Genomic DNA, 51464 nt, shown 5'->3' with positions numbered 1-51464 from the left:
GCAGGAAAAACTTTGGGGACCCCTAGTTAAGACATTTATTGCTTGACTTTGGGTAAGTGGTAGATCCGTGGTTAAGGTTCTGGGTTGCTAATCAGAAGGTCAGGGATTCAAGCCCCAGTATTTCCAGGTATCCGCTCTTGGGCCCTTTAGCAAGGCTCTTAATCCTCTTTGCTCCAGGGGTGCTGTATCATGGCTGACTCTGCACTCTAACTTCAGCTTCCTAACATCACTGGTATGTGAAGGAAGAATTTCACTGTGTGCTGTAATGTACACGTGACAAACAATTTCGGATAGTTGTGTTCTGGAAGCTGGGAGTTTGTCAGACCAAACTGGATTTTTTCAGCAAGGGATTGCTGATTTGAGACGCACCCGGTTGCATGCTGGGAAAGTGACGGCTATTTTATTTACTAGCTCGCTGTAAATTATTTTATGGCAGCCATAAAGTGGCGTTTAAAACAGTTATCGCTTTTTTAAATAATGGTTTCGCTACACAGACAGATATAAGTGACCTGATATATTCGGTTATTTCATAATAAAGAATGGCGGAGGCAGAAGGTAAGAAGGGCGCCAGTGTGCATGCATGAAGTGACACATTTTCGCTTATGGGAAATTACAATGCACCTGTTTCACGTCTCATATTTACAATAATACAAATTACAATTATGCATTTATTCACGTTGTGACTCTGTTTTTTATTTATTTATTTATTTTTGTTTCCAAATTCAGTCTAGCATGCCCTCGGTTCGTGGTTTTGTGTTAATGTTATGTTGCAGTCGTTTGATTTCCGCCCTAATAAAATCCTCATCAACTATTTTTATATAAACATAATAATTCATTTATATCTTTATAAGAGATATGCATTATCAAGATATCACTCAATATTCATTAATATATATATATTTTGAGATTATTTAGTATATTATCTCTTCAGACATATACTAAAATTGTTCATTGTTATTGTTTATAATGTATTTATAACAGCTGGTTTATTTACTGATTTTTTTTTATCAATTTTTCTCTACCTGAGCTGTATGCATATATATATATATATATATATATATATATATATATATATATATATATATATATATATAATATAATATAATATAATATAATATATATACATAATGTGGTGCATTCATGTTTATGGAATGATCTTAAAATAATAAGCAGGGACATAAAAATAAACACAGTGAAACACAAATAATAATAAAAATAATAATAAAGCAGATATTTATTATTATTATTATTATTATTATTATTATTATTATTATTATTATTATTATTATTATCTATAATTTTTTTTATTACCCGCTGTATTTTAAGTACTGTCCTAATATATAATTAATATTTTTTCTATTATTTCATATTTTACATTTGCACAATAATAATAACAGTAATACTACCACTACTACTACTACTAATAATAATAACAATTTTGTAAAATTTTAATACCTTGTAAACAGCAATTGAGCAATTCTTTTTAAATTATTTATATAATCTATTTATTATTTAAGACAGTTTGTCTGTATAAATCAGTACATATTAAATATATTTATTCGTATATGTCATATTTATTAATACTATGATATGTACTAGTTTGTAATGGTTTGCCTTAGTGTCACATGACCTGCACTTATAGACAATTATAGACATGTGAGCAAAAACTCAAAGTACCGTATTTTTCGGACTATAAGCTGCTACTTTTTTCCTACGTTTTGAACTTAAACAAAGAGCGGCTTTAAGCGGCTTATTTATTAATTTTTCCTGGGTTTTTCCCGGTTTCACAAACTTCAAGCCCAAAAACTGAGCGACATAACATAAGACCAATTAAATTTCTGAGAACGCATTCTGAGCTGCACGGCATCGGGAGAAAAAACTTTTTTTTTAAACACACGACGATGCCAAAAGAAAATCTCTTAAGAGAAATAGTTGTAAAAGGAAGGAGGAAGACAGTGAATAATGACTTTCTTGGTAGGCTACTGTTTAGATACAAGCCGTTGTAACACGTTGAGTCTGGGTCATGGGAGAGCTCGCTAACTCCAGTTGCAACAGAAATCATATAAGCACAGACAGGTTTCCAAAACTCGTGCTTTTTTATTTTTCTTGACAACAGCGTTACAGGTTAAAAAATAATAAGGACATATTCCTCGGTCTTGCACACATGCAGTAATACCGGAAAAAATGCGGCGGCACACTATTCCCAAAATGCCGCTCTGCTCTTAAAGGAGCCACAACATATTTCACCCGTTACGCCGTGTAACAGGCACTGTCTTTTGTTAAAGCCTGTGTAAAGTTCATTAGTTTCAGTGTAGACACCTGCTTAAAGACAGGTGTGGCTTATTTATGTTCAAAATAAAAATCTTTGTCAAATTCAGTGGTTGCGGCTTATATATGGGTGCGCTTTATAGTCCGGAAACTACGGTAAGTTGCTAGTGTAAGTCCTTTGTGGGACTATTGATGTCAGTTATAGCTTAAAGACATCTCTGGTAACAAATAATTACCTTTCTGCTGCATTGTGGTTACATTTTACCCATTCTTCATAGATTCAGTTCTTTTTCTGATTGATTCAAGCGTTTGTAGTTTTTAGACTTGTGTTATTCATACATCAATGTGCTTTTTTGGTAGAGGAGCTTTATGGAGGTGTAGAATTAAAGATGATTATTAATTGTCATTGTAACAGTAACTGTTTCTACCTGCAAAATATTGAACCAATCTACTGGCAGGGGTGTTAATAATTATGTTTTTTGATAATGCTGTTTAATAATGTCTCTAAGAACTTTAGGAAGCTCCTTGCATGAAAACATTTTTTGCTTAATTAATCACTTTGGTGTAGGGTGGGACAGATTATGAAGATTGTGGCAAAACTCCCACTTTTTTCACCCAAGTCTTTAAGAAGTTTGAACTTTTTAAAAAGTATATTTTTGACCTGTAGACAATGTTGTGAGGTTTGTTTGTGGCTGACAGTGCAATCTTTTTCTTAAGTGATCAGCAATGCCACCCCTTCAGAGGAAATGAATGGGGCTGGGAACCTGATGGACTTCCTGGATGAGCCCATTCCAGATGTTGGCACATATGAGGATTTCCACACTATTGACTGGCTCAGGGAGAAATCCAGAGACACTGACCGCCACAGGAAGGTATAAGAGCCACATGAGTTTAACAAGATTCATAAGCTGTTAATCATGAATGTTTTAATGTCAAGGAGGTCTGGTGACAGTTCATCCCAAAGCTGTTCAGTGGGCTTGATGTCAGAGATCTTCTACTCTAAGCTATGTCTTCACAGATTTTTCTACAAAAGGGCAGTGCCCTGCTGAAGGTTCAAATCCCTTACAAGTTTGGGTTCCTTACAGGTTTGGGTCCCTTAGTTCTACTGAGAGGAAATCTTAATGCCACATCATACAAAGATATTCTACATAATTGTGTGCTTCCAGCTTTGTAGAAACAGTTTATAAAATGTGCACATATGGGTGTGATGGTCAGGCGTACACAAATTTTGGGCCATATTGCATAACACCTACTGATTGGTAATATTGTGCTTAGATCCGCAACAGGAGGAAGGAGTCGATCTGGGAATTTGTAAAGAGCCTACTTGATGCTTGGTCAGGATGGGTGGTCATGTTGCTTATTGGACTGCTATCAGGTACACAACTCAGTGTGTTGATGTGGGGTTGATCAGCACTGATTGGTTGATGGTCAGTGTGATGATTCTTTTCCTCTGCCCCAGGCACTTTGGCAGGAGTGATAGACCTGGCTGTGGACTGGATGACGGACCTAAAGGAGGGGGTTTGTCTGTCTGCATTCTGGTACAGCCATGAGCAGTGCTGCTGGACGTCAAATGAGACTACATTTGCAGACAGGGACAAATGTCCTCAGTGGCAGAAATGGGCAGAACTGATGACAGGACACTCTGAGGTAGGGGTGGACCCATGCTGATCATTGCAAACATTCTGATAACATCACCCTTTATAATTGTATAGAGTTGAGACAGTATAGAAAAACAGACAGTATATGAAAATTGTGAGTTAGCCTTATAGTCTTTATTATTAAACATTTTTAAGAGACGTCTCTGAAATGATAGAATCTTAATATATGATTTTATATTGGTTAGGCTGTTTTGTGTATTTAGTGCCAACTACAGTAAATGACAGGAAAAAATTTGAATGGGTAGCTAAATTGTATTCTCTTTTGTGTATTGTGCTTAGGGTGCTGGTGCCTACGTGTTAAATTACTTCTTGTACGTGCTGTGGGCGCTGTTCTTCTCCTTTCTGGCTGTTTCTCTGGTACGAGTGTTTGCTCCGTATGCCTGTGGATCAGGAATACCAGAGGTAAGTTGTTTCGATACAAGAACCATAACAGGGATTTGAACATCTCAGAATTATTATCTCTCCAGAAACAGTAACAATTATTACAAATTTAAACACTACAATTAAGAATATTATTTGGTTTTCAATAAAATTAGACTACAGACTATGACAACTGTATTTTATTCCAATTATATTTATTAATTACCGTATTTTTCTGACTATAAGCTGCTACTTTTTTCCCACGTTTTGAACCCCTCGGCTTAAACAATGAAGTGGCTAGTTTATGGATTTTTCCTGGGTTTTTCCCGGTTTCACAAACTTCAAGCCAAAAAACTGAGCCCCATAACATTAGACCAATGAAATTTCCGAACGGAAACAAAAAAACGCACCTCACCTGTGTTCTGAGCTGCACGGCATCGGGAGAAAAAACTTCCATCGGTATTGATTTTTAAACGCCTCACGATGCCAAAAGAAAAACTCCCGAGAGAAATAGTTGTGAATGGAAGGAGGAAGACAGTGAACAATGACTTTCTTGGTAGGCTACTGTTTAGATACAAGCCGTTGTAACGCGTTGAGTCTGGGTGAAGGGAGAGCTCGCTAACTCCAGTTGCAACAAAAATCATATAAGCACAGACAGGTTTCCAAAACTCGTGCTTTTTTATTTTTCTTGGCAACAGTGTTACGGGTTAGTCAAAGAAACTTAGAAGAAATGAGCATCAGAAAATAATAAGGACATATTCCTCGGTCTTGCACACATGCAGTAATAGTGGAAAAATGCAGCGGCAGCCTATTCCCAAAATGTCGCTCTGCTCTTAAAGGAGCCACAACATATTTCACCCGTGTAACAGACACTGTCTTTGTTTCAATTCATTAGTAGACAATGTAGACGGCTTATAGACAGGTGCGGCTTATTTATGTTTAAAATAAAAATCTTTGTCAAATTCAGTGTGTGCGGCTTATATATGGGTGCGCTTTATAGTCCGGAAATTACGGTATACACCAATTATCCTAAATTGGATTTGTGTCTTGTTTGCCAGATAAAGACAATCTTGAGTGGGTTTATAATTCGAGGTTACCTTGGGAAGTGGACCCTGCTGATTAAGACGGTTACACTGGTGCTGGCCGTGTCGTCTGGCCTAAGCCTGGGAAAGGAAGGACCACTGGTGCATGTAGCCTGCTGCTGTGGAAACCTCTTTTGCAGCCTTTTCTCTAAATACAGCAAGAATGAAGGCAAACGTAGAGAGGTGAGAAGCACTGCTGGCAACGCGATACACCTATATTGAATTTTTATTTCGATCTTTTTTCATTTATTCATGTTGATGTATGACATGTCTAGGAGTAACACTATCGCTGCATTTTGTGTTTGATTTTTAGGTTTTATCAGCTGCTGCAGCTGCTGGAGTGTCTGTGGCATTTGGTGCTCCAATAGGTGGAGTGCTTTTCAGCTTAGAGGAGGTACTCAAATCACAGGAATCAGTATCTTATTAAACCACAACCATGTGATATTAAATTAAAAGGAATCATTTTAGAACTGTGCTAATACCAATATATTTTTGTCTACATATCGAAAGTATTGAATACAGCTTTCTGTTATGAACCCTTTCCTATTAAAGCATCTTTTGGTTCTTTCAGGTGAGCTATTACTTTCCCCTTAAGACTCTGTGGCGCTCATTTTTCGCTGCGCTGGTTGCTGCCTTCACTCTGCGCTCTATCAACCCATTTGGCAACAACCGCCTGGTGCTATTCTATGTGGAATATCACACACCATGGTACATGGCTGAGCTAGTTCCCTTCATTCTGCTTGGGGTATTTGGAGGCCTCTGGGGCACCCTGTTTATCCGAGGCAACATTGCCTGGTGCCGTCGCAGGAAGACCACTCGCCTCGGCAAGTACCCTGTCCTGGAGGTAATCGTGGTGACAGGCATTACAGCCATCTTGGCTTTCCCCAACCCATACACACGCCGCAGCACAAGCGAGCTCATCTCTGAGTTATTTAATGACTGTGGTGCTTTTGAGTCCTCCCAACTCTGCGATTACATCAATAACCCTAACATGAGCCGTCCAGAGGATGATATACCAGACAGACCAGCTGGACCAGGGGTCTACAATGCACTCTGGCAATTAGCACTTGCACTGATCTTTAAAATAGTCATCACTATCTTTACATTTGGCATGAAGGTAGGTCACTGCTTTTTTACGTGTGTCTGTGTGTGTGTGTGTGTGTGTGTGTGTGTGTGTGTGTGTATATATACAGTGGAAACTTGATACTCGTGACCTTGACACTCATGACCTCGATAGTTTGCGACTTTTCATTTGGATCTAAGAGTAACTCACGAAAAATATGATAGTTCGCGAGAAGCCGTGATTGGTTTATTATTAAATTATTCATTAAAAGTAGTAAGTAAAACATTTATGACAAGTAATTCATAATTTTTACAGTACAGTACATGTACAATTTTCCTTGAAAAATAAACCATCAAAAGGAGAGAGCCAAAACCTTGAGGTTTTTGTTAACGCGATGGGTCATAGAAGGTAACTGCCGCGAGTATCGAGGTTGAACAGTATATACAGTATATATTTATATACTGTAATTTCCAGACTATTAAGCATACTCAAATATAAGCCGCACCCACTGAATTTTACAAAGATTTTTATTTTGAACATATAATGTTATGGGGCTCAGTTTTTTGGCATGACCGGAAAAAACCCAGGAAAAATCCATAAATTAGCCGCTTCATTGTTTAAGCCACGGGGTTCAAAGAGTGGGAAAAAAGTAGCGGTTTATAGTTTGGAAAATACGGTATTTATATTTTCCATTTATAAAAACTATCTATCTTACTATCTATATCTATCTAACTTCTGTTGTTCTCTGTCCTGCTGCTGCTTTGCCCAGATCCCATCAGGTTTGTTCATACCCAGTATGGCAGTTGGAGCTATTGCAGGACGGATAGTGGGCATTGCTGTGGAGCAGATGGCCTACCACCACCATGAATGGATCATCTTCAAGAACTGGTGTCGTCCGGGTGCAGACTGTGTCACTCCTGGCCTCTACGCCATGGTGGGGGCTGCAGCATGTCTCGGTAAAACAGTGTAGCAAAGTAGAGGCTCCACTCTGCTGATTACCTTATGGGTTTAAGCTGCATACAACACCATAAATGTGATTGTAGAATTTATCTTTTATAGTCAGAGTCTCTTTGCACCAATAGTTTATTTGAAGCTCTAAAGCTATATATTATAACTAGGGCTACAACTAAAAATTATTTTGATAATCGATTATTTTGATTCTTTTCTTTTCTTCGATTAATCAGATAATAATTTTTATAATTATTATTTTGTTGTTTATTTTTTTTCTTATTATAACTATATAAAACCCTAATTCAGGTTATCTATGTATAAAAGTGTATTTTAAAAATGCAAAATCCACATATTGAGATCCTTATATTAACATTTTAAAGTTCATTGTGGCTGCTTGTTGACTAGTGCATGGGGGATTTCTCCTTTGAACAAATTCACTCATGCATATTTGTTTCTTTCTATAAAAAAGAAACAGCATTTGAGTATGAAAGGTGAAGCAATTTGTGTAAATCAACATTTATATTGTATTTTGCAGATGGCATGTTTATAACCATGCTTAAAAAATCTATATATAATATGACAACATTGTTATAACTATAGATAATATAGATATTTTGTTTATTTGTAAAGATATAATTAATATATAATTAATTTAATTTTGTAGAATTAAAAGATATATGCATAAAATCAATATACAAACATTAAAAACCATTTGAACGTAGTAAAGCTATATTAACTCACATTTGAAAAAAGATAAGATACTGTTGTAGTAGGCAAATGCTATTAAAGGGAATGGAACTGAGAAAAAAGAAAAAAGTAATATATATTGGTGTAGACATGCATAATTATTCGCTATAAACCAGAATACTTCGTTACTGTACTTAAGTAGATTTATTTGGTATCAGTACTTTACTTCAGTAACTTTTTACTTTTACTCATTACATTTTGACACAAATATCTGTACTTTCTACTTATTACATTTTAAAAATTTTCAAAAAATTACTTGAGTTTTAATCCACTGATTTGGTAAAATGTCAATATTTTTATATACGGATATATTTATATAATACGGATTACCTGTCAGTCCGCGTCTTTTTCAATCCACTGGTGTATCATGTCCTGGCTCTCACTCACCACAGATGTAGACTAGTTTACAAAGCTAAGAATCAGCAGGGCAGAAAGCAACAAAAAGTAAAGTTAATGTGGATGAGACAGAGAGAGTCAGTGATGTAAACATGACTGAGAACAGAGACATTCCTGATCACCTGATCATCATCATCATCTTTTCTCTGCTTGTGTTCTATATCTAGATGTTCAGCCTGGACACATTCATTAGGTAACAACATTTTACTTACGTTGTCCTTTCTTTATGCAGATATAAAAAAAAATAATAAACTCCACCGAAAAACACTTTTAATCAGTAAACATTTGTTTTATTTATGCGCCTCAAATCCAACGCCAAATCCGCCATGATTCAAACAATTAATCCTCTGGGTGGCGTTTTGTGTTTTTTTTTCCCTCATAATGGCGAAATGAACTTAAATTACTGTCATTTTTGATCGTACAGAGAAGAACAATACATCATTCGAATCTGTAAAATGTCTAATTTTATTTGTATACACTTATAATAACAACAAAACGCTGTGTTTTTGTAAAATAAAATAAACAACTCTTTGCCATGTCATCTCGCTTCACAAACACATAAATAAAACAACCTGAATCTCAGTGAATATTTGCCTCCCAGATATATATATATTTATAGAAAGCTCGAAATTTTCGTTTACATAAACCACATTCAAATCGAATAAAAATTTGATCTGATTGTGTAATTAATAATCGATGACATAATCAGATCAAATTTTTATAAAATGTAATCGTTTACTGCTGCTGTTAATTACTGCTTTAAAAAGATCCAGTGCGACTGTCCCGAAGTTATTAAACTAACAGTTTACATAGTTTCACTGCATTAAACTATACTATTTTCACATTATGAGGTTTACACAGTTTCTGCTTACCGTGCTGATGTTTCACCTTCATTCATTTCACGTGCTTGTGCATCACTGTGGTACTTCCATACCACACATGCTCAGCTTTGCATAACTTTCAGGTACAGTTTTCTTTGTTGCATTTAATATAAAATGTTCTCATGCCTTGCGTTTAATATTAAACTCTCCCATGCCTTGGATGACTTGGGACGCACATTTATTCCCGCTGCCGGTTGACCCTGCACTGTCTGCCATTTTCGCAAGTGGCTGTGTTATCTTGCCGTCATGCTAACCCGTAACTTGAGCAGCCCAACTAATCAATAACGGCATTCGTTCACAACGAATTTCATTATCGATTTTTTTAATTAGTTGTTGCAGCTCTAATTTTGACCAAGTTAGAGTTTAAAACTAGGGTGTGTTATAGGAGCAATAACAAAGCAGACTTGACAAAAAGACTTTATGACTTTGTATAAACTATTAATTAGTGTTTAAAAGGAATCAACTTTAATGAAACAAATTATAGATAAATGACGTATAGAGTATGATTCACCTATTGCCTGGGAATTCATCTTTGGGAATTCATCATGTTGGAATTCTTTTTCTTGCATCACATTTCTTCTTTACTTTCTTTTTTCCTCCTCTCAGGTGGAGTCACTCGGATGACTGTGTCCCTGGTTGTCATTATGTTTGAGCTGACTGGTGGGTTAGAGTACATTGTGCCGCTAATGGCCGCCGCTGTTACAAGTAAGTGGGTGGCGGATGCGTTTGGTAAAGAGGGAATTTATGAGGCACACATCCGTCTGAACGGCTACCCATACCTGGATCAGGATGAGTTCACCCACCGCACGCTGGCCACTGATGTGATGCGACCACGCAGGAACGAGCCACAGCTTTCAGTTCTCACGCAGGACTCCACCACAGTGGAGGATGTAGAGATGCTCATCAAAGAGACGGACTACAACGGCTTCCCTGTGGTTGTCTCGCGAGAGTCTGAGAGACTCATCGGTTTTGTGCAGCGCAGGGATCTGACCCTGGCTATAAGTAAGGCCACTTTTTAGTCACGCTTGCAAACTTTGTGAATTAGGATTTAAATAACACAATTCATGTTTAACAAATAATTTTGTACTTTTCTTTAGTATTTCTTATGCATCATTATTTAACCCATGCCATCTCCTCTGTCAATGTAAATGTAGAGACTGCACGTCAGAAGCAGGATGGAGTGGTAAGTAACTCAGTGGTATACTTCACCGAGGATGCACCCCAGCTGCCAGCCTCAAACCCTCAGCCCCTGAAGCTAAGGCGCATCCTCAATCTTAGCCCCTTTACGGTCACTGACCACACACCTATGGAGACCGTGGTGGACATCTTTCGTAAACTTGGCCTTCGCCAGTGCCTTGTCACTCGCAGTGGGTAAGAGCATATAAAAAAGGAAACTACACCCCACTAGAACATTAATAATTATTATTTCCTGATGCTGTTTGTTAGTATTAACAGTACTGTTGTATACATACTGTATCCTAATACAGTAATCACCCTATTTACCGCGGTCTGAAACTCGTGCCACCGGTTTATTGCCGACTTGCATTTGCCATATAACTCATTTGTTTAGCTGATTTTCCCGGTCTCTCGCAGATAGCACGATAGACAAAAAACCTATAGGGAATTGTTTTTAGGGAGTTTTGTTTACATTTATTGATAAAAATATCATTTTTATTATAAAATGAAGTAAAATGTTAAAACAGTAAAGTACTATATACGTAAAATATCATTTTTGGGTTTGTGTCCATGTAAACGGGGGATTACTATAATTTAGTTTGCAGCAGGTGGGTTCCCTGGTGGTCTAGTGCTTAGGATTCGGCGCTCGCAACGCCACGGCCCAGGTTCAATTCCCGGTCAGGGAACCAACCCAGCCAGTGCACTCTTAGTGCCGGTCCCAAGCCTGGATAAATGGGGAGGGTTGCGTTAGAATGGGCATCCAGCAAAAAACCGGGCCAAATCGAACATGAGGATCACGAATACGGATGATATGCTGTGGCGACCCCTAATGGGAGAAGCCAAAGAAAGTAGTTTGCAGCAATTCTCACATCAACATTTGTGTATTTCTTCTTCTTCTTTCGGCTTCTCCCATTAGGGGTCGCCACAGCGGATCATCTGTCTCCATACCCCCCTGTCTTCTACATTTGCCTCTTTCAACCCAACTACCTGCATGTCTTCCCTCACTACATCCATAAACCGCCTCCCTGGCCTTCCTCTTTTATTTCTTTCTGGTGGCTCCATCCTCAGCATTCTCCTAGCAATATACCCCATGCACATGTCCAAACCATCTCAATCTGGCCTCCCTCACCTTGTCTCCAAAACGTCCTACATGCACGGTCCCTCTTATAAACTCGTTTCTAATCCTGTCCATCGTCGTCACTCCCAACTAAAACCTCAACATCTTCAGCTCTGCTACCTCCAGTTTATCTCCTTTCTTTCACTCAATTGCTCACAGATGGTCACCTCTTCTCTCAGCCTGGCTTCTACTACTCTTTTCCATAACTTCATTTTGTGACTGACCAACTTAATTCCCCTGTGGTTACTGCAGGTCTGCACATCTCCCTTGTCCTTAAAGATCGGTACCAGCACACCTCTTCTCCATTCCCTTCACCTTCCAAAATCCTGTTAAACAATCTTGTTAAAAACTTCACTGCCATCTCACCTAAACATCTCCATGCTTCTACCGGTATGTCATTTGGTCCATCCGACTTTCCACACTTCATCCTCTTAATCGCTGCTCTCATGTCCTCCTTACTAATCCTATCCACTTCCTGCTTCACCATCCCCACACCATCCACCCATCTCTCTTATTTTCCAGTTCATCAGCTGCTCAAAATACTCCCTCCATCTTCTCAACACACTCTCCCCACTAGTCAGTCCACATTTGTGTATTTAAGAGGTTGAAATCTACTGTCCACTAGAGGGCACATCAGAGCTAAAATGTATCTGCATGGCTTGATTGGTTTATGTTGATTTGTAAAATAGCAAATGGCAAATAATCTGCCAAGTACACTTATGTTTATAGAGGTTGTCATAAAACAAATGCATTTATAGCATTAAGCAGACTTTATTATCAGAGATATTATTGTAGTTTTTGTAAAAAAAACACTCATGCAAGTTAATTAGGCTAACACTGTTGGTATGGTTTGTACAATATGGAAAAAACAAAGGATCTTTTCAAATCAATTACAAATATAGTAAGCTACTGTATACACACTCTGTTGGTTTTTATTCTAAAACCTTCTCCATTGTCATTGGCACCCAAAATTTGGTACCAAAATACATGCCACTCTCAATGTAACCAAATTTGCACTTTATGATGATGTAAACATTAACTGTCACTCTTAACCTATACCTGTATTTGTTATCTTTTGCATTGTGCTGCTGCCACATGAGAGGCTGATTAAATAACTTAAAGAAAGAAGTGGTGTTCTTAGTGAAGTGGGTGGTAAATGTATAATCCATGTGGTAATTCAGGTTTTCTGACTCCATATTATGATATTATATTTCTCTGCTCCTCAGACGATTACTCGGGATCATCACCAAGAAAGACGTGCTACGACACATGGCCCAAATGATGAACCAGGACCCTGGATCGATCATGTTCAACTAGACTACTCCATCTCTGACCTTTCACATTGTCAGGCCAGTGACCTCATAAACCATTCAGACTGTAAATAATGCAACACTATTATAACTTTAAATATTTAAACGTGTAGAAGTGTAATACCAAACCCTTATGTGTTTTGGGCCAAAAAAGATCATAATCTTAAATGAAATCTTGGAATGCGATGCATGGCAACATTTAGAGGCAATCGGGTAACAGGAGATATAGTCACTTGTGTTCTTTACTAAATGCATTCTATATTAGTACCTTGGTAACCAGTGGATCTTCTTTAAAATACTCAAAAATAATATAAAGTGATATCAGGAGACTGTAAACTTTGGTTAGGATTCTGGAACTTTACATTGCCTAATTGCCTCAAGTTGCTGTGCATCAGGTGCAAAAAGATCAAGTGTTTTAAGCCACTGTAACTTGTGTTTATCCAACTGCTGCTGCCATACAACAATTTATTTTAATTCATTTAAACCATTAGTCTTTGCTAGTGTAATTTATAAAATATTCTCTATTATAAGGGATATAACTAAACTGGGACAGATCGATGCAATTGACATTTATGTAGTTTTGTTTTTTTTCCACTCAGAACAAATCAAATACAATGAAGGTACTTTTATCACACGCTTTAATTACAGAATTACATTTGATTTATTTGGGTGGTATTTGAGGTTTTGTGTCTGCATTTTTGCACCACAGAACACAGTAGCTTGTCAGGATATGGCAGATTTGCCTTACCACATTTTGCTCATATTTATTATTTACATGTAAATATTTATTTAGGAACAAAATGATTAGATGATAATATGTTGTGTTACATTCTTTTTTTGTGATCGTGGCAAGTTGGTATTTTTTTATGTGCACTTTAAGCATTTGCTCAGTACTAAATTACCAAATGGCAGAGTTGTCTTAAGTGATGCAACCCTAATAAAACCTCTAATGAAATAATAATTTAAAAAAGAAAACAGCAATCTGCTCAATTTCAGTTTATGGTTATTAAATCATTTAATGTGCGTGTGGACATTTTTCTTGAAGACCTTTTCGCCAACTTGTTTGTTACAATGCGCATTTGTTATATGTACATACATATTATATGCAAATTTAACCTGCGTAATAATCTCATATTTTTATTTCTTCTACATGATGCCAAACATAACATTTTACACCAGTATCTATACTGATGTCCCATCATACAATTGTCCAAGTCTGCTGTACTGTGATTGTCTCAAATGAATCTTGGTTAAATAGGCATGGAGAAGATGGTGGGTAGCGGGCCAATAGGTGGCGGGTTGTACTTCTCCACTCGCATGAGTCGGCGCAGAATATCATCCCAGTCCCTTGGCCAGCTGTACAAATGTGTGTTCTGCAGCCAACAGGGAACATAGCTCTGAGGAGTGTAGCATAATCAAAGTAAGAGATAGAATAGATTAAATTAAAGTTAGATAGATAGATAGATAGATAGATAGATAGATAGATAGATAGATAGATAGATAGATAGATAGATAGATAGATAGATAGATAGATCTTCCAAAAGAATATATTTTATCTCACATTTTAAGTACACAAGTACATTTTTTAATAAAAAAATATATATATATCCCACACATATTGAAGCATATTATTGTGAAATGCTGCCCTTTAATCCTCGGTTTTAGAAAGATGAGATTTTAAAAGGATTTGATACCCCTGGTTCAAAAACATGCAAAAATAATATTGGTTCATTTTGTCTACAAGTTAAGCAGAGATTGAGAGGTCATCACTACATTACCACTTATTCATTTTCTATATGCATACTATATACTTCCATTCAGTCAAATTCATAGAGCTGTGCTTTTGAACTCGCAGCCTTTAATTTGACCTCTCAAACGTCTAGTCACTAATAGAAAAGCTGAACTAATAAGCAAAACATTTACCTTTTTAGCCCCGGGAAAAAGCACCGGCACTACCCTGAAGTTTCTGCATCCAGTCTGAATGAATTCATTCTGAAGCTGAGTAGCAAACAAAAGACACAGTATACATTTTTACATGGTACACTATTAAGAGGAAGAGTATATGAACTTTATTTAATAACAAAAGTAACAATGAACATTTATTTGTGTGACCCTATAAAGACAAGAATTAGGAGTTTATAGACACCTGTTTGTGGATGTACACAGTGTTTGAGGTCCTTTCATCACAGTCCACACCTACACCAGCTCCGGTTACTGTCTTAAAATACTTCAGACTAATGATCATGATAATTAGGTAATCTTTCTGCAAAAAGACAAACAGCAATTTAGTAATCAAAATGCAGTAATAGTTTCTTTTGAAATAAAGTTGACAAAAATTGCAAACTATTTTGGGTCACTGCAAATTTGACTGAAGTAATATGTTCTATCAGTCCATCCAAATTTATACCAAAGAGTTGCTGATTTCACAATTCAGAAAGTGATAAATATAGATTTATATTCTCTAACAGTGGTTCTTGCTGCAAGTTTATATTTATGCTCTTGTTCTTATACAGTATTATTTCTAGAGTAAATGGATAAAAATAATGTAATTGTTTTAATATGATTAAAATGATATGATGAAGTTTTGATTTTGATGAAACATTTATTTTTTATTTTTTTTAATGAATGTCAACATAAATGGATAAAAAGTTAAACGTATTTTTTTTTGTATTTTGTTTGCTTTCTTAATAAAAATAATGCATTGGTACTGATCAAGATCTTGGAAAGATTTTAAATGAAGGAAAGGAAAAACAAACCTTCACATGCATTACCTGATTGAGATATCTTTCCATGCAGTCAATCTTGCTGATGCTATAAAGCTGCTGTTCAAAGACATCAATCTATAGACATACAAATGGAAATTATTTGTCACCTCACGATGCTTTCTGGAAACACAAAAGATGCAAAAGATGATGCATATGATCGTACATGCGTGTCAAAGCCATTGTTTCTTAACAAGGCCACGAACTTGATGACCTCTTTAAGATGATCTTCACTGTCCACCTCATACGTGACAAACACTTTTCCTGTGCATGCAAAAGAGATGAGTGAAAGAAGTGTAGTACATCTTTGACCTACTTTATATGGACAAAAGTATTGGGACACATGACTTTTCCAACTATATGTAGTTTATATTTAATCAGCATAATAGTGATATGAGAAACTCTGTCATTGAATTTAGTGTATAAAAAACACAAATAGACTAAGAACCCAGATGAACTTCTGTAGTGAAGCTGATGTAATGAAATGAAAATTGTCTAAGCTATATGGAATGATCAATACTGTAGATATTATAAAAACCAGGTCAGAGCATAATCAGAGAAGATCAAATCATGTTCACATTGGTGTCTGTTTTTACCATTGATTCCACAAAGATTTTTAGAGGAAGCCTCACAGAGAAAGTGTGCTTGGAATTTCTTTAACATCAATTACTCATTTAATCATTATGATGTAGAGCATGGCCACAAATTAGTGTCCATGATTTCTGCAAGAGAATGAATTAGTTAAGAGTGCTTACTCTGTTCTTGAGAAAGCTTTGTGCTGCAGGGACTTTTTTGCTCAGGTCTGCTGGAAACAGCACCACTGTGGAAAAGAAACCCCCAATCAGATATAAATATAAGTGGTTAAATATAACAGATTAAATATAACAGGGTTGGGCAAAGATACATGAAAATGTATTTAAAAATAAAATAAAATACCTTAACTTTAAGTGTATTAAGGTAAACTACACAATACAACAGGCACACCATGTATCAAAATAAACTACTGTATTTTTCTATATTAATAATACTACAAAATACTTTTACAAGGGAGCATAACATTTCTTTGCAAACCATCTGTTTGTAGCCTATTTGATCTGTCCTTGATAGCAACAGTTTCTCTCTGGCTGAGTCATGCAATAAATCCGACATATGCAACCAGTTAACAGATCAAATATTCACATACATAATGCCTATGATCTCTCAGATGAAGATTAGTTTTAAAGTAACCAACAGTTTAATGTTTAACAGTTGGCGAATGACTCATAATTGTATCCTAGTTTAGTTACTTGGTGTTTGGTAACAAAGGGCTAATTAATCATTTAATTGTTACCCATAAATATAATAATGTGTCAGGCAGTCATTCTTGCAATGGTATTCAAAATCAAGATCCTACTGAACAGCTACTCCAATTAATGTACAGTATTCGGCAATTAAATATTTATCAGTCATTATACACCTATTTGGAAGCTGGCAGCAATTCTTCCATATGGATACATTTTCTGTTCTGATCTCAACAAGTCTGGGTAAACTACTGTGTAGGCACCAATCAGAGGCCTCATTTTTATGTTTTTTTAGTCATCATGAAGAATTTACAAAGTATTTTACAATAATTTAAAAATACAAAACCTTAAACAAAATTATACAAATATGAAGCCATTTTCACCAACCCTATCTAGTGTCAAAATCCTATTTTATATTTGTAATACGTATTTAAAATACATATATACATATATCAAAAATACATATATGTCCTTTTTTTTATGGGGGGGGGGGGGGTTAAATCCCTTTATTTTTGTACTGTAGTATTGTCAAACGTGAATCAGCTACTCACTTTTTAGTGCTATGTTTTTGTCCTAATTGCTTAGTATCTGTGGGATATAAAAAGAGTTAGGTCAAAATGCTTAGCTTGCAGTGAAAAATTTATATTTGTTACAATTTATCAATCTGTTTACACTTGTTGGCAGTCCGGGTGGGTTTTGACAGGCTGTATTTAGATACCTTTGCGTCCTTGTTCATATTCAGACCTGGGGTTTAGGTCTTCCTGAGGATCTACATGCAATGGAACTGGACCATGGTACCCACAGTAAAAGCTTGGGAATGGCATCACCTGCTTGGTGTGTATAGAGGATCCAGTTGTGAGAAAAGTATGGAGAGATCCAGGCTGATCCAGACTGTTAAGGCTGAGGCTGTGTGTACCTTGATGGGAGTGATGCCAACTGGGAAAAATGCAGCTAACCCCCAGGTAAGTCTGGTCCTCAGAAGAAGGCAAGTATGATGGTAGACTGCTTGTTTGGCCTGCGCCAAGACATCTGCTGTAAGCAGGGAAGTGCCAGCCATGATCTCTTCTTCTGTCATTATCAGCCTGCTTGGGGTACAACACCTGCTGGCCTGGTCTTATTAATTTATCATTCTGGATTAATTTTACACAGGACTGGGTAGGACTGGGCCGTACAGGGTTGTGATTGTAGCTAAATGTTTGTCCTTTCACCACCCTGCTTAGGTCAAGGGATTGATCAGTAGAGGCCTTTGAGGCCAGAAGAAGTCCAGACTGGAATTCCTCACTCATTGTCTCATCATTTTCCTCAGGACAGTTAAGTGAAATCTGATATTGACCTTGATGAGCCATATGGCTGCGAGAGCTGCAAAGAAACCCAATATATTACACAAGGCATCGTTTAAGATATCAGTAAGTTCCAGCCTCAATTACAACAAACTGCAAAACTAGTCTAAGACTACTTCAGATATACTGATAAACTCTAAAATTAAGACTCTTAAAATTAACCCAATTTGTGTAGATATGGTCAACCAGCCTGCATTTTTATCATTTTAGGTTTATACGAATGCTACATCACTGAGCTGTAGACTAATGTTACACTCTGCCAGTAAATGAGCGGCTTTCTGAGTGTCTGAGTAAGCTTCTAAACAGTATTTTCGTCTACAAAAAACAACTGATGTGTAAGATTGGTGCAGCAGAAAATCAATGGGAGATGATGACCTGCTGTCTGTGGCCAGGTGCCATATGAGCAAAATGAGCAACATATAGTGTGAAAGCACATATTCAAAAACATATTCATATACATTTTAAAATCCAGTGCCTGATATCAATCTGAGATAAGGTTCAAGGTAATTTTGGCAGTAATTCTAGAGGTAAAGAAAATAAAAATGTCACAACCTCAAAATTAGGTAAATTAATGATCTTGAAAATATTAGTACAGGAAAAACATATTTATCTTGTTTATGACAAGACATCATGAAGAATCACATGTTAAAAATGTTTATGCCTTTTTGAATGTTTAATCTAAATTATTAATTCAGTTACATGAACACCAGTGTGGGAGACAAAAGTGAACATTTTAGAAAATCCTGAACATCCCAGATGTCTCAATTTTACTTTAAAAACAGGTCCCATGTAGTTCTAAGACATTTTGCCCACTTGAGTGCTGTTAGATTTTTATCATGCCCGAACAAAAAATGTATTATTGAAGAGGTTTCCCATGCGATCTACGATGCCCGTGGCAGCACACAGAATGGCACATACATTTTTCTTCAGTTTAATGTAATTAACAGACAAGTATATACTGTATACACACTGGAAAAAACTCCAGTTCCTGATTTGGTAAGAAGACACAGTAATCAGCAATGTGTGAGCCCAGACAAAGACATTCCGTATACCTTACATACTCGCATCATAAAGATTCTATAGACACCGAACAAACATAGGATTGTGTGTTTAGAGAACTAGTATGAGGCCCATCTCAATACTAACAAGTGGCACTTTAAAAGTCATAATTTTCTGCTTAAGGCCAGCATGAAACCTGTGAATAAGCTACAAATGCTCCTTTTATCAAATAAGAAAAGGAACTTATACATTATCAAATCCTGAAAGTGTCAATGATACCTGATTAAATTGTGACAAAGATTAACTAAGACTCAGATAGAAAGGTAACCACAACATAACTTACCTTTCTGTAACATTCGTCATTGATGCAGTGATAAAGGCGCTGACGTTGACATTTGTTGTGGTTTTTTTTTTTTGCAACGCCTTCATAAATGAGAACTAGTGCGAGTGCACATTTAAAATCTGGCAAAGGCCACGTTTTGTGGTAAAAGAAAAAGGGCAGCATGTTTGTGACATAGATGAAAAACTAGGCCTTTGCATACAGAGCACACAAGCACATGTTCTTACTTGTAAGAATTACTTGAGGCTGCAAAAGAGCTTTTTTTTTTAGCTATTTTTTTTAGTGTGTTCATTTTTTTTTTGCAAACATTGCAAGTACAAAAAACCACATGTGAGCCTTATCTATGCAATGTTGTATCTACCTCCATCATCACACACACACACACACACACACACACACACACACACACACACACACACACATACACACACACACACACACACACACACACACACACACACACACACACACACACACACACAAATCAGCATTTAGCTGGAAGTAACTTTTAAGACTTTCTGTTTTGCTTGACTACTGTATAACCAGTCTATTAGCAGAACATGAATTATATAAATGATAAACTACACTTTGATGTGTACACATTTGATGATTGTTGAGATGAAATATATCTACAATGTATAGACTTTAATAAATCTATACTTGACTTTTATAAATCACCAAATGTGCAGAGTAATCCCAGAAATCATTTAACAATAAAAAAAGAAAAGAAAAGAATAATTAAATCACAAACTCACTTGAGGATGGGCGAATGGTCAATGCACTGATCAGAGCACTTGTCTATCTACTTTGCGTGTGTGTTTTATGTAGATTGTAGAAGTTTAGTAAAGGTAATGCACCACCAGTAGAATATCAGAAAACAGATCGGTTGGGTTTATTAAGGCCACCCATAGACACAGTGGGGGTGGTGCTTTACAGAGGCTGCCATGGGTGTAGAAATGTGCTGAGTAGTATGCCAACTCCATAATTACTGGTACTCTTTGGGAGAATGACAATTGTCAGAACATTGTCAGGCTTACAAAAATGTATATAAAAAAATTAAAAACGCTAAATCCATATACAAGTTTCCTGTGGTGTAACAATCCTTATGACACCAACATTCTGCAGAAAATATTGTGACATTATGTCCATGCATTCAATCCCTCATTGTGTTCTTTATTTAATCATTTATTTGATATATTAATTGTTGCCTACATTTACAAAAAGCATCAAAGATGACAGCAAAAAGTATTAATATCCAGTTTAAATGACATTAGTTTCCCTGCCCTAATTTGTTCTGTTTTCCTGCCCCTGCACCCCTACCCTATTAACAAAGGAATTTCTTATAATGAAGCTTCATCCCATTTTTGCCAAAGCATGTTATCTCAGGCAACACAATAATTAGTCAGACGACGCTGCTGCTCAAAAATGTTCAATATTTTGTGCGTGTACCCATTGCCACTTTGGTCCCAATGTAGCACAGTCCAATGCAGTCTGCAGTTTGCTGTTTAAAATACTGTATAATATATGCATTATTATATGCTGTAATGTTCAATTCAACTTTGATTTTTTTAATCAAATATATTTTTCATTAGAAAACATGCTATAGCTAATGCACAACATTATTAATTTAATAACCTGCATTCGATAACCTATAAAATACTCTTAACGTATTTATTTGCTGCACATTTACATGAACATATGTTTGAATTTTTTTGAATACCCCAGGTTTCTATCAATCACCTCGTGCGGCAGAATTAATTCATGTATTATAGTCCATCATGTACTGAATTGCACAATGCTAAATAAATATGATACAATTAAAAACAAAGATCATTGGTCTATGCAGCACAAATATACACATTTTATTGATCTTATATAATACATTTAAAACAGGATTAATTAAAGAAACATTATACCTAAACACTGAAGATGAAATAACTAAATAATTACAATTACTATACCATCAGAACTGTTTGAATTGTTCTATAAAGCAAAAATGTTATGTTTTCACTTGATGTCATCACAGGTGTGTGGTTGAGGGGCTTACTTTAGCTTACTTTTAATTCAATACCACCTTTAAAATGTAAATGAACGTCTTATTTTTGAATATTTTTGAATTTCCCCTGGAAAGATTACATGACAAATATGCAAACTGTCTCACTGATGCGATGAGACACTTTGCAAGTCACTATGAGTCCAGATGTCATATAATGCTGAAATAATAATGCCCAGTGTTCATTTATAGTATTAAGTGCAGTATTTTACAGAGTTAGTGCTACAACCACCTGTGTTGTATTGCTAGAAAAATGCTAAATAATAGTACAATGTTGAAACTGTTGGCTATAGATTTCTTACAGGAATATTACCTCATTTATATAGTACTTTTATTATTCTGTAATAACAGCACTGTTTTTTGCTTAAATTGTTACTGTAGCCACATTGATGTTCATCATGCTATGTCTTTTTTTTGTTGTGTAAGTCTTCTCAAAACTCTCTGTATGATACCTCCGAATGCAGGAGTGGAAAAGTAGTAAACCAGAGGATTTAGCGTACTGTTAAAATAGGTAAAGCAAACTGATATGTAAAATGCCAAATTTGCCTCACTGAAGTATGAACACTCAGTGTACCAGGCATTGAGGACCCATACAGCGACGCGTGAGGCAGTGCTTGGAAAGAAACAGATGAGGAAGACCATGGCAACAACAAAAATGAACTGAACAGCCTTTTTGACCTTGCCTGTAGTGTCCATCGTCTTGGTTTTTAGCTGCCATGTAATGCAGGCAGTGCAAAAGATGATGATACCACCTGGCACACAGAACTGAATCACATAGAAAGCATTGTACCAGATTGACAGTGGGCTATTGCCAAGGCATATGTTAAAACTCTCACACTGGGTGTGACTCCCGACCTTGAAAAAGTGTGGCGAGGCTAACAACTGAGTTGTCATTATTAAATCCATTGCCCATAGGCCTGCAGAGACCCACATCGTGTACTTTAGGTTCAACCGATTTATACGATGAAGTGGATGTACAATCTTCAAGTAGCGGTCCACAGCCACAGCGGTAAGAAAGAAGATGCTGGCGGTCCTGTTGGTTGCCACGAGGAAAAGCAGGATACGGCAAAAGGCATCTCCGAAAATCCAGTCCTGGCCTCTGATGTAGTAGTCGGCTCTGAATGGCAATAAGAAGAGCACCATTGAGTCAGCCACAGCCAGGTTTGCCAGGTAGATAGAGTTTGGCTTCCAGGTCTCCACATAGAATAAGAACACACAGATGGCCAGAATATTCCCTGTGAGGCCAAAAACGAACTCCATGATAAGTATAGGGGGTAGGATTTTGTCTAAAACAGGGGACTCAAAAGCACAACAAATCGAGGAGTTCAACATATTGGAAGAACTGATACAAAATGGAACTGTTTTTTTTCTACCCTGCTGTTTTATTCTACATAATAGGCAAATAAGTAGATGCCATAGGCAAATATGTTGGTGATGAAAATGTCCAACTTCATGCCACCCACCACCCCTATTATGCTTTATAAATGGCAAAGACACAGCGCCCTATGGAATGCAACTTGATTTTAAGTTCCATTAGTGAAACATAGTGAATGCACATTGAATTAATGTGAAAATAAAGCAGTTATATCAAACTTATATTAAAAATTTACACATTTTCTAATTATTTATTAAATCTCATCTGAAAAAAAAGAAAAAGAAAAACCATGTCTTTGCCCAAAGAGATACAAGTGTTCACCCAAAACAGTGGGCGCACATTCCAGAAGAGATTCAGGAAATAAATAGATAAATGCTTATGTAACTGCAGGAGCACAGGAGATAAATATATACAATATATATTACAGTGAGGAAAATAAGTATTTGAACACCCTGCTATTTTGCAAGTTCTTCCACTTAGAAATCATGGAGGGGTCTGAAATTGTCATCGTAGGTGCATGTCCACTGTGAGAGATATAATTTTTAAAAAAAATCCAGAAATCACAATGTATGATTTTTTTAACTATTTATTTGTATGATACAGCTGCAAATAAGTATTTGAACACCTGAGAAAGTCAATGTTAATATTTGGTACAGTAGCCTTTGTTTGCAATTACAGAGGTCAAACGTTTCCTGTAGTTTTTCACCAGGTTTGCACACACTGCAGGAGGGATTTTAGCCCACTCCTCCACACAGATCTTCTCTAGATCAGTCAGGTTTCTGGCCTGTCGCTGAGAAACACGGAGTTTGAGCTCCCTCCAAAGATTCTCTATTGGGTTTAGGTCTGGAGACTGGCTAGGCCACGCCAGAACCTTGATATGCTTCTTACAGAGCCACTCCTTGGTTATCCTGGCTGTGTGCTTCGGGTCATTGTCATGTTGGAAGACCCAGCCTCGACCCATCTTCAATGCTCTAAATGAGGGAAGGAGGTTGTTCCCCAAAATCTCGCAATACATGGCCCCGGTCATCCTCTCCTTAATACAGTGCAGTCGCCCTGTCCCATGTGCAGAAAAACAGCCCCAAAGCATGAAGCATGAGGGGATGGTGTTCTTGGGATGGTCCTCATCATTCTTCTTCCTCCAAACACGTTTAGTGGAATTATGACCCAAAAGTTCTATTTTGGTCTCATCTGACCACATGACTTTCTCCCATGACTCCTCTGGATCATCCAAATGGTCAATGGCAAATTTAAGACGTGCCTGGACATGTGCTGGTTTAAGCAGGGGAACCTTTCATGCCATGCATGATTTCAAACCATGACGTCTTAGTGTATTACCAACAGTAACCTTGGAAACGGATGTCCCAGCTCTTTTCAGGTCATTGACCAGCTCCTCCCGTGCAGTTCTGGGCTGATTTCTCACCTTCCTTAGGATCATTGAGACCCCACGAGGTGAGATCTTTCATGGAGCCCCAGTCCGAGGGAGAATGACAGCCATGTTTAGCTTCTTCCATTTTCTAAAGATTGCTCCAACAGTGGACCTTTTTTCACCAAGCTGCTTGGCAATTTCCCCGTAGCCCTTTCCAGCCTTGTGGAGGTGTACAATTTTGTCTCTAGTGTCTTTGGACAGCTCTTTGGTCTTGGCCATGTTAGTAGTTGGATTCTTACTGATTGTATGGGGTGGACAGGTGTCTTTATGCAGCTAACGACCTAAATAAGGTGCATCTAATTTAGGATAATAAATGTAGTGGAGGTGGACATTTTAAAGGCAGACTAACAGGTCTTTGAGGGTCAGAATTCTAGCTGATAGACAGGTGTTCAAATACTTATTTGCAGCTGTATCATACAAAAAAATAGTTTAAAAATCATATATTGTGATTTCTGGATTTTTTTTTTTTTAGATTATGTCTCTCACAGTGGACATGCACCTACGATGACAATTTTAGACCCTTCCATGATTTCTAAGTGGGAAAACTTGCAAAAAAGCAGGGTGTTCAAATACTTATTTTCCTCACTGTATATACTTTCAGCTTGCCATCTATTCATACAGAAATATCTAGTTTTAAATTTGTCACAGTCATATTTTGTGTATATTTTTTTTTTTCATTTCTAATTGATAACAACCACACAGACATCTTGAAGCTTAACCACTGACACATGTTGCAAATTATATTTAGCTGTAAATCTTAATTTACATTGCTTCAGTAGCTTTGCGCGTACGAGTGTTTACTTACATTAGAATTAACATTAATAATACATGACTTAAAAATCAATTCAACAGCTAAAAACAGAAACTATAAATAAGATGTGTTGGACAAGGTAGCTGATCTTTGTAGTATCTAAGTCCTCCAGTCTGGAGTTTGAGACTCATATTTTATCTAATAGAAGACCACAGATCTGAGTAAATTTGCATATTCATTAAGAACTTGATTTGTTTTGGAAAAGTCAAATCTGAAGTCTAATCTTCAAAATCAGCTTCTTATACTTAATATTTTATTTAATCCTGGAAGGAAACTGAAAAAACTGTAGAAAACCATTTTTTTTGTTTGCCGGCCCAAAGAAGTGCAGAATGTAGCAAACTGTGCACTTCTCCTATTAGTGTTTTTGAACAGTAATTCCAAATTATCTGCTCTTGAAAAAAACACTCTTGATGTCATCCAAATGAGGATGGGTTCCCCTTTTGAGTCTGGTTCCTCTCAATGTTTCTTCCTCATAACATCTAAGGGAGTTTTTTTTTTTTGCCAGAGTCGCCATGGCTGCTCATCAGGGATAAATGCACACCATTCACCTTAACTGTTAATTTCTGTAAAGCTGCTTTAAAACAATGTCTGTTGTGAAAAGCGCTATAGAAATAAACTTGACTTGACTTGAAAAAGTGTTTGTGTCCTGATTTCTTATTTGTTTGCATGTTTGTCACACTTTAATGTTTCAGATCATCAAACTACTTTAAATATTAGTAAAAGATAACACAAGTGAACACAACATGCATGTTTTTAAATGAAGGTTTTTATTATTGAGGGAAAACAAAATCCAAAACTACATGGCCCTGTGTGAAAAACTGTCTCCTTTTGTCCTCTTTTTGGAAGGTGTGTGTCCCATTACGTCTGGTGTAAAAGTAACACCACATTTCAGAAGAAGAACATCATACCAACAGTAAAATATGGTGGTGGTATTGTGATGGTCTGGGGCTCTGTTGCTGCTTCAGGACCTGGAAGACTTTCTGTCATAAATGGAACCATGAATTCTGCTGTTTACCAAAAAGTCCTGAAGGAGAATGTCCGGCCATCTGTTCGGGACCTCAAGCTGAAGTGAAATTGGGTTCTGCCGCAGGACAATGATCCAAATCACCCCAGCAATTCCACCTCCAAATGGCTGAAGAAAACCAAAATGAAGACTTTGGAGTAGCCTAGTCAAAGTCCTGAAATGAATCCTATTAAGCTGCTGTGACATGACCTTAAAAAATCGGTTCATGCTCGAAAACCATCCAATGTGGCTGAATTACAACAATTCTGCATAGATGAGTAGACCAAAATTCCTCTACAGTGCTGTAACAGACTCATTGCAAGTTATCGAAAACGCTTGTTGCAATTGTTGCTGCTAAAGGGTGGCCCAACCAGTTATTCGGTTTAGGGGCAAACACTTTTTCACACAGGGCCATGTAGTGGATTTTGTTTACCCTCAATATAAAAACCTTCATTTAAAAACTGCATGTTGTGTTCACTTGTGTTATCTTTTACTGTTTTCTTTTGGCTTCTCCCATCAGGGGTCGCCACAGCGGATCCTCCGCATGTTTGATTTGGCACATATTTTTACGCTGGATGCCCTTCCTAACGCAACCCTCCCCAATTTATCCGGGCTTGGGACTGGCACTGAAAGTGGCTGGGGTTGCTATCTTTTACTAATATTTAAAATATTTTGATGATCTAAAACATTGTGTGACAAACATGCAAAAAAAAAAAAGAAACCAGGAAGGGGGCAAACACTTTTTCACGCCACTATATAATAAACCATGTTTCTTTCACTCCCTGTTCTCCCACTCCTCTCTTTCTCTCTCTCTGTCAATTTGCATATGCTCCTAGGCACCAGTCATCCTGTGACTTATTTCCAAACCTGCCTAATTCATCCTGATGTCTTGCCTCTAGATGGAGTTCTCTTCAATCTGAGACTACTCGTTGCAGCTAAGGATGGCTCCACATAACCAGCCTTAGAATTCATGAGGTAACTGTTGAGGGTTAAACTAAAAAAACTATGAAGATGGATTTGCACTGTAAATATTATAAACAGTCTATCACAGTTGGTTAGGAATGCAATTGTCATGAATAGTTTTGCTTTTAATAGTCCATTAGTAAACAGTTTTTACAGATAACATCAACGATGATGGAACTATAATGAATAGACATTCAGTATTATTCAGTTGAGTTTACTTAAGTTGACTGTGAGTGGAAAGCTGATGTAAGTGCAGATACATTTTATTTGTTGTGGAAATATACAAAATAAAGCAAGACAGAGAACCGTGAAAATACTCAAGGTATGAAAAGCCAAATGATGTGACGTGACAGTGCAGTGGGCTGTGTGAAACATAGTCCCTGTCCATAATTCTGATAATGAGGTAGAATAACTTTACAGTTTGACACATCTTATACAATGATATATGGGCATGTCTGCAAACTTACAGTATAATTGAATGACTCCACTGCTTATAAGTGACAACTCAAGCCTTAATATTTCCACATTTTTATTTGAATTATTCATCATATAGTGTGGTCTGTACCTTTCTTAATGCTACGGTCTACTAACCTAATTAGCAAAGGAAATTATTGGGTTAGAAGTAATGTTTGCTGTACTGTGAGGAGCTGACATATTGAAGGTGAAGTTTTGGTATGAGCTTTCATTCAGGGTCATGTCTGGGTTTGAAAAGGCAAGTTTTAAGTCTGATCTTTAAAATGAACTATTCGTATTTGATATCTTATTTATTTAAAGTGAAATTTAATCATACTTAAAACTCAAGAATTTGAACGCAAATAGTGTCAAATTACATTGTCAGTATTTCAAATAGCAGAGAAGTACTAAACTATAAATACTTTAGTTATAACAGATCATCAATTACAAAGTTTTATAAATGAATTCATTTATTTCCACATAAAAATCGTCAATTTATATTGTAGATCCTTTACCTACCTGCTTTTTCAAACAGATAATTCCAGAATTAATTTAACCTATCATAAATATAATAAACTCTTCCATCAGCATTGGTTATGTACCTAAATGCTTCAAGGTGGCAGTTACTAACCCTCTAGTTACAAAAGCTAAATTTAACCCTTGTCAGCTGTCCAAATATAAGCCATTATCTAACCTCCCCTTTATCTCCAAGATTCTAAAAAAGGTTTAGCACAGTAGTTATGCTCACACCTGCTTAGGAATAGCATTTATGAAATGTATCAGTCAGGATTTAGGTCTTATTTTAGCACAGAGACAGCACTGGTTAAAGTGGTAAATGACCTGCTATTGGCCTCTGATCAGGGCTGTGTCTTCTTGCTTGTGTTGCTTGATCTTAGTGCAGGTTTTGACACCATTGATCATAACATTCTAATTGTTAGACTAGAAAACGTTGTTGGAATAAAGGGAACAGCTCTGTCCTTGCTTAGGTCTTATTTGACTGATCGCAATCAGTTTGTAAATGTAAATGGTAAATTCTTTACTCTCTCTGAGGTAAAGTTTGGTGTTTCACAAGAATCTAACTTAGGCCCAATGCTTTTCTCTTTATATATTCTGCCTCTAGGTGAAATTATACGTAAACATGGTATTTGTCAAGCTAGGATCAAGAGTCGGAAACCAGAATACAATCAATAAGCTTTATTTTCCTTAGTACACGAGACAGGAGCTTTAACAGAAGCACAAACCAGAAAATGGGTAGAATCCGTAGCATAGGAAGTCCAGGAATGATCTCTAGTGCAAACTGTAGATTTGACGGTAAACGAGTGGGAAAGGGGGCCTTATAAAGGGGAGTGTAGATTGGAGACAGGTGTAGGTGATTAGTAGGAAGGCTGAGTGCTTGATTACAAAATACTATACTGACGTATAAAGTACTGATTGGTCTCACGCTACAGTTTTTGAGCCAACTTTTGATAAATTATTATCCACCACGCCTATTAAGATCAAAAGGTGCAGTCTATTTGTTGGTACCTAAAATAATGAAGACTACAGCAGGGGCCAGAGCTTTCTCTTACAAAGCCCCACAGTTATGGAACAGTCTGCTAATTAGTATTCGGGACTCAGACACAGTCTCAGTGTTTAAGTCTAGACTGAAAACACTAATTTAGTCAAGCCTATTGTCAGTAGTTCTAATGTCTTAGGTCTTCCTCTATAGAGTCCCAACTCATACCTTGATCACACTGTACATGTAGTCTTCTACTTACGATGGAGCTACGTTATGATGACCCCATCGTAAGTCAAATAAATTGTAAGTCGAAGATGTTGTGACAGTGACAGCCTGTGACAGCCTGATATATAATTTTTATTTAATTTTTTTTAAACTGATGGCTTTCCTCTTCTTTTTTTCACTACTAGCAGGAAACAAACTTGGCGCTTGGAAGACATGCCTTTATCATTAAAATTGCTGTTTGAAACTGTTTGAAACAGAAAAAATACAGACTCAGACAACTTTACTAAATCGACTGCTAGCGAGAGTGGGGCATCTCACAGGGTGAGAGATACGCTCATCCCAGCTGCGCGTCCAACATAACGTACATTGTACGCTGCTGCCTGTTGGGCAAAATGTTTTATATTTTTACAATTTTGTCGTATCGCTCTCGTCATCGGAAAATCAGAAAATCGTCGAATCATCGTAATTTGGGGACCATCTCTATAGTGTCCTTAAACACTTAAACAATGAAAATGCTTAACAATCTTTATTTTCTCTCTTTCTGTCACCCCTCTTCTCTCTCTCTCTCTCTCTCTCTCTCTCTCTCTCTCTCTCTCTCTCTCTCGATCTCTCTCTCTTAGATCCTGATGCCCTACCTCTGGATGGAGACCACTTTGTGCAGCTGGGAATTGTTCAACATCTACAGCTTAAGCCACTAAGCAACTCAAGAACTTTAAGGACTGATTCAGAATGTAATTAATATCAACAATTTATACAGTTGCTCAGGACCTATAAGCACCTATTACTACACCTATTTACGCACCTATTATTACACACCTCTACAATGTAACTGCAATGAATGGAAATTCGGTGCCACCCAGATGAGGATGGGTTCCCCGTTTGAGTCTGGTTTCTTTCAAGGTTTCTTCCTCATTCATTCTCATGGAGTTTTGCCTTGCCACAGTTGTTACTGGCTCTCTCACCAGGGTTAAACAATTATAATGAAATAACTGATACTAAATAAACTTACACATTCTTTTATATAACTTTATTACCGCTTTATCTGTGTAAAGCTACTTTAAGGCAATATACATTGTACAAATAAAATTATATACTATTATTATAATAATACAAATAAAATTTAATTTAATTGAAATATATATATATATATATATATATATATTTTTTTATTAACCAAATTGAATGATTTTTTGTAAAAATCATGGGGAAAATGTGCACTGTTTTCCAACTGATATAGTACAATTCAATATTTCAATTAATTCGATACACAAAATTAAATCTGGAGTAGTCAGGTTTTAATATTCATTTTAATAGCTTTTCGATAACTACCAAAGAACAAATCATTATTTAATTCCAATTAAGATATATATTTTAAAATATCAGCATAATAGGTCTATACGATCAAAGACTAACTTCTGTTTCATCTTTTATAGTACTGAGGCCAATAAATATTCCACCATGAACAATGTTTTATTTCCAGAACGCACACACCCAGACACACACAGATTACCAACCAGAGACTTGCTTCACATCTGGAGGGGACCACAGTCATTAATATTTTAAAGGCTATTTCATAAGACAGTAGAAGATCTTTACCAATAAATTGTCAATTACATATGAAAACACTTTTTTTGTTATATTATTTATATTGTTAATTATACATATTAATTATATATAATTATATTTAGAAACCTATGTTTTTCAGACTTTTTTGTTTATTTGTTTTATTATCCAAAAACTCTTAAAGGAACAAAGTGTATTGGCATGTACAAATATATTGTAGATTTGCTGCACATTTGGACGGAATATTTATACTATCATTAAGATTGATATAGGTGGCAAGATTTTGAAACTGTTTCATTGATTCTAAGCTTGGCATAAAGTCTGACAATTTTGTAAGTCAATATGAATTCAGATGTTACATGATGCTGGTAGCATGCAGTATTTCATTGTACCACTAATGTAGCATTTTAAAATGTTTTTAACAATTGTTCCGCTCTTTAACAGTACAGTACTAGAAGCTTTAAGGTTATTAAGCATGTTTCTCTTTAGGCAAACTTAACTATGAAAAGCTGCCATATATCATAATTTCAGTCATCACTAGAACAATATGCACTTATCAGGTAACAACATTTTTTACATATTTTGCCAAGACCTACATTTACATTCATGAAATTTAGCAGATGCCCTACTTTATTCACTTGTTACTGTAGACACACTGCTTTTCCCTGAATCCGCTTCTTCTTTTTGCCCTGTGAGTCTCCTGAAAAATTTCTGTATGATCCCACTGAATGCTGGCGTGGAAAAGTAATAAACCAGTGGGTTGAGCACACTGTTGAAATAAGTAAAGCAGACTGAAGTATAAAAAGCCAGATTTGCCTCACTGAAGTGTGAACACTCTTGGTACCAGGCCTTCAGGACCCAAACAGCGACACGTGAGGCAGTGCTTGGAAAGAAGCAGATGAGGAAAACCATGGCGACAACAAAAATGAACTGGACGGCTCTCTTGATCTTGCCTGTGGTGTCCATTGTCTTGGTTTTCAGTTGCCATGTAATGCAGGCAGTGCAAAAGATGATGATTCCACCTGGCACACAGAACTGGATCAAATAGAAGGAATTGTGCCAGATTGACAGCGGACTGTTGTCCAAGCATATGTTAAAGCTCTCACACTGGATGCGGCTGCCCACCATGAAAAAGTGCGGAGAGCCCAGCAAGTATGTCGTCATAACTATAATCATCGCCCAGAGGCCTGCAGAAACCCACATGGCATAGCTCAGCTTCATCCGATTTATGCGATGTAGTGGGTGCACAATCTTCAGGTAGCGGTCTACAGCCACAGCAGTGAGGAAAAAGATTCCAGCAGCCCTGTTAGCTGCAAGTAGGAAGAGCAGGATGCGGCAAAAAGCATCTCCAAAGATCCAGTCCTGGCCCCTGCGGTAGTAGTCGGCTCTGAATAGCAGGCAGAACAATACCATTGAATCAGCCACAGCCAGATGTGCCAGATAGATAGAGTTTGGCTTCCAGCTCTCCATATGGAGAGCAAACATGCTGAGGGCCAAAACATTTCCTGTGAGGCCAAAAATGAATTCTATATAAAGTATAGGGGGGAGGAATTGGTGTAAGATTTGGGACTGAAAAGCACAACAAACTGAGGAGTTTGACATGTTGGCAGAACTGATGCAAATGGACATAGGGACACTTACCCCCACAGTGCTATTTTATTCTACAGCCATAGGCAAATAACTAGGTGAACAAAAACGTCAAACAACTTGCCACTGTGTAGTCACATGATATTGTAAAAATGATTATGAGAAAGACACTATTCACTGTGGCACCCAATGCAACACACTTTCTTAGCACACACACACACACACACACACACACACACACACACACACACACACACACACACACACACTATACAATAAACACTAACAATAAATATACACTATACGATATACAATAGAATGCAATAAAATGCACACTTCTGGGATGGCTTCCCAATAGATTTCTGACTGTGAACCACACCTTTATGAACAGTTGAGCACAGTGGCAGTGTTAAGTAGAGTGAACAGAAATCTTAATGCTACAGAAAACAAAGACATTCTGGAGAACTGTGCACTTACACCTTTGTGGCATGACATGAAAATTATTTAATTTATAGTAAAATAAGATTTGTTGAATGAGATATGGTAACTCCACTGATGAGGTAGGTAACTTTTGTAGTTTGACACTCGTGTCCTCCACTCGTGTCTGTGGAAGACCACAGACATGGGTATACAGTATTTGTGTATTCATAATATGATGGCTCAATTCTCTATTAATGACAACCCAAGCAAAAATATTTCCCCATTTTTATTTGAATTCTTTATATAATGTGGTTAACACCTTCCCTAATGCTACGGTCGACTTAACTAATTAGCAAATGAAATTATGTGGCTGTAACAATGTCTGATGTCTTGTGAGGAGCTGACAAAAAGATTATATTTTGTCAGCTAATTTTTTTATATATACATACAGTGCATTTGGAAAATATTCAGACAACCATCACTTTTTATGTTGCAGCCTGAAACTACAACTACATCTCATTAATCTATACTCATACATACACCCCATGATGATAAACTAACAACAGAATTCTGGAAATGTTAGTAATTTAAAAAAAAAAACCAATAACTTAAATATCATGTACATAAGTATTCAGACCCTTCAATCAGTATTTAAGTTAATCAATTACAGCCTTTAGTCTTTTTGGGTATGACACAACAAACTTTGCACACCTAGACTGTGGGATATTCAGCCATTCATCATGGGCAGAATCAAGAATCAAGATGGGTCAGGTTGAATCAGAGCTGCAGTGATGGTGACCAGAGAGTCACATCTCTTTTTAAGGTCCTTCTTCCCCAAATGCTAAGTGTGATGGGGGTGACCAGCTCTTGGAAGAGTCCAGAGGCACCTGAGCTAATTTTCATGTGTTGTTACAAAGGGTCTGATTTGTTTTTTCTAAATAATTGGTCGACATTTCTAGACTTTTAATCACTAAACATTTGTTTCACTAATGCGCCAAGTCTCAAATCAAGAACCAAAATCCACCATGAAGCAATATCTGGCTATTAAAACCGTCTGTGTGGAAACATAGTAAACGTTCAGTTAGGTGTCCTGATAATTAACATAATTTAAAACACCATAATTACTTTAATACATTTTCAATATTATTTTGTCATCATGCTCTTTGTTGAGTATGGTTTTACTAATAATATACACACAATTAGATAAAGCATCCATAATATGTTATACATTTATTTTTATTTTGGGTAAATTTTATATTTACAAATGTAGATTTACGAACAGCCAACAAAACAGATGCAATTTGCAATTTGTTTAACATTTTCATATTAAAAGATTGGGTAACGGTGCTTACAGGTTTATTTTTTTTAATTTTTTTATATACAATTACATACTGCAATATTATGCATGCATGCGTCTAATTCAATGATATAATGATAGGTATACACCACCTTGTATATTATTATTATTATTATTATTATTATTATTATTATTGTTATTATTATTAATAATAATAATAATAATAATAATAATCTTCTTCTTCTTCTTCTTTCGGCTGCTCCCATTAGGGGTCGCCACAGCGGATCATCCGTCTCCATACCACCCTGTCCTCTATATCTGCCTCTTTTACACCAACTACCTGCATGTCTTCCCTCACCACATCCATGAACCTCCTCCTTGGCCTTCCTCTTTTCCTCCTACCTGGTGGCTCCATCTTTAGCATTTTTCTACCAATATAATTCATGTCCCTTCTCTGCACATGTCCAAACCATCTCAATCTCGCCTCCCTCACCTTGTCACCAAAACATCCTACATGTGCTGTCCCTCTAATAAACTCATTTCTAATCTTGTCCATCTTTGTCACTCCCAACGAAAACCTCAACATCTTCAGCTCTGCTACCTCCAGCTCCACCTCCTGTCTTTTACTCAATGCCACTGTCTCTAATCCATACAACATCACAGGTCTCACCACAGTCCTATAAACTTTCCCTTTCATTCTTGCAGATACTCTTCTATCACAAATCACTCCTGTCACTCTTCTCCACCCACTCCACCATGCCTGCACTCTTTTCTTTACTTCCCTAACACACTCTCCATTACTTTGCACTGTTGACCCCAGGTACCTGAACTCCTCCACCTTCTCCACCTCTTCTCCCTGCAACCGCATCACTCCACTGCCCTCCCTCTCATTCACACACATGTACTCTGTCTTACTCCTACTGACTTTCATTCCCCTTCTCTCCAGCGCATATCTCCACCTCTCCAGGCTCTTCTCAACCTGCTCTCTACTCTCACCACAAATCACAATATCATCTGCAAACATCATAGTCCAGGGAGACTCCTGTCTGACCTCGTCCGTCAACCTGTCCATCACCACTGCAAACAGGAAAGGGCTCAGGGCCGATCCTTGATGCAGTCCAACCTTCACCCTGAACCAGTCTGTCGTACCTACTGCACACTTTACTGCCGTCACACTGTCCTCATACATGTCCTGCACCACCCTCACATACTTCTCTGACACACCTGACTTACTCATACAATACCACAACTCCTCTCTCGGCACCCTGTCGTACGCTTTCTCTAAATCCACAAATACACAATGCAGCTCCTTCTGTCCTTCTCTATACTTCTCCATCAACATTCTCAAAGCAAATAAGGCGTCTGTGGTGCTCTTCCTCGGCATGAAACCATACTGTTGCTCACAGATGGTCACCTCTTCTTTCAGCCTGGCTTCCACTACTCTTTCCCATAACTTCATGGTGTGACTGATCAACTTAATTCCCCTGTAGTTACTGCAGGTCTGCACATCTCCCTTATGCTTAAAGATCGGTACCAGCACACTCCTTCTCCATTCCTCAGGCATCCTTTCCCCTTCCAGAATCCTGTTAAACAATCTGGTTAAAAACTCCACTGCCATCTCTCCTAAACATCTCCACGCTTCTACCGGTATGTCATCTGGTCCAACCGACTTTCCATTCTTCATCCTCTTAATCGCTGCTCTCACTTCCTCCTTACTAATCCTATCTACATCCTGCTTCACCAACTCCACATCCTCCAACCTTCTCTTTCTCTGATTTTCCTCATTCATCAGCTGCTCAAAATACTCCCTCCATCTTCTCAACACACTCTCCTCACTAGTCAACACATTTCCCTCTCCATCCTTTATTGCTCTAACTTGCAGTACATCCTTCCCAGCTCGGTCCCTCTGCCAGGCCAATCGGTACAAATCCTTTTCTCCTTCCTTAGTGTCCAACCTCTTATACAGTTCCTCATATGCCTTTTCCTTGGCTTTCGCCACATCCCTTTTAACCTGCTGCCGCATCTCCTTGTACTCCTGCCTACTTTTCTCATCACTCTGTCGATCCCACTTTTGTTTTGCCAATCTCTTTCCCCTAATGCTCTCCTGCACTTCCTCATTCCACCACCACGTCTCCTTGTCTTGCTTTCTATTTCCAGATGTCACACCAAGTACTTTTCTAGCTGCCTCCCTCATCACTCCTGCAGTAGTTGCCCAATCATCCGGCACCTCTTTACCACCACCAAGCCCCTGTCTGACCTCTTCCCTGAACCTCACACTACACTCTTTCTCCTTCAGTTTCCACCATCTTATTCTTCTTTCAAACCTTACTTTCCTCCTCTTCTTCTTCGCCTCCAAAACCATCCTACAGACCACCATCCGATGCTGTCTAGCTACACTGTCCCCAGCCAACACCTTACAGTCTCCAATCTCCTTCAGGTTGCATCTCCTACACAGAAGATAATCCACCTGTGTGCACCTTCCTCCACTCTTATACGTCACCCTATGATCCTCCTTCTTCTTAAAATACGTGTTCACCACTGCCATTTCCATCCTTTTAGCAAAATCTACCACCATCTGCCCTTCCACATTCCTCTCCTTAAAACCATACCTACCCATCACCTCCTCATCACCTCTGTTCCCTTCACCTACATGCCCATTAAAGTCTGCCCCAATCACCAATCGTTCTTTCCTAGGTACACCATCTACCACTTCATCTAATTCACTCCAGAATCTTTCTTTCTCCTCCATCTCACAGCCAACTTGTGGAGCATAGGCACTAATGACATTTATCATCATCCCTTCAACTTCCACCTTCACGATCATCACCCTATCAGAAACTCTCTTCACCTCCACTACACTCTTACTGTACGCTTCCTTCAGAATCACCCCTACACCATTTCTCTTCCCATCCACACCATGATAAAACAGTTTAAACCCACCTCCAATGTTCCTGGCTTTACTCCCTTTCCACTTGGTCTCCTGAACACACAACACATCTACCTTTCTCCTCTCCATCATATCAGCTATCTCTCTCCCTTTACCCGTCATAGTACCAACATTTAAAGTACCAACCCGAACCTCTACTCTCCTACACTGCTCCTTTTCCTGCCGTCTCTGTAGACGCCTTCCTCCTCTCCTTCTCCTCCTTCGGCCAACAGTAGCCCAATTTCCACCGGTACCCTGTCGGCTAACGATACCTGTGGCGGTCGTTGTTAACCCGGGCCTCGACCGATCCGGTATGAAATTCTCATTTGTGATCCGCATATTTGATTTGGCACATGTTTTACGCTGGATGCCCTTCCTAACGCAACCCTCCCCATTTACCCGGGCTTGGGACCGGCACTAAGAGTACACTGGCTTGTGCCCCCCTAATGGCTGGGTTAATAATAATAATAATAATAATAATAATAATAATAATAATAATAATAATAATAATAATGTATTTATTTATTTATTTTGAATGTATAGTAAAAATATTCACACAGGTAATCTGGTGAAATGTTGCATATGTCATTCGTTCGTACAAAAACAGTAACACCGCCATCTACAGCAAATAGTGTAAACAGTGCTATTTTGTTGTTGTTGTTATTGCTCTTTTAAATATATTTTACTTAGAATAATTACTCACACTATTTGCTATAGATAGTGTTCTTACGATTTTTGCACATTTACAATTGCTTCTAAGACATAAACTCTGTATAAAAATCACTCAATATAGTTATAATTAATAAAATTTTTTTAACAATTTAATTATCACTCAACTCTAATACTCTGGTGACTTCAGTTCATCCCTGACTATTTGTCAGGTTTGTTTTATGTAGCACCAGGGTTCAGGAGGAACGTTGTTTCATTACACTGTGTACTGCGTCAGCTATATATAGTTGAAATTACAATAAAAAGCTTCTTGACTTGACTTTACTTGTGTTAGTACAGAACTATTTCCTGCCTGTAGAGGGCACTGTCTCCTAAACTAGTCGGGAGTATTGAAAGTCCCGCCTTGTTTGCTAGGATTGGCTTGTTTGTATTCACAATAGCTGTAAACTAACCAATAAGTGATACATTTGTATATCGGGCTACAGCATTTCAACCAATCGTCTTGCAGAAGGCGGGACTTGCTTAAAATGTGCTGGAAAAAATAACGCGTTGAAACGCGCTACTACGTGCGCACGCGCAGTTTAGTTTTTATTCCAAACGGGCGCTTCTGGGCGGAGATGATCCGCGGTGCCTGCTGCAGAATAATCTGCTAATCAACAATCCCAGTGATGCTCAGTGCAGAAGACTGACATGGCAAGTATGTCCGATTGCAGCCTGTTTTGTTTTATCTTTGATCATTTTTAGACGAAACTGATTTGCCTCGTTAGCTGCCAGATTAGCTTTATTTCAAGTTAGCTGAAACAACGCTAACAAATGAAAGTAGTATTTCTGCAGCTAGCTAGCAAGTTAGCCGGGCATCCTTTTCTGCACGACTTCTTGTTATAGCAGTGTGTAGCAGCAGATAGGCAGTGGTTTCTGGAATTTACTCTAACACAAACCTGAATTGCATGTCAATAAATTGCATCTATAATAAGCAAAAAACTGCAATTAAGTGGAAGTCTGCCTTTTTAAAATTCTGATTGTAACTGATTTATTAAGTATAGCTTTGCAAAAATGCAAATAACTTTTTACTTCTTTTGTGATTTGGATGAGTTTTTAAACGCAATTTTTTTAGTACCATGTGTTTGTTTAAGCTCATTTACTGGCCAGAATATGAAAAGAAGATAAACTTAAAATTTTTCTATTTTATTCTGCAGCTCTGCTTTTAAATGTATTTATTTCCCAACCACATTATTGTGATTTACAAAGTGGGTTATTTTCCATTAACAGCATGTCCTTAATTGTTTTATTTCTTCAATACAATGTGATTAATATGTTTAATTTCTTATAGAATGTCACATTGTGTGTGTTTATTTATAACATCGTTCTTGCTGCAGAGCTAAAAGACCAGGGGGTTGGTTTGAACCTGATTCCACTTCTATTAACCGAACAATATACAATATAAATTACATTAAACACATTTATCCAGCTTAAAAACGAGTTGTCCCCACCGACTGCATATTTGCTTTGACTCCACCCAGGTAGAAGCTGAAGCTGGATCAGGTCTGAATCCACACACTGGATTTTCAGATACACACACACACACACACACACTATATATATATATATATATATATATATATATATATATATATATATATATATATATATATATATATATATATATATATATATATATAATCTTTTAGTTTAATAATCAGTTAATCAGAAGATTTGTTTTTGATTAATCAGATTACAAATATATATTTTACATTTTAATGTTTTGCTTATTATAACAATAAAAAAACATAATTCACAGTATTTAAGTATAAAAGTACTTAAAAAATGCAAAACTAACTTTAATTAACATAACTATCTTCAATTTAGACATTTTAAAGTTCGCTGGGTTGTTTCTGTAAAAAAAAAAAAAAAAACTAAACAAAAATATTTGCAATATTTGTAAATAAATGTGTTGTTTTTAATGATACCTGAAGATGGCAAGTTGACAACCATTATCAATATAAAATATAATGCATTGTTTTGGCAATATTTGTTTAAAAATACACAGATAATGTGTTCAATTGTGAAGAAGCACCTAGAATAGATAATTAATTTAATTTTGTATAATAATTAAATGATATCTGCATAAATTCAATCTTCAAACATTGAACATTCAAACACAGCATGTGACTATAGTAAAGCTGCAGTAAATCATGTTTGAAAACAGATAAGTTAACTGAAGTAGTAGACAAAAACTATAAAAAAAGAATGGAACGGAGAAACACTGTATGCTAACACGCTTGATTGAATAAAACACCCGAAAAAAATATGCATTGTACAAATGCATAATTATTTTTGCGGAAAAGCAAAACGGTGACTAAAAACGTAATTATTTGCTGCTTTTAGATTTAGTGTTTGTTTGCACCTTTTTAATTGAGTCCATCACTATGTCGCGAGGGAACTGATTGCACAACCGAATGCTCGTGAGTCACAACAGAACAGATCCAGTGTGACTGTCCCAAACTGTAAACAAACAGTTTACACAGTAGCACTTCATTAAACTATACCACTTTCACATGATTAGTATTATACAGTTTCTGCTTACTGTGCTGATGTTTCGCCTTCATACGTAACACCAATGTGTGCTTTTTTCACATGCTCATGCATCACTGTTTCTTCCATGCCACACAATCTAAGCTTTGCATAACTTCCAGGTACAGTTTTCTTTGTTGCATTTATAATAAAATGTTGCCATGACTTGGGACGCACACTTTTTTTCCTGCCATTTTCGCTAGTGGCTGTGTTGTCTTGCCATCACGCTAACCCGTAACTTGAGCAGCCCAACTAATCGATAATGGTATTCGTTGACAACAAATTTCATTATTGATTTTATCGATTAGTTGTTAGCCCTAATACATACATACATATGAAATATTTTAGAAGGAAAGGCTTATATACTTTGTCCTGGAAAACTCAAAATCTTTCTGTATCTTGTTTCAGTGTTTCTCAGAGGACCATGAGTTGATCTGCAGGAAAATGCAGGAACTGACGTCACATTCGTTTTTGATCACATATGAATCCCTGAAGTCTTTCCATCACCACTGTTTGAACTGTTTTCTGTAATCGCTTTGAATTCACATATGGTGCCCACGTACCACTGACTTGTAAATAAAGGGAGACCCTTTTTGGAATAAAGTGCCATTTTTACACATCGCTTTTACTGATTACTGCATTTGGTTGCCTTTTTTTATGCAAGTTCTGGTCTTCAACTGGTTCGATCATAAGGGAATATGGAGGTCAATATGGAATATATTGTGGGACAGGTGATGCAAAAAGACCTGGGACGGCGACTCCAGGTTGGACAGGAGATCATAGAATACATTCTGGACAGGCAGAAGTCACATGATCTAGAGCAAGACCAGACCATGCTCGACAGGATGGTGGACAGTGTGGCTACTTCATGGGTCAACTCTAGCAACTTCAAGGTGAATTAATGCTTTTGCTTGATTCAAAATGTTGAATTGTGCTCGATGAAAAGGCTCACAAGCTCCTTATACACTAGTCAGCTGTATATATTTGTAGGCAGACTAAGTGGTGTACTGTATTTGGATATCACACCTCAGCAGAAATGCATCACATGATTAAGATGAAAATGGTTATTGATTTAGGCGATAAGAGCACCCTACTTTCATTCCTGGAAAGGGAACATGGAGTTCAATTACATACTTCTACACTCTGGCAGACTTGTGTTGTCTCATCAGCAGCTTAGATTTAGGCTCATAGAGCTGTTTATGCTTCTGGAGTTGACTAATATTTTATATATATATATATATATATATATATATAACAATATTTAAATTTATATGGTTAAAGCTATGTTTTTTTTTTTTTTTTTTGTTCAGCACATTGTGTACTTAATAGATCATGAAAGATTTGGAATTTTTTGAAATGGTTATATATAAATAATAATAAAGAAAAACTAGGAGATGTAAGAAAGGTCTGGCTGCAGTTTATTGCATACATCTACAGTTAATCCAACAAATATCTATTTTAATCCCTTAGTAGGGTGCAGCCATTTTGTCGAGTTAGCCAAAATCCCCACAGGACATATTGTATATAAATTACAGAATAATTTTCCATAGTGCTCCTTAAATTGTTTCACTGTGTAGTGTATTCTTTGGATTTGTGAAGCTAATAAATATTAATTAGTGAGGTACTTCATAACAGATGTAAGTAATGATAGGTTTTTGTACTTCTGTGGTCTTCAATTGGTAAATTGTAATGTTTAAATTATTTTTATAACAGCGGGCCATGATGCTGGGTCTGAGGTATTAGCAAAGCAAATTATTAGTTAGCGTTCGTAGAGATGTAGAGATGTGTTGATACTACATTCTAAGTTTTATTTGTCTTCGGAATTACTCTTAATGTAAGGTTGTATAACACAGGATAAAATAAAATGTTTATATACTTTTCTTTGACGACCGTGTCACACGGTTAATAGCAACCAATTTGGCCATGTGTGGGAAACTGAACAAATATTGGCCCACACAAGCTATAGGATTGTTCTGTGGAACCATTTGGGTCACCATTTGGGCCGTCTCTTATAGACTCAAAAACGCTCTCAAATGCAATTTGTTTTTAATGCTGTCACTATATTTAAGTTTGCCACGTGTGAACAGGTAGTAGTAAGGGAGGGAATTTGAGGCCTTGAAAACACACTTGTGACAAATACTATGCATCCGGAAAGTGTTTGCAGTACTTCACTTTTTACACATTTTGTTATGTTACAGCCTTATTCCAAAATGAATTAAATTCATTATTTTTCTCAAAATGCAACAAACAATACCTCATAATGACAACATGAAAGAAGTTTGAATGTTTGCAAGTTTATTAAAAAAATATATATAAATTCACAGACTTTGCTTAATATGTTGTTGAAGCAATTTGACAACAATTACAGCCTCAAGTCTTTTTAAATATGATGCTGCAAGCTTGGCACACCTGTTTTTGGGCAGTTTCTCTCATTCTTTTTTGCAGAACCTCTCAAGATCCATTAGGTTGGATGAAAAGCGACGGTGCACAGCCATTTTCAGATCTCTTCAGAGATGTTCAATCAAGTTTAAGTCGGCTCTGGCTGGGCCACTCAAGGACATTCACAGACTTGTCCTGTAGCCACTCCTTTGTTAAATTGGTTGTGTACTTGGGGTCATTTTCCTGTTGGAAGATGAACTGTGGCCCCAGGTCCAGAGAGCTCTGAAGCATATTTTCATCTCTGTACATTGCTGCACATATCTTTCCCTCGATCCTGGTTAGTCTCCCAGTTCCTGTGGCTGAAAAACATCCCAGACAAGCCACCACCATGCTTCACTGTAAGGTTTTGGCTAGCTGATGAGCGGTGCCTGGTTTCCTCAAGACATGACCCTTGTCATTCAGGACAAAGAGTTCAATCTTTGATCTTTCATCAGACCAGTGAATTTTTTTTCTTATAGTCGGAGAGTCCTCGAGGTGCCTTTTGGCAAACTCCAGGTTGGGCTGTCCTGTGCCTTTTACTGAGGATTGTCTTGAGTCACAGATTAGTGATAAAACTATAAATCTTTAAAAAAAAAAAATTGAAGCGCTGTGAATAGTTTCTGGATGCACTGTATTATTAGTTAGCTAACTAGCTAGCTATTTTGAATAGGGCGGTGCCTGATTATGTATATTTAGTTCCCTGCATTTGTAATATAAAAGTTTTTTGCCATATTGTTTAGGTCGGTGTCATTTTGTCTGATGGTTATCTCTTATTTATCTAATATATGATATCTTTCTTTGAAGTAGTTCTACTGAGTGTCAAACATTTATGTTAACTGCACAAATTAGTTTATTAATTTATTTTATTTTAGTGTGTGTGTGTATATATAAGATTCCAGATCCTGTACACCAGCTTTAGCATGCCGTAACGGTATAACCTGCTTTTAGTAGTAAACTGTGTGACCTCAAAATGTGTCATGGAAAGAGCCTGTGTTGAATGTTATATGTTCAGTGGAAAGTATTCTAAGACTGGGAAATATTGCCTGGAAATTACATTTATTTTTTTTCCCCGTCACTTTGTACCATATCAATATAAATCTTTACAAATTGTAGTTTTGCCTGTCCGAGAGATTTACTCAGACTCTCATGTTTTGTGCTTCTTATTGTGTTTCTTTCTTGATGAGGATTTAAATAGTTGCATTTTTGTTCACATGTGTTTTGTGGATTACCCACAGGAACGGCTTCAAGCTTAAGAAAACTTGAGCATTGTTGCGCAGGCCGAAACCTGTCAGTCTTTTCAGAAAACTGTACACACTAATCTCACTGTAGACTGATGACTAATGGACATACTGTATGTGTATTGGAATATGTCTGATTTTTTTTTATATCTGACATTGATGTGCAAATCAGTATATGCTCAGTGCATGTGGGAATTCCTATGTTTAATTTATCATCGGTTGCCATGGTTTCACTGGTCAATTCCGGAGAATGTAAAACTTTTCTGGACACCTTTCCATCACATTCCTGTGGCCCTTTCACAGACTGCGATAGAATAAACAGTATAGAATGTTTTTTTTTTTTTATGTTTTGTGGCATTGCAGTTACCCTTTACTGGAAATACAAGTATACAATACTTGTTAACAATGCACCTGTAGACAAAGCAAAGTTCATGAAGACATGGGTTGAATGGAAGAGCGCACAGAGCCATGATGTTAACCCCACTAAACACCTTTGTGATACAGTAAAACCCTGTTGTATGAGCAATTAATATTACAAGCAAACAGAGATACAAGCGATCTTGCTCGCAAAATTTTACCCTATTTCACGAGCAAATTTCAAAGACACGAGCAAACCCACGCCGCCGGTTCCCTGCTTTCGGCCTAGGGTAGCATCAGTCGCTTAGTTGATGACGTGTCGCTCGGTCACTCTCGTTGTTCAGTTCAACAAAAACTTAACTTTTTTTAGTGTTTTTTTTTATTTCATGATGGTGATGGTGCTGTGAAAAAGAAAGTAAATAGAATTACCATTGAAACCAAGACTGTTACGAGCGTGGTGTGCGTCTTACACTCGCAATCAACCACTATCACATAGGTAAGTGTTAAATTATGTTTACGTTATGGTAATTTGCGGTGTATTTGTTTGTTGAAATAGGCTACAAATACTTTTTATGTGCGGAAATAAGTGATTGAAAGAGGTCTCGGAACGGATTAAATCGCTTTTACATTCATTCTTATGGGGAAAATCAGTTCGAATGTACAAGCAAATGGACCTATGAGCAATTTTCAAGAACGAATTATGCTCGTCCAACGGGGTTTTACTGTAAAACTGAAATCTTGATTGCACCCCAGGCCTCCTCACTGAACAACAGAGCCGAAGGGTCAGATTTTTTAAAGAGGTCCAATGTACCTATTGCTTAATGAGCAAATTTACCCAAAACCACACTCCAGAATCCTTTTTACAAGATTGGATGGAATATAAACGAAAAATGGGGGTAAAATCTGGCATGTGATATTTTAAAAAGCACATGTGTGTTTAATGGGTAGGTGTTCACAAATCTAAAAGTGAAGCTGTAGAATGCATGTACAACAAAATTTGGGTGTTGTCCTGCTGCAAGGGAATCTATTACTTGGGTCTGAATGACCTTAAAAACATATGTACAATATATAAATTGATTTTCACCGATTTTACAGTCTTAAAGGGCTTGTAGTGTAGTAAAAAAGATAGAACATGAAAACATCAGAGGTGTACTGGTTTTGGTTTTGTACGAATGACTGTGTGCAACTGTAAAACGCAGATAATATTTCACAGCTGGGGGACAAAACGAAATCTAACACTGCCCCTAACTCCCATTCGTCACCTATTGAAAATGAAAGATGTTTAGCTGCCTTGGTGTATCACATCATCGTGCAGGTTTAGATTTACAACCGTGTCATCTGAACAACACTGACCTCATGATGACTCTGCAGATAAACTACAGCAGTGTGTGTGTGTATTATATGTGTGTGTGTGCGTGCATGCGTCTGGGTGTATCTGTGCACATATTGCGTCTCTTTATCCGTTTCTGCAGTCACATCCTATTTCCTGCATAAATGTTGGATATACACACTCATTTGTTATGTGTGAAACGGAACCGGTTGGATATGAGATTTTAAATGGTCTTAGTAGTACGCAGTAAATAATTTAGTGACATATTACAGAGTCTACAAATCCATCAAACTATTATTGTCATATCAGTCATGTAAGGAATTAAACACTTAAGGCTTCTCTTTAACAGGAAAATAAGCAACAACTAGACAGGGGCCTGAAGTGAAGAGGAGTTACTGTGAGCTCCCTGAACTGGATTACTTTTCAACTCGGTACTGTAATAATGTATTAATGCTTGCAGAGTTTTTTAAATCTATTTTTAATCACATTTAATTGTGAGGAAGTTAGGTCTTATTACATGCATTATAGCACCTATGAACAGTCATTCTCACACAGCTTCTCCAACATCCTACAATGTACTGGAGTTCAAAGTACCATAACAGAATCAGCTGTGTGATAACGCAAAAAATTTGACATGAAACCCAAATAACCTAAATAAAACGTGTATGTTTAGGTTTATATAGTGAATACTGAGAAAATTGAAAATTAGTTTGATACACAGTGTCCCAATCCATGATATATACTGATTCACAAATGAGAGCTGACTGAGCCACACCCACAGTTCTGCTCTCACTGGTGTAAGTCAAATAATTATAATCTGGACTAGAACGGACAAATCTTTTCTCATGTTGAGTCTTGCACAAGCATCTTCTACATCTGTTGTTAATGCTAAAAAAGTAGCTGCAATCTGAATGATCAAGTACTGATCATGCCCAGGACTGAGTAATGAAATATTCATTGATTGTTTTGTCACTTGCAGTTCGCTCACGTTGCATTAGCATTTTAAAGTGATTTTAGCCTTCATGGATTCAGTATTCCAGATGACATTGTGACCTTGAAGGAGAAAAAAGACTGTACATCACTGTATCCAGTACACACAGCTCTGCGCTAAATTTGCCATTGAAATGACAATCCAATTTGAATGATGCCCAGGCATCTCTGTGTCTCAAATAAACAGTGTACTGTGACTTTTTCTATAAACGGGTGAAATGAGGATGTTGTGTATAATCAGTAACATGTCAGCATATTGCGCAGTCCTATTATATATTACAGTTAGAATTTAATTCTGCTGCATGTTTGGGCTAGTTGTGAATGAGAAGTGTATTGGTATTGGAGACGTTGTAAACACCACCTGGTGTTGAATGAGCTTTTATCGAGATGGGTTTTTTTTTTTAATTTCATTCGTTCATCCATTCATTAATTCATTTATTCATTAATCCAAATTCAAATACTTTATCAGAGTTGTGGTGGAATCAGAGCCTGGTCCTTGATCGCTGAGCTTACAGCAGAAAAACACTCTGGGCTGGACGCCAGACCATTTCAGATCACCACAACACACACTCTCATTTACACCTAGGGGAACAGAGTAGTAGCTACTTTTTTGGATGGTAGGAGGAAACAGGAGAACCTGCAGAAAACCCACTTGGATGCAGGGAATATAATGAAATGCACACCAGCCCAAGGTTAAGTTGATATATGATCGATTAGTCTCCTCAAAAAGTATTGAAGGACAATTTTATTGTTTTTGTTGTACACTAGTTATGACAATATTAGCTTTTTCAAACATCATGAACATGTGAAATACTGTGACAACAAGTAACCAGATGCAATAGCGGTTCAGAATTCCACAGACCATAGCACATTGAAAATGTACAGCCCTCAGGTCATGGATTCTCTGCTAACCAATACGGCTAACTAGTGTGCAAGTTTATTGACCTTTTATGTCAAACCTAGCATATAAACATGCAAAGTAATGATTCAACAAAGTAATGAAGCTTCAAAATCTCAAAATTGGAAACTCTTACTGGAACGGAATGACTGATTATTCTTTCACTATTTTATTGTTAAATAACAATAATAAGGTATCTAAGAAACTTTTGGGAGCATGTCTGTCTGAAGTTTAAGATGTTTCATGCAGCTGTAGCATTTAACATAATATAATAAATATGATATTGTGTAGGTAATACTGTAAATCACAGACATGGGTTAGGCAGTTTTGAAATAAAAAAATCTGAGTAATTACTTTTAAGAACTATAACTGCTAAGAAAGTTGTATTGACGGTATTGTATTTCTGCACTAACGATTACTCGCACTACATTTAATAGTTTATTCAACAGGAAATTTCAGACTGTGCTGAATCTGACACAGTGTCTAAGACAAAGGGGTTTCAAAAGGCCACAGTATAAAAGCTTTTGTTTGTTTTCCGGTTATTTGTCTGGTTTATTTCCTCTCATGACATTTTCAGCCCTTCCAGTATCTGGGTTATTGATTCAGGATAAATTTGTAACAAATTATTGCTACAGGTTTATAGAAAATAGGTAATTTAAACATGTGATACTTAGTGGTTCAGACAGATTTGCCTGTTTTTACTGCTCAGCTGAGTAAAATGAACCTCTTCGGTCAGCAGGGATGCGAATCGGACTGAATAAAACATTAAACCGCCTTAAATTTACCTCATAAAATATAATGGACAAAATCCAGTCAGAACATGTGTGAGTGTGGACACTGCAGATTTAAATGTAAATGAATTGGGGCTGAGAGTGCAGGGAAGCAGGATCCGCACTAATGTAAATGTATTTATATACAGTAGTCTGTGATGTTAGACACATATTTCTAGATCTTTCCTGAATGTCAGTGCAGGTTTTATAGCCTTGTTAAAGTGATGCATGTTCACAATTTTGGGCTAAAATTACAGCAGCTTGGCATGAACTTGGCAGTTACAGCCCAATAACTTGTGTAACATCAAACCGTTATTTATAAACGAATAAGCTTCTGAACTTAATTTATGGAATAATGTTTCAGGGCCAGATAAGGTGACAGTGTTTCATTATTAAGTTTCTATATGCTTATTTTGTGTTGATTACAGCTATCGAGTGGAACGTCATTATTAATATCTGTATTTTTGTGATTTCTTTCCTATTGAAAAGGTTCATGAGGAAGAAAAGAGAAATGAAAATTGTCTGGCAGAAATCTTGATTCTAACTACTCATCATTTACTTCATCAATGTACAGAGCCCCAACACAATAATTAAAAGAGTAATGCATCTATTTATTTGTTGTATGTTGTATGTATTGTTGATGTATTCAGCCCTTGCTTTATCTTTGCTCTCAAGATGGAAACCCTGGATATGGGAATGTGCACAGGATGTCTCATGAAGCACCTCAGATGCTTCACACTTTTCTGACCACAAGCTTCAGAATCTTGAAAAGGTTCAACTCATTGGTGCAGTCTCTGTGTGCATCACACATTCTTAAACAAATGTTCTGGTTAGAGATTTGTGTTTGAGTTCTGGGGTCAGCTATTGAATCGTCTCTGGGATTTGGTTGAGGGTTAATGATTTCACTTAGGGATTTGTTCTAGTCTTGGGATTTATTGCCACTAAGCTACCTTGTATTATATTTTGTTCTGTGGCTATAAAGGAAAAATTACTTTGCACTCTGAGTGGGTAGCAGACAGAAAACAGCTAATAATAACACAGTACAAACAGTCCAGGTTAGATTTCCTTAATGTACTTTTGCTCAGTGAATCTGTGATAACACACATTTTCTAAAAATTATAGTAGTACAATACAAACAAATGTTAACACTTTTCCAGCCATGTAGTCGCAAAACTGTTACCAAAAAGTTGAAGGGACAATTGTGTAAGATGCCTTTGGATGCAGTAGCATTCAATTTTCCCTTCACTTGAACTATAAGACCAAAACATGTTCCAGCATGACAATGCTTCTGTGCACAATGCGAATTCTAGGAAGGTATGGTTTACACGGTTTGGAGTGGTATATTTTGTGAGGCCTGCTGTAGAGCATTTACCTTAACCCTATTCAACACCTTTGTGATGATTGATGATTTAAAATGCTGAATTCACCCCAGACCTTCTCACCTTACATCAGTACCTGGCTTTATTAACGCCCTTGTTCCTGAATGCGCACAAATATCCATAAAACACAACCAAAAATCTAGTGAAACATCTTTTTAGAAGAGTGAAGGTTGTTATAACAACAAATGGGTACTAAATGTAGAATGAAATGTTCAAAAAGCACATATATATTTTATGGTCAGGTGGCCACAGAATTCTGTTATAGCACCACTTTCCTTATAAGGCATAAAATTAAATTGCCTTAATTAAAGTGCCAATTATTTTCCTCATTATGCAAATTCAAACAGTGCAATACTGTTTTCAGTAGAATAAGTTCTGCACATCTGCTGATAGGTGTAGAATTAAGAAAAATGGCCATGTGTCATTTTATCCAGTCACAGCCATTTACATATATTATTTAGCCAAAGCAGTGTGTCAGACCAGAGAGCTACTAAGTCAGAACGTGGAGTGTTTTTATTGTATTTGTCCTCCCTGGTCTGATTAGCAAACTCTTGGAATTGATAATGTAGTTTGCATTTATGGGAAAGTGAAAAGCCACAACAAACCAAAACATAATGACAAATTGCCCAAATTATCTTATATACCATCATCACCAATTTGCCTTTTTTTAGGTTTAAAACTGATGACACTATTCATTCATCCATGCTAGCTAATCCTTCCATATGACTAAGCCTTCATAAAATTTTATTGAGTACCCCTGGGATAGAGATTAAAGGTTTAGGCCTGGTTCTGTGTCTCTTCCTGTTGGAATTAATGACATTTTTTGTTAACCCACCTTAGAATTATATATATATATATATATATATATATATATATATATATATATATATATATATATATATATATATATATATATATTCCACATATTGGGGAAGTTTTATTGGATAAGGATGTTTTGTCATCATATATTAAATAGTAGCTATTGAGCATACATTAAAGAGCAACTCCAGCAACCTTAATTCGTTTTTCTCTCCAAGTCTTCAAACACCATCTGCTTCATCCACATCTGGATGCCCTGAAGTAATAGCCTGTATGGAATATTCATGACAGAAAGACATTCTATTTACTTATTTGCTGGAATAAGACATGTATTTTGTAGCTCAAGCGCTTGACAGACAAAATAAGCAAACCCTTTAATTCCCTGGAGCCGATTACGGCTTCATAAAGCTCACTGTGTTGGTGCCTTCAACAAAGCTTAATGGCAGAAATATCTTTAGCTGTTCTGTAATACAGTCTGTGTTGTGTCACATACAGCCCTTGTGCAGATCTTTCATACATCTGTATATTCCATTTGAACGTGTTTGAATATGAAGCCTTAAGTCCATTAATATTACGTTTTTTAAAACTTGTTTTAAACCTGATGCATGGTTAGTGGCTTCACACAATTAAGTTATTTCATTGGGGAAGGAAACTTTATTTGATTGTATTCAGTGGTAATGCATGTTTATATTCAT

The 51464-nt window shown here is 36.9% G+C and overlaps 4 protein-coding genes and 1 pseudogene across 23 annotated transcripts in view; 2 read left to right on the top strand and 3 right to left on the bottom strand.

Annotated features, from left to right (window-relative positions):
• The first annotated feature begins 293 nt into the window (after nt 1–293).
• Nucleotides 294–14030, top strand: clcn4 (chloride channel, voltage-sensitive 4). Of its 2 annotated transcripts, none has more exons than XM_083558881.1 (12): nt 294–555; nt 2986–3140; nt 3544–3643; nt 3728–3915; nt 4206–4328; nt 5345–5551; nt 5682–5762; nt 5940–6485; nt 7201–7387; nt 10013–10408; nt 10561–10777; nt 12926–14030. In XM_083558881.1, exons 1-12 carry the CDS (start codon nt 540–542, stop codon nt 13014–13016), a joined length of 2307 nt encoding a protein of 768 aa, XP_083415007.1. In that variant the 5' UTR covers nt 294–539; the 3' UTR covers nt 13017–14030. The 2 variants fall into 2 exon arrangements, 1 of the variants encoding a protein (XP_083415007.1); XR_014536384.1 differs by having other exon boundaries at nt 327–555; nt 10561–11048; nt 11094–14030.
• On the bottom strand, nt 14006–20693 carry traf3ip2b (TRAF3 interacting protein 2b). 4 transcript variants are annotated; one of them, XM_083558885.1, is made up of 10 exons: nt 20486–20693; nt 17968–18410; nt 17770–17878; nt 17603–17639; nt 16527–16591; nt 15938–16035; nt 15781–15849; nt 15156–15272; nt 14933–15007; nt 14006–14406 (listed from the first exon to the last, which is right to left on the bottom strand). In XM_083558885.1, exons 2-10 carry the CDS (start codon nt 18124–18126, stop codon nt 14260–14262), a joined length of 876 nt encoding a protein of 291 aa, XP_083415011.1. In that variant the 5' UTR covers nt 18127–18410; nt 20486–20693; the 3' UTR covers nt 14006–14259. The 4 variants fall into 4 exon arrangements, with proteins under 4 accessions (XP_083415011.1, XP_083415008.1, XP_083415009.1 ...); XM_083558882.1 differs by lacking the exon at nt 20486–20693 and adding exons at nt 19734–20091; nt 20156–20300 and having other exon boundaries at nt 17770–18410; XM_083558883.1 differs by lacking the exon at nt 20486–20693 and adding exons at nt 19734–20091; nt 20156–20300 and having other exon boundaries at nt 15156–15227; nt 17770–18410.
• Nucleotides 20694–21861: 1168 nt separating this feature from the next.
• LOC310735797 (hydroxycarboxylic acid receptor 2-like) lies at nt 21862–23115 on the bottom strand (the record flags this gene model as incomplete). The annotated part of the gene is made up of 1 exon (XM_083558888.1): nt 21862–23115. The coding sequence occupies one exon, from the start codon at nt 23113–23115 to the stop codon at nt 22180–22182; it is 936 nt and encodes a 311-aa protein (XP_083415014.1). The 3' UTR covers nt 21862–22179.
• A 7640-nt stretch (nt 23116–30755) lies between these two features.
• LOC310735220 (hydroxycarboxylic acid receptor 2 pseudogene) lies at nt 30756–32707 on the bottom strand (annotated as a pseudogene). Its single transcript has one exon. The product of its transcript is annotated as a hydroxycarboxylic acid receptor 2 pseudogene (transcript).
• A 5816-nt stretch (nt 32708–38523) lies between these two features.
• LOC310735351 (CLIP-associating protein 1-A-like) overlaps nt 38524–51464 on the top strand; it is a 65243-nt gene continuing 52302 nt past the window's right edge. For 9 of the 15 annotated variants that reach the window (XM_083558009.1, XM_083558007.1, XM_083558027.1 and 6 more), the window contains exons 1-2: nt 38574–38696; nt 40979–41463. In XM_083558009.1, the coding sequence (XP_083414135.1) occupies nt 41269–41463 (195 nt within the window). In that variant the 5' untranslated portion in view covers nt 38574–38696; nt 40979–41268. Of the gene's footprint in view, nt 38697–40978; nt 41464–51464 lie in introns of all 15 variants that reach the window. The other 6 variants (XM_083558010.1, XM_083558005.1, XM_083558023.1 and 3 more) reach the window with 2 other exon arrangements.

Source organism: Silurus aristotelis (assembly GCF_946808225.1).
Source record: "Silurus aristotelis genome assembly, chromosome: 13".
Lineage (NCBI taxonomy): Eukaryota > Metazoa > Chordata > Actinopteri > Siluriformes > Siluridae > Silurus > Silurus aristotelis.
The sequence above is the reverse complement of the archived record's forward strand: the minus strand, read 5'-3'. Positions and strand labels throughout refer to the sequence as shown.

Bases quoted from the DNA above. Each gene is read 5' to 3' on its own strand.
- traf3ip2b (XM_083558882.1), bottom strand. From the start codon at position 19,819: ATGAAGGCGTTGCAAAAAAAAAAAACCACAACAAATGTCAACGTCAGC. The intron at 16,036-16,526 runs GTAAGCACTCTT...TTGCATGCACAG, and splicing joins AAAGCTTTCTCAAGAACAGA to GAAAAGTGTTTGTCACGTAT. The intron at 15,273-15,780 runs GTAATGCATGTG...GTCTTTTTGCAG, and splicing joins TGGAAAGATATCTCAATCAG to AAAGATTACCTAATTATCAT.
- clcn4 (XM_083558881.1), top strand. The intron at 3,141-3,543 runs GTATAAGAGCCA...TATTGTGCTTAG, and splicing joins ACACTGACCGCCACAGGAAG to ATCCGCAACAGGAGGAAGGA. The intron at 5,552-5,681 runs GTGAGAAGCACT...TTTGATTTTTAG, and splicing joins ATGAAGGCAAACGTAGAGAG to GTTTTATCAGCTGCTGCAGC.